Source organism: Helianthus annuus, chromosome 3, assembly GCF_002127325.2.
Source record: "Helianthus annuus cultivar XRQ/B chromosome 3, HanXRQr2.0-SUNRISE, whole genome shotgun sequence".
Classification (NCBI taxonomy): domain Eukaryota; kingdom Viridiplantae; phylum Streptophyta; class Magnoliopsida; order Asterales; family Asteraceae; genus Helianthus; species Helianthus annuus.
In genome coordinates, this window is record NC_035435.2 from 26,582,659 (window position 1) to 26,654,747 (window position 72,089).

A 72,089-nucleotide genomic window follows, 5' to 3' on the forward strand; every position below is an offset into this window, starting at 1 on the left:
CAACAGTTTATTCGTCATATTTTTTTGACAGAGGTCAACTAGGGATGGCAATGGGCCGGGTATTGGTAATCCCATACCCATACCCGGTTGTAAAATCGTGGCCCAATACCCTGCAGGTAATTACCCGTCGGGTATCGGGCATGCCCGTTAATTAGTAAAAGATACCGATTGTGATTTCCTGATCATTTTTTACTGTTATAACTATTTTGTAATTTTTATTTATACAACTATTATAAATTATAAATTAATATATAAATTACGTGCATATAAGTTTTATCATATATTAATAATAACATTATAATTTTTATACAGTTTTATTTATTTACTTCACAACACACAAAATATAAATAATATTATTAAATACATATACCAAAAGATTTTTTTCTTCACATAATCATCATCATCATCATACTCAGTAAATCCCACCAATAGCAAAGCTAAGGTAGGGTCTGAGGAGGGTAAGATGTAGACAACCTTACCTCTACCCCGTAGGAATAGAGAGGCTGCTTCCAGTGAGACCCCTGGCTCGATTGTAGTTTTGCATCAAGCCTTAGAAATAAGGCACATAACACTCAACAATTGAGACAAATGTCGATTAGTGCATGTACCCCCTTGTCTTTCGGCTATCAACGCCACCACATGATGCATGATTAACCATGCGCCTCTTTTAACGTTATTTTCACGAAATTAGTAAAATAACGTTAGAATTGGTGCACTTTCACTTTTGCCCCCCGAGCGCCCACACATATATACATTATACGTGCATACCGCCAGCGGGGCCGATTTTCTTCACATAATGAACCTACTAAAATAAGACACTAATAGATAAGGGTAAAGGGAAAATAAAAATATAAATAAAAAAATTTGGGTAAACGGGTATGTGGTTTTGGGTAATCGGACCGGGTATCACCCAATCCCATACCCGTCCTATACCCGCGAAAATTTTTAAACTAATCCCATACCCGGCTCATAACCGTCGGGCTTCGAGTTCACCTGTCGGGGCTCGGATTTTTTTTTGCCATCCCTAAGGTCAACCTGTAAGCAGAGGTGGCACCTTTTATCCGTTAAACTACAACTGAGTCAAATGGGTTAAGCTAGAAGATTTAACTAAAAAATCAAGTCAAAAGGGTTGGAAGCTATCCAAAATGTTATCAAATGCACATAACCTCTTAAAACCCCGTTTTTGGAAATGTTCAACTATTTTGTTGTAATATTAAGCACTTAAACAATGAAAAAAAAGTGTTTGCTGCTGGCCCGTTTTAACTCGCTTAAAAGTTACCCGTTTTGACTTATTACTTGAATCTGCTTGACTGGCCCATTTTACCTCTCCTACCTATAAGGGTTACCTTTAGTTAGTTTGAAAATTGTTTATAGGAAAGCAAACATTTTGAAACGTTGATGGTTTTTCCTGGCACAAAAAAGGTGGTTATCTGAATTAGATATTTGGTCATTGCTGACTGTCTTTTATGCAATTAGCCATTTATGTTTCTAGTATGTTATGTGAAATCAGAATCGATATGATATGCTCTTACTTCATATGCATAGCAGAGTGAAGAAGAGCAGCTCAGTAAGTCCCGGTTCTGTTCTGAAACCTCCAAAAAAGCCGAAGTTTGTTATACATGCAGCTAGTGATGTTGGAATATCAGCTGATGGATATAGATGGAGGAAATATGGACAAAAGATGGTGAAGGGAAATCCTCATCCCAGGTGTGTACTTCATTAAAACATAAGGTTTATAATCGTAATATTTCTATTTAAAATATGAAACTTTAGGCAAAGGTGTACCCAACCCTACTCGTTTTAACCCGTCAAAAAGTTCCCCGTTTTAATCCGACCCTTTCGTTTTACCACTTCAAGTTTACTACTCACAAATAAGATCAATTGTTTTTGGCTCATCAAAAAGAAGGATGCCCTTAAAAAGCGAAGAGGAAAATCATCTTAACAGTTGATAGACGGGGTTAGTACTCAGAAAATGCGCCTTTTATCTAGATGTGGTAATTTTATCCCTTTGTTTTGGCAGCTATATTTCTATCCCACTAATTGGGACAAGAGAAAAATGGAAACTTAAGAAAATTAAAGAGTTCCGAAAGAAATTTGACTATGGCTCTGTTTCTTTTTCCCCTTTTCATTTTTCCATGAGAAAGGTTGAAAGAAATCTAATTTTGACTTGGTGGGAAAAAAACAAAACTACTCTATAGTCTATATATTCATTAGGTAAAGTTAATTAATCTATCGAGATCTTATAAACGTAAGGGGTAATTTCATATATCCTCCTTAATACTTGGTGTAAAATATAATTATACAAGTATACAACAAAAAATCATAATATCGAATATACCCATTTTTAAATTTATGACATGTATACCCTTCCTATAAAACTTGCATTGGGAAATGAGAGTTTGTAGTGTAAGGAAAGGGAGTGGGGTATAATGGTCAATGGTCATATTATAAATTGTATTTAATAAAATGCTTAAACATGAATTTTAAAATTTTGAATGGGTGTATTTGTTATTAATATTTTTGATTGCGTAAATATGATATTATGCAAGCTCTTAGGTGTGTGTATATAAAATTGACCCAACATAAGGGATAGTTATTGACATTTTGACATACCTTGTCTTTGTTCCTTTTTTTTCTTATTCATACTTGTTTAGTTTTCTTAGTATTCCCAACCCTTAGCTTTTTATGTTCATATAGTATCTAATTATCTAAATACAGTTTAATCATTATATATTTGAATCTTTGATGGTTTATTTGATATATGTTAGAATACTTAATTGATGCTTCTTTGTTGAAGTATTTTGGTTTTTATTTTGTGTAGGTAGAGTACATGTGTGTGTATGTGTCTATTCTCCACCAATACACATACACATGTCAAATCCATATATCAATATTATGTAGATACGTAGGTTTAGTACATGTATATCGGTATATATACAATGCACCCATATCTCAATGTTTTGATAAATGTCAAACACATATACCTACCCTTAGTACCTAGACTTAGGTTAGCTAGGTTCACGTTACTAAAATGCAATTTGGTTATGCTTTATCTCTAACTGGTCAAAGGGTAAATTCATAGTTATCAAAGTCGCTAGGCGCACTCAAGGCGCATATGCCTCGCCTAGGACCTAGGCGCAAAAAAAGCGCGGGCCCGAGGAAAAAAAGCGCACTTAAATGAATATGTATATATATATTGTTACATAATTATATTAGTTTTATAGATACTATTAATCTCCAAATATATTTTTAAAACTGATATAATTAGGTATTAAAATCATCTAACTAGCATCTAACAATTTAAAACCTTTAAGATAATTAGTGTAAAAGAAACTCTTAACCGATGTAGCTGTGTACTAACTTATATAAATGTATAATATATTATATGCCTTCATTTTGCAATCTAGTATGCTTGAAAAAAAACTTATGACATAATTCATTTAAAATTAAACACAATTCATTTTAAAGATGATAAAACAAAGGGGAAATAGCGAAAATAGCCAAGAATTGGTCAACTTTTCGAAACTAGCCAACGAAAACGTCTTGTAGAGACATTATCACGTTGCTGAAACGTCTTGACGATGGACCAATCACATGCATACACGTGTCCGACATATGCCTAAAACGGCTTAACGTCTTAGTTGAGACGTCTTCACACGGCTTGAGCTGTTTGCACATGTTAGCCGGTTGAGCTGGCTTGAAAGGTCTCAGAAGTCTTCTTCACCGCGAGACGTTTCCACATGGCTTGAGACGTTTGCTTCAAAAATCGAGACTATTGAGCCGTTTCCACATGGCTTAAGACGTTTGCTCTAAAACTCGAAACGTTTGAGCCGTCAACTGTTTCTAAGACGTGTCACAAACTTCTAACACGTTTTCTTGGATTAAGACGTTTGAGCCGTTTCAACTGTTAAATAATTTTTTTTTATAGAAATAAATATGAGTATGCACAACAGGTTTCATTAAACGAACCCATTTCTTTTTTTTTTTGGGTAAAGGGTTACCCCGGTGAATATTATAAATCAACCAACAAATAAAACAGGGTGTGCCAAGACATTGACACACACTACTAGTCAAGACAAGCCAAGACTAGGAAACAATCCCATGAAACTACAAGAAAAACACAACCAATACCAAACCTAGACAAGAACACAACCCCAAAAAACAACGAACAAAACGAAAATAAACAACTGAGCCGCCCTCGCCCGGGTCATTAACCATGCTATTCATCGAGATCTGCCATCTTTCAAGAATCTTCCTTTGCGCCGAACGAACCCATTTCTTCCCCTATATATACAACCTTTTCTTCACAATATCCTTTACCCCATTCTACATTCAACATCTTCTCAAAATATCCTTTACCCCCATAGTTTTCACACCTTCCAAAAATGTTTCGACCCTCTGAAAATGATTTGTTTAAATTAATTGAAGATGACGTTTTCCTAAGCTTTAAATTGTCGTTTGTTTTTACTCGACATACTTGTTTGATGACACGGATGTCATCGGATTTCCCCTTCCATGTCCTCTGATCATTACAAAGTGTTCAAGAACTCATCTACAAAGGGCACATGAAGGGTGAAACTGGTTGTTCGGTACATGACGGTTGTGCCCCTTTAGGGTGGTTGATGAGAATCACAACACATTTTGAAGTCGTCAATGTGTTAGCTGGGTCTTATAGTAATGTGCTATAATGTATCCATCGTTTCGCAAATCATCAAACATCACCGAAGCTGCAGAATCGTTGAAGAAACTGCGAACAACCCGTTCCATGTCACTTACGCCAATGTGTAAACGATGTGTAGATGGAACTTACAAGTTCAAGACGCATCTTTATCATTGCTAGGTGTTTTGATGCAAATTCCGGAAGCAAAAATAGATTCACTCTTACTTTACTATTTTTGTCCCGATCTCCTACCCAGTCGGAAGTAGCGGTTTGGCGTAGTTATTTGAAGACGATTTACTTCAGTCAGAAATATCGGTTTGGCGTATTCAAGTTTAAATGTATATGTTTGTATTTTTACGTGTTATGTTTTTTATGTACTTTGTACTAAATAATAATAAAGTTTACTCATTTACATTGGATATGTTATTAAAGCAACCAACAATTGCAGTAAATTTCCATGCAAAAAAAAAATAACAGAATAAAGCAGCGAACAACCGTTTAAACATTAAACATTGTTTTAACCTAACCATTAATAATTTTAACACCCCCACCCCCCCCTCTGAAGGGGTATGGTCCCAGATCTCGCGCCAGCATGACCGCGAGTGACCATTACCCTTATCAAAACCCCCACTAGCTAAAGACTTATCTGTGTCCGTGCGGGCACGCGCGAACACAGAGGTCGAATCCAATCTGCCCAATGATGGAAGAGGACTTACCTGGAGTATGAGAACGGTATCGCATCTAGTGTATGAAAACGGTGTACGCATAGCGATGCGGCCTAGCACCGCATCCTGTGAACACTTCTATCAATACAAGGAATCTGGATAACAGCAACAGTCACTACAAGTGGCGATGCGGCCTGGCACCGCATCCCACAGTCTTTGCCAGAAGGACAACGCGGGAACTACGGCAGTTACCGCAGGTAGCGATGCGGCGCGGCACCGCATCCGGCCGACAAGGCAAGTGGGACTGACAGTACAGAGCAAGTGGCACCAATGACAGTCGCCTGTCAGGCCATACGTAAGCGACAGACTGACACTGCAGTAGGGCGTGGCTTCACCTCCACAACCGACAAGCCTGACACACCTGCATAAGGGCTGCACGTCGTCAGTTCATCCTTTCACCTCCTCCTTCACTCCTCGGCTATAAATACCAACCCCAAACCAGGTTTGAGGTATCTCTTCACAACTCTCTCATTACTACTACTATCACACTTTGCTTCCCAAGCAAATTACTGATTCTCACGCCGAAGAGTGGTAACAAGGAGCACCCCCCACCCCATCCTCCTTGTTGCGAGTCACGGTTTGTTCCCTTGTGCAGGAGATCAACCAGCGGACGATCCAGCCGCGATCCTCGAGAGGAAGGGATTAACCCTTCTTGACGAGACCAGTGTGTTAACCCTGCCCGGTTAACCATTGTTTCATCACCCCCCCTCTTTTAACCCACTATATATACCCCTCATCACCCACTCACGCCGTTCACATAAGTTGTTTCAGCAGCTGTTTCAAATATCCACCGTTTTAGCAACCCTTTCAAATCCACCGTTCCTCCAACCTGAAAATGGCATCTTCTTCGTGGACAAATGTGGAAGACATAACTTTGTGCGAGGCATGGGAGGAGGCGATTACCGATTCTCCGCGTCGAGGGCAAGGGGGTTGTGGGTCCGTGTCTAACGTTATTTTGCACAACTACGTGGTCCGTGTTAGGGGTATCGGATCAGAGTAGGCTCGAGCGGAAGCGGAACAAACACACACACACCAGCAGAAAATAAAGAATACGAGAATTTACGTGGTTCGGTCAAGGTGACCTACGTCCACGGGTTGCTACTAGGGTTAGGATTTTATTACTGAGGTGATACCAATTACAAAGATCCTATCAACTATTTATAATACCCAAATTAGGGTTTACAACTTGTTGACCAAGAAACCGTAAAATAGGAAACCGGATATCAGACTTAACAAAAAACTAGCGCATATACGTATCTGTTCCATATTCCATATTAGCGCATCTAGCAATAGTAGCAATAGATTAGAGCATCTATCATCTATTAGAGCATCTGTGAACAGTAGATGCAATAGATTAGAGCATCTATCATCTAGAGCATCTATGAAACACTAGCGCATCAAACAAACAATAGAGCATGTGCAGATGCTTTATTCTGTTCCTACATTCCTGCAAAGCCTACATATCTAACAATCTCCCACTTGGAGGCTTTGCATAAACCACAAAGTCTATCCAAGTAAACCTATCACCGGTTCAAGTCTTTCAAGCCTCCAGTTCCCAAGAACAAGCTAAGACTTCAGTCACATCCAAACCACCTAGTTGCAACCACACCTCTCATCAAGTACCTGAGAGACCAGTTGAAGCTCCCACAAGCTCCAACCCAGCCATGACTGAAATCGTCACTGACCCATCCTCTGTCTCAACCGGCTTGCACGATCCACTAGCTCCAGAGATACACCGAGAATCAATACCACTCTCCACATTTTGCAAACCATTTCCAGGAGAGCATTTTTCTTCAGTCGGAACTTTCATCTTCAAAACCCAACGGTTCTTCGTGATTGTACCCGGAACACGACCCGTGCTCCCACTATCACCAATTCCCCTGACTTGCTTAAACTTAGACCAGGATTCAAGTTTGCAATTTGAACCCTCTTCCGCTTACTAGATTCAGTGAACCAGACTTTATGCTGTACAGGGACGGCTACTCCCTCAACAGGTATCTCAACTAGATACAACGATCCTCGTCTCCTCCCACAGGCAACAACAAGATTTCCATCAATCACCTTCCACTTCCCACCACCAAACTTAACATCTAGTCCCTGTTTATCCAGTTGACTAACAGAAATAAGTTTCTTAGTTAAACCTAGAATTACCCTGACGTTCTTTAAGTTCCATGTAGTGCCCAGTGGAGTCTTCAGATTGACATCTCCCATACCCGTAACATTAAGAACATGACCGTTAGCTAATCGTACCTTTCCAAAGTCTTCTTTTTTCAAATTCACCATCGTCTCCCCGCTGTGCATGGCGTGAAACGAAGAACCAGAATCCATAGCCCAAGAATCTATAGACTCTTCACAGCAAACCAGTACGTCACCGTCAGATTCATCTGACACAACACTGTTTACATGCTGCTTACCATCCTCTTTCTTAGGATCAGGACACTCGTTTTTAACATGCCCCTTTTCACCACAGTTCCAGCACCTCACATTCTTCCCAGCTTTAGACAAGCTTTTCCCACGACTCCCACTGCTTCTGTTTTTACCTCTTCCCCTGCTAACACTGAGCATACCAGAAGTAGATCCTCCACTAGTGTTCCTCCGGCGAACATCTTCACCCAAAACACTATCCTGGACCCGATCAAACTTCAAATTTCCAGTTCCAGCAGTTTCAGTGACCGTTGTCACAAATCCTGACCAGCTATCAGGTAAGGAAGATAACAAAACCACAGCCTAAGTGTCATCATCCAACTTCATGCCCACAGTTTCTAACCTGGACAAAATTGAATTGACTTCGTTAATGTGATCAGCAACTGAACTGCCCTCGCTCATCCTCATATTAAACAGTTCCCTCATCAAGAACACCCTATTACCGGCAGACGGCTTCTCATACATATTTGACAGAGCTGCTAACATATCACGAGCAGTTGTTTCTTTCATGATATTAAATGCAACGCTCCTCGTCAAAGCCAATGTAATTTTACCTCTTGCCTTTTTATCCTTTGAGTTCCAAATTGCCTCGGCAGCTTTATCCATTCCAACAGGTTTTTCTTCCAGTATCACATCCAAATCGCATTCACCAAGCAACGCCTCTATTCGCATTCTCCACCACGAAAAATCAGTACCGTTGAACTTCTCGATTCGGAACTTCCCGTCTTCAGCCATAGCAAACGAGAAAAACCAGAAAAAACCACAAGGAACCAAGCAACTGAAAACCCTAATCGCCAAACACCCTAAAACCACCAGATCTGCAACAGCAAACCCTACGGTGCAAACCCTAGACCTTACAAGCCGTAACCAGAGAATAGGTACGGGTCGTAAACAAGTCAGCAACGACGGCAGCAACAACAGATCAAGATCTCTCGTCCAGCTCTCTCTCCCTCTCCTGCGATAACCGTGTGAACCGTGTATTTAACTGAACCTTTGGCTCTGATACCACTTGTTAGGGGTATCGGATCAGAGTAGGCTCGAGCGGAAGCGGAACAAACACACACACACCAGCAGAAAATAAAGAATACGAGAATTTACGTGGTTCGGTCAAGGTGACCTACGTCCACGGGTTGCAACTAGGGTTAGGATTTTATTACTGAGGTGATACCAATTACAAAGATCCTATCAACTATTTATAATACCCAAATTAGGGTTTACAACTTGTTGACCAAGAAACCGTAAAATAGGAAACCGGATATCAGACTTAACAAAAAACTAGCGCATATACGTATCTATTCCATATTCCATATTAGCGCATCAAGCAATAGTAGCAATAGATTAGAGCATCTATCATCTATTAGAGCATCTGTCACAATTAGAGCATCTGTGAACAGTAGATGCAATAGATTAGAGCATCTATCATCTAGAGCATCTATGAAACACTAGCGCATCAAACAAACAATAGAGCATGTGCAGATGCTTTATTCTGTTCCTACAATCCTGCAAAGCCTACATATCTAACAGTCCGGACCACAACCGCACTGTCGACGCGTTATCTTCAAGGTTCCGCATCATCCGCTTGGACTGTGAGGCGTTCGAGCGTTTCTACAAGGCTGTGGAGTCTCAAGTGCAGGACCTTGGTGAGGAGGACACGAAGCAAGTCACCCTCATCAACTATCGCCATGAAGTTGGACGTGATTTCAAACACGTCTCGGAGTGGGAATCTCTTAGGATCTGGTTTTAGGTTTTATTTTTGTTTCTTTTCTTTTTTTAATCTAATGTTTAATCTTTATGTTTTTTATATTAATATAAAATGTTTTGTCTATAAACCCAAAAAAAGTAGCATTATTGGGCCGTTTAACCGATTGGACTGTTTGGAAAATCCCGAAACTGTTTGACCGTTTCATCGTTTTGGGGGTTTGGGCCCAAGAGCCATATTGGGCCGTTTAATCGTTTGGGATTATTGGGCAGATCATATTGAGCCGACCCAATCTATTAGGCTGTTAGTGGGGCAAGAAAACAGATAATTGAATAAACGGTTTTATAAAATTTAACCTTTATAATAACTTTAAAATATAAGTTTAAATTCAAATAATTTAATTAACGGTCCAACAAAGCTAATGTTTTAAAATAGGTCAACATTACAAATATAGTGTTTTAACTTAAACGTTACGACATAACTTAAATATTACATCCTAAAAACGTGAGTTAAATATAAATTTTCAAAGTTTCAAACACGGAAATGTGTTCAAAGTCCTTCTCATAAAGCATTGCGTAGTCGAACAGGGCTCTTGAATGAACTCTTCTTCATCCAGGTTGTTGTCCTGATTTTTTTTAACGTTTTCGTACCTTCCTAGAAAACGGGTACATTTGAAGCGTAGAAAAGCACAACAAGTCTTGACGTCATTGACGCTTCGGGTCGTCTGTAATAGGTGAATGCAAAAAAAGTTGAGTATCTGCCCCCAGAACGCACGCAAGATCGGAACTTGGATAGGTTCCTAGATCACGAGCGGAGACATAGGAGACAACAACAACAATATCTTCTTCGTCGGTCCAGGAATCCATATTTTTTTAGCAAGTTGGAACTTTGAAATAAAATTGATATTTGATGTGGTTAAATGGCAACAACAATATCTTTATTTATAGTGTTGAATTGATCACCATTTATTAAATTAATAAATTCAAAACAGTAATTTAATTGAATAACCTACTGAATAGAGACAAGATTTGCAGAAGAAGAATTGCAACCCAAAGATCAAACATTTACTTAATAATTAAAAAAAGAAAAAACTAGACAACATTTGGTCGGGGTAAACGCCGCAAAAAATGCAGTTTTTCTGCCATTAATTGTCTGTACGACAAAAAAGTTCGACCGATGTCTCCAGTTATATTTATTGGTTTGTCCGTAACTAGATGCTCCATAAGCATACGGAGGTAGACTGCTTCATTCCCTGCGATTGACGTGTTAGATGCCACGTAGTTATCATTGAGCTCGACACAGATGTGTAGAATGTTGCCACATCTTTAGACCAGTTCTCACTTTCGTCGTCTGGAATTGCCCATCTACCTGCCCTGTGGAGGTGAAAACTTTGTCGATTATGTACAAAGTGGGTTTCTTCTGAATCATGTCGTTGTGAAACTTCAGAAGAAGAACTTTCACCCTTGGGACTTCTCCATTTTTTTAGAATCCAAGTTGATGATTTGTTAACCGGTTGGGACTAGTAGTATACATGAGTCTTATTTTTATCAGACATTTTGCGAGGCTAGAACTAGAAATGTACACGGACAAGTATTCCGAGTACTGTACTTAAAGAGGATTTTAAAATTTAAAAAATGAGATTATAATTTATATTTTATATTTTTGTGCCGTTTCAACCGACCATTGAGACGTCTTACAAATCGACTGAGACGTTTCTGCGATTTCAATTTCCTAAACTCCAGCAACGAACGACACGTGTAATAAAGGTCTGCCACGAGACGGTATAACTCTGAGTTGAGACGGTTCAGACTGACTTGAGGCGATTCATCTGCTTTGAGACGTCACACTTGACCGTTGAGATGTTAGAACGCTGCATATGCCGTTTGACTGTTGAGACGTTTCATCTGCTTTTGAGACGTCACACCTGACTGTTGAGACGTTAGAACCCTGCATGTGCCTTGAGACGTTTGAACGATGACACGTGTCCCGTTTCCTTTCCGCTGTATACTCCACGCTTGACACGTGTCACTAAAAGCCTTTTGATCCAAGCTGTGGGTTCTCATGTTTCATTTGTGCTGGCACAAGTGGAAGGGACCACATGCTTGTTGACCGGAACGGACGTTGAAGATCCGACGACCAGAAGTCTTAGCTGATCCGACCACCGTTGGACCACCGCCCACTGTTTGGGGACCACCGCTGACTGACCATGGACCCAAACTACGAAATTTACCCACCCATTGGGCGACCCGAGCTCATGCAACCGGATCACGTGATGCAAGACGTTGGTGTCGATCCTCTCCCGTGTGTATCGGTAATACTTTTGGTTTATTATACTGTTTTATGGATTAGGATCAAATACAAAGGATCCTAATTGTAAGAAGTGTAAGAAGGATTTATAGAGTGATAAGTGTCCAATAACCTAAAAAAACCCACAACACAAAAAAACCCCACTACAAAAAAAAAAAAAAAAAAAAACCTTAAACATCCACCACCACCAAAAACCTAAACCCCCCCCCCTCCCTCCCCACATCACCCACCCTAAAAACATTTTTTTTTTTTGCCGAGGGGGTGAGGGGTGGAGGGTGGGGGTTTAGGTTTTTGGGTGGGGGTGGGTGTTTAGTTTTTTTTTTTAGGTTTTTTTTTTTTTTTTTTGGGGGGGGGGGGGGCTAGATTTTTGGGTGGTGGTGGGGTGGGGTGGGGTGGGTGTTTAGGTTTTTGGTGGTGATGTAGTGGGTTTAGTTTTAGGTTATTGGACACTTGTCACTCTATAAATCCTTCTTACACTTCTTACAATTAGAAGCCTTTGTAGAATAACTTGACCCACTGTTTTATTATTTATTTATGTGTAAAGCACACTTCCTTTTATTATTTTTCCTTTCACTTGTTAATTTACAAGGCCAAAAAGATTAAAGTCCACAAAAGTGGAACATAGTTAAGGTTTTGAATGAAAGAAAGACAAAAATCATTGAATCGCGGATTAGGCTGATATGTTTTGGGCCATATTTAGATAATAACTGTGTTATATGTGACAACCTGCTTATACTCGGTGTTGCACAATTACAAGTGTATACATCTACACCCAGTTTAGGTATTCCATATCAACTAGGCCAACAAACTTTAATGTTTACCTCGAAACAATTTTGTCTTATAATGGGGTTACGGTTTGGACCCACTAACTAGACGCCGAGGGAGCACCCTAATTCTTTTAAAAACAGATTTTTCCCGGGCCGTTCACGTATTGGTTTCAAACGCATAGTAGAAATATTCGAAGGTACGATGAAGATTGCACTAGAATATGTCTATTGATGCTCTTGGAAGGGTTTTTAGGGTTGTAGGATTCAAATTCGGTCGATGACAAACGGTTACACCTAGTGGATGATCTAAATGAATTTAACCAATATCCATGGGAGAATTATTTTTGGGAGAGCACGTATGCGAATGTGTATGATATGCACGTTCGTCAAAAGCAAGACACAAAGGGTTTTTTGTTAGACGGATTTGTGTGGCCATTTAGGGTACTTGGGAAATCCCTATATTACATTTATGTTCGATTTAAGTTATGGACTAGTAGTGATTAAATGTGTTAATCCAGGTTGTTGTTCTGGTTGTAGCGTCTTGGTTTTTTTTTTTAACGTTTTCGTACCTTAAATATGTTAATCACTGCAACCAGGACAACAACCTGGATTAACATATTTAATCACTACTAGTCCATAACTTAAATTGAACATAAGTGTAATATAGGAATTTCCCAAGTACCTTAAATGGCCACACAAATCCGTCTAACGAAAAACCCTTTGTGTCTTGCTTTTGACGAACGTGCATATCACACACATTCGTATACGTGCTCTCCCAAAAATAATTCTCCCATGGATATTGGTTAAATTCAGTTAGATCATCCACTAGGTGATCGGCCGAATTTGAATCCTGCAACCCTAAAAACCCTTGCTCCAAGAGCATCAATAGACATATTCTAGCGCAATCTTCATCGTCATAATTCATTGGACCTTCGAATATTTCTACTATGCGTTTGAAACCAATACGTGAAGGCCCGGGAAAAATCTGTTTTTAAAAGAATTAGAGTGCTCCCTCGGCGTCCAGTTAGTGGGTCCAAACCGTAACCCCATTATAAGACAAAATTGTTTCGGGGTAAACATTAAAGTTTGTTGGCCTAGTTCATATGGAATACCTAAATTATTAAGTAAATGTTTGATCTTTGGGTTGCAATTCCTCATCTGCAAATGTTGTCTCTATGCAGTAGGTTATTCAATTAAATTACTGTTTTGAATTTATTAATTTAATAAATGGTGATCAATTCAACACTATAAATAAAGATATTGCTGTTGCCATTTAACCACATCAAATATCAATTTTATTTCAAAGTTCCAACTTGCTAAAAAAATATGGATTCTTGAACCGACGAAGAAGATATTGTTGTTGCCGTCTCCTACGCCGCCGCTCGTGATCTAGGAACCTAGTCAAGTTCCGATCCTGCGTGCGTTATGGGGGCAGGTACTCAACTTTTTTTGCATTCACCTACTAAAGACGACCCGAAGCGTCGATGACGTCAAGACTCGTGCTTTTCTACGCTTCAAATGTACCCGTTTTCTAGGAAGGTACGAAAACGTTAAAAAACCAGGACAACAACCGGACAACAACCTGGATGAAGAAGAGGTCATTCAATAGGCCCTGCTCGACTACGCAATGCTTTGTAAGGAAGACTTTGAACACATTTACGTGTTTGAAACTTTGAAAATTTATATTTAACTCACGTTTTTAGGATGTAATATTTAAGTTATGTTGTAACGTTTAAGTTAAAACACTATATTTGTAATGTTGACCTATTTTAAAACATTAGCTTTGTTGGACCGTTAATTAAATTATTTGAATTTAAACTTATTATTTTAAAGTTATTATAAAGGTTAAATTTTATAAAATCGTTTATTCAATTATATGTTTTCTTGCCCCACAAACAGCCCAATAGATTGAAACGGCTCAATATGATCTGCCCAATAAGCCCAAACGGTTAAACGGCCCAATATGGCTCTTGGGCCCAAAATGGTGAAACAGTCAAACAGTTTCGGGATTTTCCCAAACAGTCCAATCGGTTAGCCGGCCCAATAATGCTACTTTTTTTTTAGGTTTATAGACAAAACATTTTATATTAATATAAAAAACATAAATATTAAACATTAGATTAAAAAAAGAAAAAAAAATAATAAAACCTAAAACCAGATCCTAAGAGATTCCCACTCCGAGACGTGTTTGAAATCACGTCCAACTTCGTGGCGGTAGTTGATGAGGGCGACTTGCTTCATGTACTCCTCACCAAGTTCCTCCACAGCCTTGTAGAAACGCTTGAACGTCTCACAGTCCAAACGGATGACGCGGAACCTTGAAGATAACGCGTTGACGGTGCAGTTGTGGTCCGGACCACGTAGTTGTGCAAAATAACGTTGGACACGGACCCACAACCCCCCTGCCCTCGACGCGGAGGATCGGTAATCGCCTCCTCCCATGCCTCACACAAAGCTATGTCTTCCACATCTGTCCACGAAGAAGATGCCATTTTCAGGTTGGAGGAACGGTGGATTTGAAAGGGTTGCTGAAACGGTGGATATTTGAAACGGCTGCTGAAACAACTTATGTGAACGGCTTGAGTGGGGAGGTGAGTGGTATATATAGTGGGTTAAAAGGGGGGGGGGGGGTTAAAATTATTAATGGTTACGTTAAGACAATGTTTAATGTTTAAACGGCTGTTGGCTGCTTTATTATGTTATTTTTTGCATGGAAATTTACTGCAATTGTGGGTTGCTTTCATAATATATCCAATGTAAATTAGTGAACTTTATTATTATTTAATAGAGTAAATTACAAGTTTTGTCCTTTATGTTTACATCAAATTGCAGGCGTTGTCCTTTTGACCAAAAGTTTACAGGCGGTGTCCTTAACCTTTCAAAATCTTGCACGTTTTGTCCTTTAGGCCAAAACTGGTTAGAAATCTTAGTTAAAAACTGTCATGTGCAACACACATGAGGGTAAAATAGTAATTTCCCTCTCAACCTTTTCTATTCCTCCATTTATAACCCACACCCCCTCTTTCTTCAACATTATCATCAATCATCATCCAATCCATTTATAAGCAACACCCCTCTTTCACTCAGACAACAACCGCAAACCACAAATTCATCATCATCATCGCCCAAAACATTTTAGTGGGACGAGAGAACCGCACCAGCACCATTCTGTTGGAGCTGGATTTATCTCCCATCATGCTAAATTGAGAAATAGAATGATGGATAGAATTCGACTTAAAAATGATGCAAAAAGTGGAATGATTAATTGATCGGATTCCACCAACCATGAAATTTGATTGCATTTTTATTCTTTTTTTGTCCCCACTCTTCAATTATTCCGTCTTTTCAGAAAGTGGATTAATTTCTCTTACAATGTTATCCCATGAGTTCATGATATCCATAGAGTTAGAAAAAGAAAAGTTTAGTGGTGAAAATGAAGAAGTAACGAGTTGACACCGCAATTAGTTTTTTATAACTTGCTATTGTTCTTGGGTTAGCAGCAGCTGCAGCTCATCACAGCATGAAGCGATGCTTTCAAACTGTTACAATTGCAGTTTCGGATGTGCAAATTTGAGGTCGATTTGGTTGAATTTGCGGTGGAAGAGCGGTGGTTGTTGAGGAACCGGGAAGAGGTTGCTCCGACGGAGTTAGTTAGGGTTCCGGCCATGTTAATTGCAGGGAAATTTTGAATGTAATTTGAGATTTGTTAAATTAGGGTTTTGGAATTGGGGAAAAAAGTATTGAAGGGGAGTGGTATTTATAATTTGAGAGAGAAATTACCATTTTACCCTCATGTGCATTGCACATGACAATTTTTGACTGAGATTTCTAACCAGGTTTGGTCTAAAGGACAAAACGTGCAAGATTTTGAAAGGTTAAGGACACCGCCTGTAAACTTTTGGCTAAAAGGACAGCCTCTGCAATTTGATTTAAACATAAAGGACAAAACTTGTGATTTACTCTATTTAATACAAAGTACATAAAAAACCTAACACGCAAAAATACAAACATAAACATTTAAACTAGAATATGCCAAACCGCTATTTCTATTTCTGACTGAAGTATATCGTCTTCAAATAACTACGCCAAACCGCTACTTCCGACTGGGTAGGAGATCGGGACAAAAGTAGTAAAGTAAGAGTGAATCTATTTCTGCTTCCGGAATTTGCATCAAAACACCTAGCAATGATAAAGATGCGTCTTGAACTGGTAAGGTTCCATCTATCATCGACCATGTCCTTGGAGAGGTGCAAGTCTATCAAATCATGCCTAATCTGCTCTTCCCAAGTTAGTTTTGGGCCTTTTGGCTTCCCTTTACTCCTCTTTCCAATTTTCCATACACAGTCAAAGTTTCCATGGTTCTAACTGTGGCCCTCGTTTGTCTCCTCCTGACATGCCCGAACCATCCTAACCTTTCCCCTTATCTTATCTTATCTTATCTGATATACTAGCTACCCTTAATCTATCCCTGAAAGAACTCATTCCTTATCATATCCAACCTAGTGTGCCCACACATCCACCTTAGCATTCTCATCTCTGTTACCTCTAGTTTACGTGTTTGTGTCTTCTTAATGGCCCAACAATCTGTTCCGTATAACATAGCAAGTCTTCACAGAAACCCTATAAACTTTCCTCTTTAATTTAGTTGGATGCTCTCCACCTACACCATCCCACCTGGATACGATGGGCTACATCACTATCTATGTCCCCATCCCTTTGTACAAACGATCATAGATACTTAAACTTAGTTGCCTGCACGACCGCTTGTCCCTCAATGGTAATTTTAGTGTCATCATCGTTTGCACAACTAAAATTACAATAAAGCTGCTCAGTCTTAGAGCGACTGATCCTTAAACCTTTACCCTCCAAAGGTGCTTGCCACTCCTCTAACCTCACATTCAAGATCTGTTTACTTTCCGTGACTAAACAGATCCTCAAGCTTGGGCTCGAACTCGTTTATTTATATAAATAAAATTATATTAATTAATATTATGGTCGTTTAAGTTCGTGAGCCTAATCAAAGCTTGGTGTATGAAGCTCGGGCTCAAACTCGTTTATTAAATGATTCCCATTTAAGCTTGGGTTCAAGCTTGTTTTAGCTCGATCTGATTTGAGGCTTTGAGCTTTTAACTAGTCAATTTTGAGCTGGTTGCAAGCAGCTCGAGTGCTCGACTCTTTTACACTTTACATCCCTAAACCCAACCCCCTTATCCCGCTCATTTTGCCACCTCTAAGACTGAGTCCGTAACTATGACTTTAGTGGAGTAAATTGTAAACGGCGACGAGGATGTCTAGATCAACATCGAAGTCCAAGAGGTTCCGCAGTCAACAAGTTTAAGTATTTACGATCACTTCTATAGAGTAGTGGAGACATGGATAGTGACATAGCCTACCACGTACAGGTAGGATGGTGTAGATGGAGAACAACCACATAGGTATTGTGCGGCTCGAGGTTTCCAACTAATTTAAAGGGGATGTTAGACCTCGGTGTTCCGAGGAACATATTGTTGGGCCATGAAGAAGACACATGCGCATACGCCGGAGGTGACGGAGATGAGGATAGTGGATGTGTGGGCACACAAGGTTAGACCATATAAGAAATGGGTTTTTTTTCAGGAAAAAATAGGGGTAGGGTAACTGGTATATTAGATAAGGACGGGGAGATTGAGATGGTTTGGACCTGTGAAGAGGAGGCATCTGGTTAGATCAACGGAAACCTTCACTAAAGATGAAAGGACTAGAGGTAGACCCAAATTGACTTTGGATGAGCGGATTAGGCAGATTCTGCTAGACTTCTATCTCCGAAGACATGGTCGGGACTCGGGGCAAGGTTTAAAAACGCGGAAACGGCCTCGAGGCGTTTTCCCTTAGCTTCATGAGGTGTAAGCCTCGAGGCATTATTAAAAGAAAATGAAAAATATATATATAAGTTAGAATTTAGAAATAAAACAAACATCATAGATATGGTTCAACAAGCAAGGTTTAACATAAAACAAACATCATTAAATAGTTTAACAACCTAAATTAGTAATGTTATGACATTTAAATATTTAGAGAAGAACCGATTAGCTCGGAAATTGCTTGAGATGCGTGGAGAAGGGATCTGGCTGCGTGCGATGTTGCTTCTGGCTGAGGCTTGATGCGTGGAGAAGAATCTGCTTCTGTGTTAGCGATTAGGCTTCAACAGGAGAATCTAATCGATGTTTTTTAAGTCCACTAAGCACTAGATGTTGGGTTGGCCCACCAATTAAGCCCACTAAGCACTAAATGGGTCTAAAAAGTCCTGAACTAAAATTATTTCAATTTTCACAAGGTCTTAAGTCTCACCGCCTAGCCTCTATATGCCTCGGATAGCTGAAGCTTAGGTTGCAGATGGCCCCCATGAGGCTAAGCCTCTGATACGTTTTTTCATAGCCTCAGACAACCTTTTTAAACCATGGGTTGGGGATAGGACTATCTGGAGGCATATGTTTAAGGTTAAAGACAGGGTCTTGGAGTTGGGGGTCTCCATAGAAGCGACCTCTCTATCCTTTTGGGATAGAGGTATGGTTTGCCCCCATCTCGCCCTCCCCACACCCTACCAGTAGCTTTGTTGTTGTTGTTGTATTATACTCGGCTAACAACAACCCCTGATTTATATCTATATTGTTTCAGGAACTACTATAAATGCACCTCAGCCGGATGCCCGGTTAGGAAACACATTGAAATGGCGGTTGACGGTTCATCAGAGGTAATACTAACTTACAAAGGAATCCATGACCACGACATACCCGCACCTACAAAAGTCCAAGCGCCGCCTACTGTTCTTCTTCTAAATGCCGTCTCTTCACCTTCAAAGAACAACAATTCACAATCAAGCAAAGGTGAAACCGACCCATCAAATAGTGTACCCGATAACTAGATCAAAGCTTGAAGAAGATTTTCATAAGTCGATTTTAGTTACCTACCGGTATGTTCAAAACATTGCCTTTTAGTTAAATAAATTTCCAGGTAGGTAGATCTGGTGGGTTTGGTTTAATTAATGTAGATTGTAATTTTCGGAAATTGTAGTTTTGAACTTTTATGAGTAGACTCGAGTACTGATCGGCCATTGTGGTATAGTGTACACTTAATTTAAAAAATGGTGTTAGCTGGTTACAACTGAGCTAGAGATGTACAAAATGACCAGACCAATGTAACCGGTCCGTCTAGGATCTTGTTAGGACCGGTGCATGGTCCCATGGACCAAGGGTATGCAAACCGGACCGGACCGGACCGTACTGACAAAACTGAAGCATACCATGGATCTTAATAAGAAAATCCGGAGAGTTAATATTCATGTCATGTTCTGGAACCGAAGTGTGAGATTCCGAACTGGTGTTGTGATGTCTGGCTTTCAGTCATATTATTTGTACGTTTTTAGTTTGGTGTGGTTCGGTTTTAGCCCAATGAGCATCGCTGGTAAGGGACTCACAGAATGTCTCAACAAGTCGTTTGGACCGGATGCTCAAACGCCATTTGGAGTAGGGTTACAAACGTGCCAAGTTAACCTTAGTTTGACTGGTATTTTTGACGGGGAACTTAACTGGTGAATTATTTAAGATCCGCTTGAGTTCTGCTTGAAAAGTTCCAAGTACTTATATAAAAAAATAAACTAAACTGATTTCAAATATATGTGAAAATCATATTTAATAACAAGACTTGTATTGTATAACCAAAAAAACACATGGCCATGTTTTACATGTATATTTATATAACAAAGAATATATAACAAAGAACACGTGAAAGCTTTGGATGTTTTCGAGCTCTCAAACAGAAACCCCAACTTACCACTAGCTTTTACTAATATGACTGAGAGACGTCATTCTACGATCTGCACTGTATATATTACATAAATTTTGAAAAATGTTAATGCTAGCTTAAGCTGAATCAATGTAAGGGATGTAGCACGGTTTGGTAGCATGCTTGCTTTGGGTACAAAATGTGACAGGTTAAAATCCTATTATCCTTATCTATCATTGCTCCGTTGAGCAATAACCAGGGATTTTTTAGATTAATTCGCATCAAGACTTATACATAATCTTTTATTCTTATGATACCATATAGCACGCATACAAGACGTACTAAGGCCAATCTTTTCCTTTATCGTCATTTGATGAAGAAAGTGCTCTTAGTACAATTCGGTAGAACATTGGTCTCCAAAACCCAATGTCGTAGGTTCAAATCCTACGACACGTTACCACTCTTTCATATATGACGATATAAGAAACCAGTCATTTTGATCAATGATGTTGATCCGTTGATTACCTTGCAAAGCCTATACTTATATTGTTATTATATTATACACATTTTTTTAATTAAAACAATTCAAAAGGTTGTTTTTCGACCCGTCTCATCCATTTCATCTTAACATATGTATAAAATGGATGATAAAAAGGTTTTTAATTCTTGCAATAGACGTTTCTAGTGTGAAGGAAGATTGATGTGTCTCAAAGGGGACAAGCCATATGTACCTTCAGAATCATCAAGTGCATTGATTTTCAGTTGGCCACTGAGCAGAAATGTGACAAGATCATGGCAACTCTCATTTAAGACCATGTCTCAGATCTGCTCAACATTATTCAACAATGGTACACCTTCAAATGCATAATGTACAACTGTTTAAATGAATATACTATTTTGCCCACTCATATCATGAATCAACATTAAATGTTTTGTGTTGTGTACTTGTGGTAACTGACTTATGGTTTTCAGTGCCTATTTTTATCTTTTTTTTTTTAAATCCAGAAGTACATATCGGTAGCCACTTGGCCTGATGGCATTAGATGTTTAGCTTAACTAAACTGATGTCGGTTCAAGTCAGCATTAGACTAATGGGTATGGGGGCCGGCTGAGGCCCGGCTAGAACCGGCGCCGGTCCCCCACACCACCCCCTCATGTCCGGCCCGGCTCAAGCGGCTCCCCACAGCCGGGTTAGCCGTGCCTCTCTCCTCTCTCCTAACACACATACATCTATACATACATACATATATATATATAGGGAGCCGTATATATATATATATATATATATATATATATATATATATATATATATATATAAAGGGGTTCATCCCCCACCCCCATAGGTTCATCCCCTTCAAGCCGAGCCTACGTGGCGGCTCATCCCCTCCAAGCCCATCCTCTCCATACCCTTTAGTCTTAGGTGAATTTAGAAGTAGATTTTAGAGGGGCGTGTATGTTGTTCCCAAAAAACATCTTCATCCATGTAGCTATGGGAAACACTGATCTTCGATTGGGAATCTACTAATACTCTCATAAACCCTATCCTCCGGCTAGGCGTGGAGTGCTATGAATGGTCTTATATACAATACTATTTTCTTATGGGCTAAAGAGATGTTAGTTCAAAGGTCGAAGCATGTACTTATAAGGCCAGGCGGGGCGGTCCGTGATGGACGCCGGCCACGAGTGATGGTATCACGAACACTGCCGCCCCCATGTTGATAACGCGTTATTTTTGAAACGCGTTGAAACCTTCACGCGTTGAAAAGTTTGAAAAATTCGAACGTTGCTTGCTTTTTGACCGTTATTCAACGGTTAAATTCAATAAAAAAAAACCTTTAAACCCTTTTATCTATTTGTATCTCCATTTTAAACCATTTTACACACACCAATCTACATCTTTAAACCATTTTAAACCCATTTCACACAATCTACATCTTTCTCAAATGGATTTCCCTACGGATTCGACGTTTCCGATGTCTAGCGATAGCGATACCGAGTCGTCTTCCGACAATGAGATGCTAAAATATTTTGTGTCGATGTATAACGAACTTGATGCCGAGTCGTCCCGCCCAAAGAAGAAAATGGCAGACCGTGATCGTATACGTGCCAACGAAGTGTTGATGAACGATTATTTTGTGGAAAATCCGCTCTACAATGCCGAAACGTTTAGAGATCGGTTTCGTTTACCCAAAGAATTATTTTTAAAGATTGTTGGAGACATCGAAGCAAGCGAGGAATGGTTTCAAGAAGGTTACAATGCGAGAGGCAAACCAAGTTTCACGCCGATACAAAAATGCACGTCCGTCATTCGCCAACTAGCGACAGGTAACCCTGCCGATCAATATGATGAACCTAGCTATGTCGGCCAGAACTTCACGTGAATGTTTGCAATTTTTTTTGCAACGCGGTCATTAAGTTGTATGCTAAAGAGTTTTTACGTAAACCGACGAGCCACGACATCTCACGTATTTACGCCGCACATGAGGCTAGATGGCATTTTCCCGGGATGCTCGGTAGCATCGATTGTACACATATCGAGTGGAAAAATTGTCCAAGAGAGTTGTGAGGGGCGTATGTTAGGGGAGACATCAAAAGACCAACCATCATACTAGAAGCGGTGGCGTCGAATGATTTATGGATTTGGCATTCGTATTTTGGTGTTCCAGGTTCAAACAACGACATCAATGTCTTGCACACGTCGCCGTTGTTTCAAACCGTAACGGATGGTACCGCACCTTCCTCTCCTTTCTATGTTAACGGGCGACATTACAAACGAGACTTTTTTCTTGTGGATGGTATCTACCTGTCATGGTCTGTTTTTGTGAAAGCTCCCTCATTTCCTGTCGAGCCTAAAGAAATCGTGTTAAAAAATTGCAAGAATCGTCAAGAAAAGATGTTGAGAGGGCATTTGGTGTTTTAAAGGGTAGATGAGGTATACTACACCGACCGGTTCGTGCGACGAACAAGAAAGCAATACATAGCATAGTGTATGCATGTATCATATTGCACAATATGATAATCAAAGAAGACGGACGTGCAATATCCCCGGATTGGGTGCCGGATCCTCCTACACAAGTTCAAGTTTCACAAAATATCCATCTAGAATTGCGTAATGAAGAAATTCACTTTCGGTTGAGATACGATTTAATGGAACTAGTTGGTTCTCTAGGTTTAGAGTTTCATGAGTTGGACGAGGAGTAGGTTTTTTTTTTTTATTTGTAGCCTAAAATATTTCTAGTATGTTAAATTGAAGTAGTATGTTTTAATTTAATGGAAATTTGTAATTTTAGTGTTTTATTGTTAATTTCTAATTTAAAATAAAAAATTAAAAAAATTTGTGAGTGATGGAATTCTATCACTAGTGAGCACCCCCAGATAAAATATTGGGTGATGACATGGCATGAGTTGATTGGATATTAGGAATGATAGAATTCTATCACTAATGACCAACCCCCTCCCCTAAATACATATAAAAATTGGTTTGATACATAAACGATTTTAGTTATTTCTTATTCTTCCATAAGCTATAAATGTGTAAACCATGTTTAAGAAAGCTACGATTCTTAATATAGTAATTTATTAAATAGCTAATGGCTTTATAGCCTAGTGTCATTTTAGAGGTGTGATAAGGTTTTAGGAGCAATAGGTCCTGGATTCAATTCCCACAAGGTTTTTCTCATATTTATAGGGTTTCCTTCTGAATTGGTGTATAGTGGAGATAGATATGATCGGGTGATTCGGCTGGTGGCACAATGACACTCCAATAGTCCGTTAGTGATCCTTAAAAAATACTTTATTAAATAAAACACATCTTATGATGCATTTTGATGCTTTTTATAATAAAACACCCCTATGATTGTGAGGGACTTTTGAACCGATCAGTATTTATGATGCATTATGATAGGTACAAGCTACCAAGACACAAGAGTATGACAACTAATTAAAAACATAAAACCATGGGCCCTAGTGCCACAAAGAAAGGGTACAAAAAACAAACACTTAATACTCATGCCACAAATAAAGCCAAAGATTTACATCTTGTAATTTATAGTTTCATGCAATAAAACTTGTACTAGAAAACGACAAAACTCATCTTACGTTTTTACAATTATTTTGTCTTTCTAAAATTCGCTAACTATAAACTTAATCATCCAATACAAAATCAATTTAAAGAAATCTACGAAAACCACATGGAAACATATACAAACAACAAGCGAATGTATCCTAGTGAAATCTCATTTATATGGTAGGGTTTGAGAGGGTGAGACGAGACAACATAAAGTGTGGCTAAGAGAAAAAAAACAACAATAAGACGTAAAGTACTAAATAATAATAGCCATACACTAACTATACCAATACACATATTCGTTTAACTATGATACATAAAACGACCTCTTCTTTTTTCATCACATATTATTAATTATATACACAACACTCTATATAGGTATTATGAGTTTCTTTCAATTCTCTACTATAAATAAATTCAATATTCAACATGTCCCATGGTATGCACATTTTTTTTAATGACAAATTTGGATCACTTACAGATCACTAAAGCACCAACGGAATCACCCGATCATATTGATCTCCACATAAACCAATTCTGGAGAAAACTTAATAAATCTGGTAAAAACCCCTTGTAGAAATCAAACCCATGACCTAAATGTCCCTAAACCTTATCTCACCCCTAAAATGTCACTAGGTTATAATACCATAGGCCATGCTAAACACACATTAGGAGCCATTTTATATATTGGTGGCCTCAACTATCATGGTATTAGAACCATTTCATTAGAAACTCAACTATTAGTGTATTGACTTGCTACTATTTTCTGGTGAACAATTTTGGTTCCTAATTTTTCCAACTATACAAACTTGTTAACCATAATGAACAGTCATGTCTTTAGAAATTCAGTTTTGATAATCATAAATCTACAAATATGAGTGTTTTCGGATCATCATACATAACTACTTCAAATGTAGCATAACTACAACCTTTGTTAATTGTTACCCAGAAGCGAAATTCAAATCTTCGATACCATTACATATGCATGATTCAATCCCTTTGTCGGTTTTCTGTTCATCTTCTTTGACTTTAACTTCTTCTGACTCGGCAATCGCCGTGCATTCCTGAAATCTGAAGCAAGTACACAGATGATCATTAGTGATACCCGCCACCTGCATGAACGAATAGATGACTGTGGGACCCACGCAACGAAACCCTCTCCTTATGAGATCTTTGCTTATTACGTCAGCTTTCGGTGTTTTCACGGGAATCTGACGAGGGTATCGGAATCTACTAATGATAGGTTTATAGTTCACAAAGCTCCAGATGTATTTGTCGAATGACCCGAATTCATTTATGACCTGACATTTGGCAAAACCTGCAAAAAGTTAGGATACCCTTTACAAAAATGTACAACTTTGACTGGATTGTACAACTTTGACTGCATATAGTACAAACCATAAAGCTGTTGGTGAGATATTGACATAACTGATTATCATCTTTCCATATAACATTTTCATTATATTTTGCATAAAGATTCAAGAAAGTCGTAAAGGAACCTTTATCGGCTCGTTCAACTTTCATCTATGGAAATGAAACATAAACTACTAAACATCTGACATATGATCATCGAAAACTTGTTGCTAGCGTATGTTATTCCTGATAAAACATATAGGGGTGTTCATGGCCTGGTTTTGAAGAAATATATGGGCCAAACCACTAACTATGGTTCGGTTTTGACGGTTTGGCAGACAGAGCCAGTTTTTAATTTGTTTTCCAAAATCGTTAGCTTGTATTACATATTTTAAAACGAGAAAGATTGTTACCAAACATATTCCAAAAAAGAATAATAATTAAATAAAAAGGTTGAGAGGCCGATTCGGTTTTGGCTCCAAACCACCGGACGGTTGAAACCGAATGCCTTTCAACCTTTTTATTTATTTACTTTTCTTTTTTGGAATATGTTTGGTAACCATCTTTCTCGTTTTAAAAGGTCTAATACAAACTAAGGATTTTGGAAAAAAAGAACTAAAAAGTGGCTCAGTCTGCCAAACCGTCAAAACCGAACCATAGTTAGGGATTTGGCCCATATATTTCTTCAAAACCGGCAGAACGAGAGTGACCACATTGTTAGATATGGATAACTACAGGGACATAAGTTAAGGTTTTGCCATTATATTTCACCAACCTACCAAATTGCATTATATTTGAAGGATAATCTTTGTGTCATTGAGGGTGACACTTCAAGAAAGAATAATAAAAAATGTAAAAATTCAGGTCAACAATATACAGAAAATAAATAAACAATAACACAAGTTGAAGAAAGCTCAGGACCACTATTAATTTGCACCTACTCTACCATAACTTATCATTTCATTCAAATATGTCGTGTTATCAATAATAAAAGTGACAGCAATAATTATGACAACCCTTTTTCATGGTTACAACTACCTAAATCCAGAGCAACGTACACCTCGCATTGCACAGCGTACAACTCGTTAAAACACAGATCGGTTTATTTTGGGAATTTTAGCTCTAAGAAAAATGGATTCCAACCAAAGGGATGAAGGTAACTCATTGTGGGTAGCCTTTTTTATGGTTAAAATTCTTAGATCTGAAGCAATGTACAACTTTCATTGCATGATGAACAATCCCTTATTTTAGAGTAAAGGCCATTTTCGTCCCTGAGGTTTGGCTACTTTTGCGACTTTCGTCCAAATGTTTGTTTTTCCGCATCTGAATCCAAAAGTTTTGAAATCTTGCCATTTTTATGCAACTCGTTAACTCCATCTATGTTTTAAGTTAAAGTCAGGGGTATTTCGTCTTTTTGGACATTTTTGTGATGATTGAAGGGTTTGGGTGATGAGAAAGTCAACAGAGGTGGATCTTTATTTCTTATAGTGTTATTTATTTTAATAACAAATGTCTAAAAAGACGGAAATGCCCATGATTTGACGGAGAAAAATGGATGGAGTTAATGAGTTGGATGAAAATGGCAAGATTTCAAACCTTTTGGATCCAGATGCGGAAAAACCAACCTTTGGACGAAAGTCGCAAAAGTGGCCAAATCTCAGGGACGGAAATGGCATTTTACCACTTATTTTATTATAAATGATCTTAACCCAACTGTACTAGATATCATTAAGGTCATGCAAGAATCAACCTTTAGATCATGAAATGCAATCAGTGTCAATCACATTAGTTGTACCATGCAAGCATTTAATGCCTTTAGTTCATTAAGTTGGAACTTAATTAGCGGAGGTAACTCAGAGACGAATCCGGTACAAGATAAGCAACCTCTGATATCTGCTAATGGATCTTCAAGGATTTATCAAAGGCAAAGAGGGTCGGACAGGCGGGTTGAGTTACGGGTCAAAATGGGTCATGGGTAAATGGCCAGAATCATCCCTGAGTTAATGAGGCATTTTAACTGAGTTTGTGATTTAAATGGAAATGACAACAAAATCAAAACGTCAGCTGTCTAGATACAAAAAAAAAAAAAAAAAAAAAAAAAAAAAAAAAAAAAAAAAACATTTTGGATGTAACAGGCAAATCAGCCTAGACCTCAGGGATGATTCTGGCATTTTACTCTTTTTATTGGTTAACATTATCCTTTCAGATATGATTACAAACAATATGCAAATTTAATGACAATACGATATTTTGAATAAAATGATTTGAGAGGTTTTATACTTTTATGCGTTGCAAATACACTTTGGTGACTTTCAACTTGTTTGACTCGTTAGAGATAAAGCATAACACGATTTGACCCGTTCATAAACAGTCACAATAAGAGCTACAAGAATAACAGTTGGGATTCACAGGATCTACCTTAGACATTTGGCGAGCATTTTCGACTATGGCCCGCAGTTTAAGCTCAGAAAGTAGAGAGCTTGCAGCACTCCCGGGTCCCACTAGCTTCTTCTCATTGAACTTTTCGACAACCGTAGGATCAAAATCAGCAAAAACTTCCCTACATAGATAACCAACCATAGGATTATAAATTTATAATCCACAAAAACACTTATCAAAGAATGTCTATTATCAAACATTATATACTACCTAAAAAGGTGCCGTTTGTTGAGGATCGCAGGCCATGTAAGTTCTGATAAAGCCCCCGAAAGCACAAGCAACTCAAATAATTTTCTACATAATTCAACAATTCGACACAAAGTCGAAAATAAACAAAATAATCATATAGTGGTCTCATAAAATAGCATATCAATACGACAATATACAACATTATTGTTTAGACATACTTGTCATCATGGACCGGAACTCCCCATTCTTCATCGTGGAATACCGCGTATGATTGATCTAGTTAAAGACATTGCATAACAAGTCAGCATACAAGCTCAAAATCATCACAAGTTCCACATAAAAAAACGCAAAATGAACGACTTGTTGGAACTTAAAATTAGGGGTGCAAAATGGATCATGTTTGTGGGTTGGCAGGTTCAACCTGACCTGAACCTGAAAATCGGGTCATACATATGAACCCAAACACGACCCAAATATTAGTGGGTTGACCTGAGCACGATTCGTTCAACCCGATTTTTTTTTTTTCGCAAATTAATATACTAAAATTAAATTTTACTAAAAAAACACAAATGCATACAATATAATTACATTTTAATTACAAATCTTATGTCAATTTCTCTTTTTAAATTATAATTATGGTATAAATACACACCCCATTTAATTTATGACATAAAACATATTGTAAAAAATAAAATATAATATAAATGGGTTAAAAGGGTCAACCCGCCAACCCAGCCGGGTTGACATGAACCTGACCTGTTTAGCTAAACGGGTTCGCAGGATCAACCTGAAATTGACCCGAACCCGTTTAGAATAAACCCACACCCGTGAATTTCATGTCCCCTACTTAAAATCACAAATGTTGAATAATTGATTCATTGGCAATCTAGCGTATGATAACTTGATACATTAACAAAAGAATAACGATCAATTTGTAACTATACCTGAACATGATGTTACCCAAGCACACCTTTTCTTGGTTAGTAAATCATCAGGTGAAGAACTTTCTGAACCACTATCAACAACAACGATCTTCGTTTTCGAAGCCAATTGTCTCCTACCTCTAGCATTACTACTAGTCCTATAAATCCTACCAGTAGACGCCCGACTTTGAAACGAATCGGTCGAAGCATCCGAAGAACACGAAGCATTAAGCGACACCTGTCTGCGTAATATCGAAGGAACACCAGCGGACCGAAAAGGAGGCGATGATGCGGCAACCCCTTGGTTCTTCCCACCTATAGATCCTTTCTCCGGTGACATATCAATCTTTTTTGACGTTTTCGACACGGGTTTTTGAGTGCTTATAGGTCCCAGATCCTTGTTTCCGGTCAGCCCGAGTATCGATCTTGTTTTCGACTCGGTTACATGCATAGACTTAACTCTTGGAGCTCCAGACATCAAAAGTTACCTATGGTTCTATCCCAATTTAACTTACAGAAAACTATCAAATCTGTTGTGAAATTTGTGTACAATGATAACAATAATCTAAACCCTCACTGCACAGTACTTAATTACCACCAAACTTTACCGAAAATTTCAGTCAGACATTTTCACAAACACCTTGTGGGCATACAAACAGGTTACTCAAAACTTCACACCTGGTCAAACACATAACAATAATCAACAATTTGACGAAAATCAACGAACTTTACAACTCTCTACAGATCAATTTATGTAACGGGTGTGTTTCAAATTGGGAAAAAAGTTGAACAATTAGCCTCGAAAATGATAAATTCCATGACAATGAGAGCGAAATATGAAGAAGGTGTGTCCTTTTTGCTCATAATTTGAATGAATTTTTGGATAAAGCTGACATTTTTGTCTTTATTTTGTTGTTGGTGCATAAAAACATATAAATAAAATGAACAGAAATGAATGAGGCTTCGGATCCAATGTTATTGTACCTGTGTTGTGTGTTCCTTGTGAGGAGAGGAATGTGGGTGATTCTCTCTCTACAGTGGTACTTTTAGAGAGAGAAAGTGTGGGTTTTTAGAGAGAGAGAGAGAGAGCAGCAAATGATGAGTGAGAGAGAAGGAAAGAAAGAGAGGGGGTTGCACTTTTGCATATAGTTTGCTTTCTTTTTATTGTTTTCATTTCAACACTTTTGGTCCCTTTATTTTGAATTAAGTCAATAAAGGTCCTTGTACCTTTTATTGTCAAACCTTCTTTTTTTTTTCTTTTCTTGAAAAGAAGAGAATTAATTTACTTTATGGTATGTTTTCTTGATCAAAATATCATAATTTGAATTAGTTACTTGTTTCATAGTAAATAAAATAAGTTACTGTGATGAAAATAATGATATTGGTATTGTATTTTTTTAATTTAAAACTTGATTGCTATATTTGTAACAACACATGAAAAATGAGTATTAGATACTAATAGTAATAAATATATAAAAAAGTTTACCGTGTTACGTCACCAATCTTTACTACTTGGTCTTTCACTACATCTCAATTAGTGTTCTCAAAACTGGACCAACCAATTGTACTAAGATCTATCTACATGATCACCTTGGTTGAGTACTTTTGAACTGCCTTTATTTAAGTCAGGTGATTCTGGCAAAAAGCGTTTTAGCCGACAAACTGAATCGGTGGTTGACCTTGATTTTTAATACTTGTTATTTACTATTCTTTTTTCCTTTTGAAGTCCCATTTACCGGGTTAGTTTTTCATTTATCTCCCCCGAACCTTTTTTACTATGTCCGACCCTATATATTTCAACACACAAATTGTTATTCTCTTATATATTAATTCATAACATTTGAATGAATAGTACTTTATTTTGTTTTTATGGTTTTTTTCTTGGCTTATATATATATATATATATATATATATATAGTGGAGGGTTCAAATGAGAAGAAATTCTTTGTAAGAAGAAAAAAGAAGAAATTTCAACCAATAGGAATGCTTCATTAGACTTCATTTAATATTTGTACTTAATGTAACTATAAGGGTATATTAGTAAACTTACATATATCATTAATTGGTAGTTTTATCTTTAATAACTAACTATATTAAATTTGTAACTTGTTTTTAAGATATATATTTTTCACAAAAAATAAAAATAAAAATTCATTTATAGTGTAGGATAAATACGAAGCGTGTAAGATAAATTACGAGTTGTGTAGGATAAATTTCAATATGTGTAGGATAAATTTCGAAATGTGTAGGATAACTTTTGACGTGTGTAGGCAAAAATATTTAGTATTGAGGATTATAGTCTTAATGACTAATTAATTAGTCAAACATAATAATAAATAAGATGAGAAAAAAAACTATTTAATGTTTTACAATTGTACCTGAAGGGGTATGGTCCCAAAACGACCATTACCCGCATCAAACAAACCCCTACCAGTAAGCAAACCGCACCCATGCGGTCACATCCTTCGAACCCATTCGGTTCGAAGATGAATAGCTTGACCCAAGTACGAAAGAAGATGAGCATATCGATGCGGCTGGCACCGCATCATATGGCCATTTTCGTTACGACAAGGGAAGCGAGCAAATAGTCTCCACATACGATGATGCGGCCAACGCCGCATCTCGCGTATTTCTTGATCACAAGTAGGAGACGCGGTAACTTCAGACGTTACCGCATGCAGCGATGCGGCTCGCACCGCACCCTGCATATCCAACAAGTGGACTGACACGCCAGGCAAGTGGCTGACACCACGAGGCAAGTGGCGCCGACGACAGTCCCCTGTCAGAGCTATTAAAGCAATGGGCTGACGTGGCGTAACCCCCACGGCCGGCGAGACTGACACACCTGCAACGGTGCAGCTCGTCGTCAGCCCATCCATCAATCTCCTCCTTCACTCCTCGGCTATAAATACCGACCCCAAACCAGGTTTGAGGTATCTCTTCACAACTCTCTAACTACTACTATTATCTTGCTTTGCTTCCCAAGCAAACTACTGATTCTCACGCCGGAGAGTGGTAACAAGGAGCACCCCCCACCCCATCCTCCTTGTTACGAGTCACGGCTTGTTTCCTTGTGCAGGAGATCATCCACCGGTGACCCAGCCAGCGATCTCCGAGAGGAAGGGATTAACCCTTCTTGACGAGACCAGTGTGTTAACCCTGCCCGGTTAACCATTGTTTCATCATTGGCGCCCACCGTGGGGCCCGAACCCACGACCACAAGGGATATATTACCTTTTCCGCATCACTCACGAGCACACGTGAAATATGCGGAAGTGACACACATGAACCCATTCAGATGTGTCAGATGCTCAGAACCAGTGTTGTTCTTTGGACTGAACCGCATCTCAGGAACAGGCAAAGCGCATTGCCTTCATTCTCTTCAAGCTTCAAATCCCTCCTGTCCGGTTCACAACCACAGAGGGTGCATGAACAACTTCTTAAGAAAAAAGAACGGAATCTACGCGCCCGCACATCAGCAGCCCTGACTCCTGAACCTTCAAGAGTTACATCCGTGCAACAAGCACACTTTGAGCGAAAATGGGACTGCAACATCGCAGACACCCATGAAGAGCTACAGACATAACCATAGCTTCCGCAGAGTGGTTGCTACGGAAGAGCAAAGCTCACTCCACATCACCAAACGAGGCTACCTCGTTATAAACTCGGTATTGGAGCGTGAAGGAAAGTGGCTCCAGAAAGAACGCAGATACGTGCTCTAAACAAGTACTTATCAAGCAGCAAGTGTCCGAACAGCGGTAACAAGTCTGCCTATGACTTTGTTTACCTGCCAACGGACCGCGGTAACAAGTCTGCTTAGGACTTTGTTTACCTACCAATGGATCGCATGGAATAAACAACGATGGGCACCCCCTTGCCTATGACCATGTTTATTTACCCATAGTTTAGATCCACATTGTTCGACCAAACAGGGCCAACAATGACGCAACGAAGTAACCGCAAAGAACGTGCGGTTACTTGAGAGCTATCAAGATGAACACGAACACCCCACAAAAAAGGGATGGTCATCTCGTCATAGGATGCTGAACATAGAACTTGAGCAAAGTTCTAACACAACATCCAAAACCTTCAAACCCGACCGCAAAGGTTGGTTTAAAAGCTTTTCTTTTCTTCTTCGTGCACCATTCTGGCAAATGGTTCGAAGAAGAAACCACCTCCAAGAGGTTCGAAACATGTGCAAACCTTCGAACCACCATCCAAGAGGTTGGTTCGAAGTTTGTGCAGCATTACCATGAAGGTCCCTAACAGGCCTTCAACACAACAACAGGTGGCAACCCACCTGCTGACATGCAACGGCTGAGAATTTCGCATCAAGCGAAATCCCTTCACCGGTACGGAAGAGGCATAGCCGGATTTTTTACCAGATCACCAGTTTGATCTGGCCTAGAATTTTCTCCAGACTGCCACACTACCTTCCTACACCATAAGTCCAGTACTCCTCCCACGTGCAACTTGCACAAGGGAGCAACACTAGACTGGGGGGACTTGAAGGGGTATGGTCCCAAAACGACCATTACCCGCATCAAACAAACCCCTACCAGTAAGCAAACCGCACCCATGCGGTCACATCCTTCGAACCCATTCGGTTCGAAGATGAATAGCTTGACCCAAGTACGAAAGAAGATGAGCATATCGATGCGGCTGGCACCGCATCATATGGCCATTTTCGTCACGACAAGGGAAGCGAGCAAATAGTCTCCACATACGATGATGCGGCCAACGCCGCATCTCGCGTATTTCTTGATCACAAGTAGGAGACGCGGTAACTTCAGACGTTACCGCATGCAGCGATGCGGCTCGCACCGCACCCTGCATATCCAACAAGTGGACTGACACGCCAGGCAAGTGGCTGACACCACGAGGCAAGTGGCGCCGACGACAGTCCCCTGTCAGAGCTATTAAAGCAATGGGCTGACGTGGCGTAACCCCCACGGCCGGCGAGACTGACACACCTGCAACGGTGCAGCTCGTCGTCAGCCCATCCATCAATCTCCTCCTTCACTCCTCGGCTATAAATACCGACCCCAAACCAGGTTTGAGGTATCTCTTCACAACTCTCTAACTACTACTATTATCTTGCTTTGCTTCCCAAGCAAACTACTGATTCTCACGCCGGAGAGTGGTAACAAGGAGCACCCCCCACCCCATCCTCCTTGTTACGAGTCACGGCTTGTTTCCTTGTGCAGGAGATCATCCACCGGTGACCCAGCCAGCGATCTCCGAGAGGAAGGGATTAACCCTTCTTGACGAGACCAGTGTGTTAACCCTGCCCGGTTAACCATTGTTTCATCAGTACCCTTTTATTCTTTTTCTTCTCAATAAAATTTTCTTCTCAAATGAACCTTCCCCTATATATATATATATATATATATATATATATATATATATATATATATATAGGGGAGGGTTTAAATGAGAACGCTAAATATTGTGAGAACCGTGAGAACAAATGAAAAAACCATGAGAACTTGGTCAAAAACAATTCAAATTCAAAAAATTTTCTACAGTTATCATTATTATTCGAATACAATGTTAGAAATTCAATTTACACGTTTAAATTTACGTGAATTCGTAAATAAAGAAAATTTACACATATGTAAGTTTGCCATTTACACATGTGTAAATCTTCTATATTTACACATGTGTAAAAAATCTAAAAAGAATGATTTTGAAATGAGAAATGAATTATTTGATGTTATAAATTCTTGTTTTGATGTTGTATCTTAATTAGAATGAGGTTTGTATAAAAAAATTGGTTTTGATTGGTTTTTTAATTCGTTCTCACGGTTCTCGCAATATTTAGGGTTCTCAAGATAACCCTCCCCTATATATATATATATATATATATATATATATATATATATATATATATATATATGTATATATATATATTTGCATAACAAACTTGAAAGAGTTTAGTATTTTATTAAATTTTGTTTTACGTAATTTTCGGATTTTGTCGTCTTCCTTAATTTTCTACTTAGTAAGGCGTTTGCCGATCACATTTGACTCCTCATGTTTCTTTTATCCCCTCGACTTTCTAATACGTATTGATATAAATTTGACGCTGTCTATGTTTTAAGTTACGTGAATCACTTAGTGTTAATAATTTGTGCTTTTGTTTTAGGTTGTTTTCTGGTCTTGGTTGTCGTTCGGTTGCTACTTAGCACAATTTTAATCCTCGGCCCCGTAACGCCTGTAGCACGTTTTACGACATTGCCCCGCAACGCGGGGGTTAAGACTAGTTATTATTATTATTTATTACATATAAATACAAACTTATGATGAAAAGTAACTTAGATTTTTATCTTGTTTTTATCTTATATGGAGTGTATGGATGAAGTGACGGAAGTGGTTAGATGTAAGTTACATGTATATTGAACCTTTGTTCCACGTCTAATTTCAGTTTTTTTTATTGTTTATATACTAATAATATTTTATCGTATTTTTTCTTTTCGTTTATACGTTTTAAATACGATGCTAAATAAAGTTTCGAACGCTTTTATTTTTAATTACGTGCATAAAATTTAATTCAAAACCGAGTTGTGAATAACAATGTACAAGTGGTTATAGCACAAATGTACTTGTTATCAAAGTAAATGTACATGTTATCAAAGTTCTGTCGAGTTTTTGTTTTAGTAATGTAAAATAGCATTTTTTTTATAAAATTCGGAATATACCGTTTATATCTATCTACGATTAGATAAAAGTTCTATTTTTTTAACTATAATATTGTGATGTGCTTATTTTTGCTACAATTCGATGAAAGTTCTATTCTAATAAGTCAAATATAGTTGACTTTTGGTTCTTTACCATGACGATCTGATCAACACCTGAATCGGTATCAATATTGTAATGAACCGAACTGATACCGACCGAAAGCCCCCACAAGGTGCGGGAGAAATCCCACTAGTTTATATTAAAAACCCAAGGCATTTTAAGTTTAGCTTTGTGTGTTTAAACATATTTATAATCAGTGGTGTGCTACGCATTCTAGCGGTGGTCGAGTAGTCGGCCTTTGGACATAGCTCCGAAAGGGTGGGTTTACACGTGGAAAGCAGATAGCCGTTAAAAAAAAAGTCATCCAATTTTTTAAATCGGTTATATGGATCCGACCCGTGAACCGTAATGCGTCATGTTTGATGACTAGTCCATTTATAAAAACACTGATTTCAACACATCATAATCTCCGCATTTATTCATCCAAATACACTTTCTAAATGATATTTATATATTTACTATAGAACAAGTAAATATTATACAATTTAGTAATATTTAGTAAATATTATATAAGATAATTTGGAAATAGCCGCCGTTCGAAAAAAAAAAAAAAGTAAATATTATACAATTTAGTAATATTTGCTTGTTATATAAGATAATTTGGAAAGATCATTTAATAGTTATAGTAATTATGAAGCATGAAAGTGAAGAGGGTTGTTTGGTAGTTTGATTGAATGTAACAAGGCTAAAAATACTAGGTAGTAGAAGGTACATTACCAACTATATTCGGTTTGAGTCCAGGAGTGTTCGGTAAAAGATTGGACAAAAGCAGAGTAAAAATCGCTTCGCCCTTTCAATAAAATGAATCAAATCATTGAGACCAACTAGTTGATGCATCATGTGTAGTACAATATGCATCTATGGAAGTACCTTGTCCGAAATTATTTTACTAAAGTACAATGATAATTGCACTAACCTTGGTCTTCACGACTCCTCAATTTATTATTGGAGTTTATCTATAGCAACTCTTATGAGTGTGATAGGGTGTCACCTCAGCTTTTTGGTGTGGCACACCACCCGTCAAGGGTGTGATAAGGCGTCGCACAAGGGGCGTGGCCACAGCCACAATGGTTTAGTTCAAAAGTTCTAATATATGCTCTTTTTTTCATACGATCACAAGTAGAGAATATATAAACACCGTATAATAATAACCATATCACACTATGTAACACTATATAACAAATATAACAGTATAGTTTGTCTGATAGCATGTCTATGATAGGTGTATAGTGTTATATATTGTTATATACTGTTATATAGTGTTACATAGTGTTACATAGTGTTACATGGTGTTATATGATGTTACATATTGTTATACGGTGTTATATAGTGTCATATATACTGTTATAATACACTTCTCACACTTCTGAATTAGTGTACACTATCCCTACCATATATATATATAAAAGGTTATTAGATTCTAATAATCCGAAGTTTTACTGGTTGACCAATAATAATTACAACTTCACAAATTCCCTTTGACAATCTCAATTTATAAGATTTTGGCCCCTATCGATCTATTTCTAACTCGGTTAGTTTTTGATGACTAAAAAATAGTTGATTCATTATGTGTATGATGACGTGGATATTGATATAAAAAAATATTTTTTTTATTATATATATACACACACACACACACTCGTCATCTTCACCACCACCACCTCACTACCACCATAACCACTACCACAACCACCCACCTCCCACCGCACAACCACCATCTTCAACCCCCTCCGACCACCACCTACCTACCACAATTGCACTAACTAACAACCTCCATCTCCACTGTAAACCTCCACCCTCAAAACTCCCAACCTTCTACCATCTCACCTGTAAACCCCCCCAACCTGCAATCACCAACTACCACAAACCTCCACCCACCACAAACCTCCACCCACCACAAACTATTTCACTCTGAATCGATACCAGATCCCGCTGGTGATGCATCTAGCCGGTGATGCATCTGAGTTGTGATGTTCGGTTCAGCCTGAGGTTGGTTCTAATATGAGGAAGTAGTTTAGGGTTGAAGATGGTGGTGGTGCAAAGGGCTGAAGATGGTGGTTGTGCGGTGGAGGTTTGCAGTAGTAGGTGATTGCAGATTTGGGGATGAATCTGAGATCGGTGGGAAGAAGAACTGGTGGATACATAGCAGTTGTAATGGTGGTGGTTTATGGTGGTTAGCAGTTGTGATGGTTGTGGTGGATATGGCAATGGTAGGTGGTGGTGGTGGGTGGAGATGACAGTGGTGGTGGATGGAGATGATAGTGGTGTTGGAGGAGATGGTTGTGACAACTCGAATTTCCAAGATTCCTATTTCGCATTTATTGCACGCTCTTGTATTGTTTAGTTGTTTATTTGCACAATTGATTGCTATGGAATTGTATACGTTTTGATTCAATGAAGTGTATTGTGTGTTTGTGCATGGTTATGTGTTAATTGTGATAGACTTGTCAAATATGTGAACTTGGTGGTGAAACTGTGAAATTGATGTGAGATGGTGTACTTGTGTAAGATATAGTAATTCAGGGTGTGTAGAGTAATTAGTGAAAATTAAACTATACTTAACCCTAATCCTTCACTAAACCTCACACAAGAAATCAAAGCACGTAGTTTCATTCTTTGGTCTTCTCTGGCAATCATCACATCATCATTGGCAAGCTATTCATCACTTTCGATCTCCACATTTTCTCTAGAATCAACACAAGGTAAATGATTATTGTTTATTGATTTCTTAATTGTATCAATTCTTGATTCTTGATTATGTATGCATGAAAAACCCTAGTTTCATATGTAATGTTTCTGTGTTTAAGGATTCTGATTATGGAGAAACGAATATGAATAGTTGTATGCTCGTTAGATTGTTCTTGTAATGATTAATTGTTGATCATAGGTGGATTGGTTATGATTCTGACGTCAATATGAATAAAATTAGGGTTTTTGTTCGTATGCGTAACTGTTATTCATGAGACTAATGCCTGCTCGATGATTGTTGTTAATAAGGTCCGAAGTTCTAAATGAATACTCTTGGTCCGACCTTTAAGACTAAATGTGGTCCGACTTTTTGGACTGGAAATGTTGCCCGACTTTTCTAATGGATCACATGTCCGAGTATATACTGTATGTTTAGTCAGACCTTTGGAGGTTATTTGATATGTCCGAGTTTCACAAGATGTTACCATGTCCGAGTTTCACTATGTCACCTTGTCCGAGTTTTAACCCCCACTCCCCATGTCCGACCTTTGTTACCTCCTCACATGGTCCGAACTTTGATAGGCCCTCCCCTTGGTCCGACTTTTAACCCCCCATACCCCCTAGTCCGAATTTCATGTGTGGAAGTTATGTTGTCCAAGTTTTTAAACCCCCATGTGCTATCCGACTTTTAAACAGGGGAAACACCCCCCACACACTTGTTTGAATTTTGGAATGGCAAGGCCCTGTCTGATGTTGTGTGATGTTCGATTTGAAACAATGAACTGCATGATAGATAACGATTAATCTGTTAAGCTGTGTATGACCCTTTGTTAAATCCCTGACTTTGTTAAACTTGTGAAGTTTAATAACGCTGCTAAATGTACTGAGTATCTTAACGGTGACAATTAGATTAACATCCATGTTAGACTGAAATGTGAAAGCAAAGGCGTGACGCATGAATTATGTGAATACGATGAACTGATTACATGATGTAGGATCCTATATGTGTATAATTGTATAATACTGAATGCAACTGTATGATTCTACATGCGTGAACATTCTATGTGATATCATCATATACACAATAAACACACAAGACACAGCTGCTTGAATGTCAATGATTTGCAAACCCTAATTGGATGCAAACACTTACATTATATCATGTGCAATATATCCTAGGTCGTGTGTAACAGACTTAGACATTTGATAAACCCTAGAGCATAGCATACCGAGCAAACCAAGGTGAGTTCACACTCTTACTAAGGCATGGGATTCCCAGGGCTTGGGAATGGGATTGAAGGAACAAGGTTGAATAGATTCGTACTGACACTAATACTAGACTACCATACCATTGTCCTCGGTTGTGCAGGACACATACTTATGCTACTCACTGTCCTCGGTTGTGCAGGACACATACTTACAATATACGTATACTTATACTTACTACTATCCTCGGTTGTGAAGGATACTTACGTAATACCTACGTAAAACTTGTACGTACCACTGTTCTCGGTTGTGAAGAACACTTACGGTTATGAATAGTCTAGTGGATATACAACATGGGAAGCCCCCACCAATAGAACGTACTATCGGCCCAGTAGAGCCACATGTTACAAATGAACTTACTGTTATGCATTTACTTTCTGTGAACTCGCTCAACTAGTTGTTGATCCTCTGTTACATGCCTTGCAGGTCGTTAGATACATGGAGCTTGCACAGGGAGGAGCAGGTCGTTGTGGAGCATGGATCGTGGATGCCATGTTAAAACATTTAAACATTTGGACTTATGTTACACATTGGGTTTTCATACTTATGCTTCCGCTACACTTTGAAACTATAATTATGTTTTGAACACCTATCGTATTGAATGACCGGTTTACATTTATTTCATTTGATATTAATTACATGTTCAATATGATTGGTGGCTTGATCCTGGTCAGTCACGCTCCCAAGCGGTGATACTCCGCAGGTGGATTTTGGGGGTGTGACAGATTGGTATCAGAGCCATTGGTTATAGAGAACTTGGTTTTACTATGGGAAAACGTTTTTATTAAAACCAGACTATAACCAGAACAGTGCTCTCAACGATCCACAATGATGCTTCGCTCCACGTGCAAGACTCAACATCCTAGGTAATAAGGTTTATGTTTATTGCCTACTTGCTAGAATTGCATAGAACTTTGCTCATAGTATGTTTAGAATACATTGCTCACTACTTGTTATTGCTTGAGAACACCTACGTGCTTACACTCTTCTGTCATCGCACTATTCGCGAACCTCTCTCACTTACGTTACATTTGCTATGAAGATCATGGCCGGACATATCAACATGACTCAAGCCCAGTTGACGGCTCTCATTAACGAACGAATTGCTGCGGCACTTGCAGCCATACGAGCAGGAGGTCAACACGCTCAGTCACCTGTTTACACCTTCAAAAATCTCAAGGATTGCCAACCTAGTACCTTCAGTGGAACTGAGGGAGTTGAAGGCCTCCTCCACTGGTTCGAGAGGCTCGAAACTGACTTTGAGGTGCATGATTGCCCTGAGTCTCGTAGAGTAAAGTTTGCTACTGGAACACTTGAAGGTGCTGCATTAACCTGGTGGGAAGCACAGGTTCAGATGTTAGGGCTGGCAGCTGCTAATGCCACCCCCTGGAACGAGTTCAAGGACCTAATTAAGGAAGAGTTTTGCAGTCGTGAAGACATCCACAAACTAGAGGTAGAGTTCCTCAACCTACAGATGGTGGGGTCGGAAATTGAAGCTTATACAAAGAGATCGAATGAATTAGCCACATTTTGTCCCACTATGGTATACCCTCCCACCAAACGCATCGAACTGTATCTCAAGGGTCTGGTGCCCGAAATTCAAAGTCATGTAACCGCAGCTAATCTTGGCACTATCCAGCAAGTCACTCGACTTGCTCATCGTCTCACAGACCAGACTGAAGAACAAAACAAACTACCGAAACGTGATAAAACTGATACTGCATGTGCTTCTAGTGATAACAAACGCAAGTGGGATGAAAACCTGAGCAAGGGATTTATTTTGGTCCAGCCTCTGACACAGCAGCAAGAGATAGATGACTACCAGAGCCCCAGACAGCAGTTTGCTAGTAGTCATGGGCAGAAAAGATATCGAGGAATTCACCCATGGTGCAACAATTGTAACAGGCACCACGGTGGCCAGTGCAACAAGGGTCGTTGCCAGCGGTGTCTCAAGATTGGTCATGAAGCTAAGGATTGTCGAAACTCACGTCCTGTAACTCAAGAACAACAACGACCGCCTCAACCTCCGCAGAATCAGCAGCAACAACAGAGTTTTAAAGGATGTTTTCAGTGTGATGCTAAAGATCACTACAAGAGACATTGTCCGCATATAAACCAGGACCAGACTCAGAACCACGACCATGGAAACAGGGACGACAATGGGGATAGCGTTGGGGGAAACAATGGAAACAATGACGCCGAGGCCACATGTACGTGATTGGTCAGGGTGACGCAAGGAACGATCCAAACGTAATAATGGGTAAGTTTCTTCTCGACGACTTTTATGTTACTGTCTTGTTTGATTTGGGTGTAGATACCAGTTATATGTTCTTGAAAGATAGCCAAATGTTAAAACATACACCAACTCCCCTAAATACCAAACCTGTCGTAGGGTTAGCTTATGGTACAAGTCTAGGGGCCACACATAGTTCAGGGTTGTAATCTTATCCTCGCTGGGCAGACGTTCCCTATCGACTTCATTCCTATAGTTCTGGACAGCACCTATAGCTCACGCACCATATCGCTTAGCTCCATCAGAATTGGAAGAACTATCGACGCAGCTACAAGAACTCTTGGATGAGGGATTCATCCGGCCCATCTTTTCGCCTTGGGGAGCTCCAGTATTATTCGTGAAAAAGAAGGATGGCACTTTCAGGATGTGTATAGACTACCGCGAACTGAACAAGGTCACAGTGAAGAACCGTTATCCTCTTCCACGCATTGACAATTTATCCGACCAATTGCGAGGGTCGAGTTACTACTCCAAGATTGATCTAAGGTCCGGTTACCATCAGCTGAGAGTCCAGGATGAGGACGTCTCCAAAACCGCATTCAGAACTCGCTACGGCCGTTACGAGTTTCTAGTCATGCCATTCGGGCTAACGAACGCGCCTGCCATTTTCATGGATCTTATGAATAGGGTGTGCAAGCCCTATCTTGACAAGTTCGTCATTGTCTTCATCGACGACATTCTGATCTACTCCAAGAGTCAGGAGGAACACGAGCAGCACCTGCGTCTTATCTTGGAACTTCTTCGAAAGGAACAACTGTACGCCAAGTTTTCAAATGCGACTTCTGGCTTCGTGAAGTCCACTTCTTAGGCCATGTGGTGAACAGGGATGGGATTCATGTTGATCCATCCAAGGTAGATTCGATCAGGAACTGGCCTGCACCGCGTACGCCAACGGAAATACGCCAATTCTTGGGTTTGGCGGGGTACTACAGACGATTCATTAAAGACTTTTCGAAGATCGCACAGCCGCTTACGCTACCGACACAGAAAGGTGTCACCTATCGTTGGGGAGACTTCCAGGAAACGGCTTTTCAGTACTTAAAGGATAGGCTTTGCAGCGCACCTATTCTCTCATTGCCAGAGGGCACAGATGATTTTGTAGTCTATTGTGACGCATCGATACAGGGGCTTGGTTGTGTATTGATGCAGCGGGATAAAGTTATTGCCTACGCTTCTCGTCAACTCAAAGTTCATGAACGGAACTACACGATGCACGATTTAGAGCTGGGAGCTGTTGTTTTTGCACTTAAGATATGGCGACACTACCTGTACGGTACCAAGTGCACAATTTACACCGATCACAGGAGTCTCGAGCATATCTTCAAGCAGAAGGAATTGAATATGCGTCAACGACGATGGGTCGAACTGCTTAACGATTACGAATGCGCTATTAAGTATCATCCAGGCAAAGCCAATGTTGTGGCTGACGCTCTCAGTCGAAAGGACACTCTACCTAGACGCGTACGAGCCTTGCAGCTCACTATTCAGTCAAGTCTTCCTGCACAAATACGAACTGCTCAGATGGAAGCATTAAAGCCCGAAAACGTTAAAGCTGAAGCTTTGCGCGGCTCAAGGCAACGAATGGAACAAAAGGAAGACGGCGCATATTATGTAACGGGGCGTATTTGGGTCCCACTTTATGGCGGCTTACGAGAGCTTGTAATGGACGAAGCTCACAAGTCTCGCTACTCGGTACATCCAGGGTCGGATAAAATGTACCACGACATCAAAACTACATACTGGTGGCCTAGCATGAAAGCCCACATTGCAACCTACGTCGGCAAATGTTTGACATGTGCAACAGTCAAAGTGGAGTATCAGAAACCAGCGGGCCTACTTCAACAACCCAGGATACCACGGTGGAAATGGGAAGAAATTTCCATGGATTTTGTTACTGGCCTACCTAGATCTCAGCGTGGAAATGATACTATATGGGTGATCGTGGACCGACTCACCAAGTCTGCACACTTCCTTGCTATTAAGGAAACGGATAAGTTCTCCACCCTCGCAGACGTTTATCTTAAAGAAGTTGTTTCGAGGCACGGGGTGCCCACCTCCATCATTTCAGATCGGGATGCACGATTCACGTCAGAGCTATGGCAAGCGATGCACAAATCTTTCGGCTCACGGTTAGACATGAGCACAGCATATCATCCTCAGACGGATGGGCAGTCTGAGCGAACGATCCAGACTCTTGAAGACATGCTTCGGGCGTGTGTTATTGATTTCGGCAACGGCTGGGAAAAGCATCTCCCTTTGGTGGAGTTTTCATATAATAACAGTTATCACACCAGCATACAAGCCACTCCATTCGAGGCATTGTACGGACGTAAATGCCGGTCGCCTCTCTGTTGGGCAGAGGTGGGGGATAGTCAGATCACGGGTCCAGAGATTGTAGTGGAGGCCACAGAAAAGATTGCACAGATACGACAACGCATGGCAGCAGCACGCGACCGTCAGAAAGCCTACGCGGATAAGCGTAGGAAGCCTTTGGAATTTCAGGTCGGGGACCGGGTTTTACTTAAAGTCTCACCCTGGAAGGGTGTGGTTCGTTTTGGCAAACGGGGCAAACTAAATCCGCGGTATGTCGGACCGTTCGAGATCATTGAGAAAATAGGCAAAGTGGCCTACAAGCTAGACCTACCAGCTGAACTCGGTGCAGTTCACAACGTATTCCATGTGTCGAATCTGAAGAAGTGCCTGTCAGATGAGACCCTCATAGTTCCTTTTAAGGAACTCACTATCGACGAGCGGTTGCAGTTCGTCGAGGAGCCAGTTGAAATCACGGACCGGGATGTTAAGGTCCTCAAAAGCAAGAGAATCCCTCTTGTTCGAGTTCGTTGGAACTCCCGACGAGGCCCAGAGTACACCTGGGAACGCGAAGACCAAATGAAAGAAAAGTACCCCCAGTTATTCGAAACCAATGCAACCACTACTGAGGCTGAAGCTCCTACTACGGAATTTCGGGACGAAATTCCAAATCAACGGGGGGATGATGTGACACCCCAGGAAAACCAGTGAACAATACAGCTTACCTAGCTTCCTCAGTGAGTGCGTACCAAATTTCGGGACGAAATTTCTTTCAAGTTGGGGATAATGTGACAACTCGAATTTCCAAGATTCCTATTTCGCATTTATTGCATGCTCTTGTATTGTTTAGTTGTTTATTTGCACAATTGATTGCTATGGAATTGTATACGTTTTGATTCAATGAAGTGTATTGTGTGTTTGTGCATGGTTATGTGTTAATTGTGATAGACTTGTCAAATATGTGAACTTGGTGGTGAAACTGTGAAATTGATGTGAGATGGTGTACTTGTGTAAGATATAGTAATTCAGGGTGTGTAGAGTAATTAGTGAAAATTAAACTATACTTAACCCTAATCCTTCACTAAACCTCACACAAGAAATCAAAGCATGTAGTTTCATTCTTTGGTCGTCTCTGGCAATCATCACATCATCATTGGCAAGCTATTCATCACTTTCGATCTCCACATTTTCTCTAGAATCAACACAAGGTAAATGATTATTGTTTATTGATTTCTTAATTGTATCAATTCTTGATTCTTGATTATGTATGCATGAAAAACCCTAGTTTCATATGTAATGTTTCTGTGTTTAAGGATTCTGATTATGGAGAAACGAATATGAATAGTTGTATGCTCGTTAGATTGTTCTTGTAATGATTAATTGTTGATCATAGGTGGATTGGTTATGATTCTGTCGTCAATATGAATAAAATTAGGGTTTTTGTTCGTATGCGTAACTGTTATTCATGAGACTGATGCCTGCTCGATGATTGTTGTTAATAAGGTCCGAAGTTCTAAATGAATACTCTTGGTCCGACCTTTAAGACTAAATGTGGTTCAACTTTTTGGACTGGAAATGTTGCCCGACTTTTCTAATGGATCACATGTCCGAGTATGTACTGTATGTTTAGTCAGACCTTTGGAGGTTATTTGATATGTCCGAATTTCACAAGATGTTACCATGTCCGAGTTTCACTATGTCACCTTGTCCGAGTTTTAACCCCCACTCCCCATGTCCGACCTTTGTTACCTCCTCACATGGTCCGAACTTTGATAGGCCCTCCCCTTGGTCCGACTTTTAACCCCCCATACCCCCTAGTCCGAATTTCATGTGTGGAAGTTATGTTGTCCAAGTTTTTAAACCCCCATGTGCTATCCGACTTTTAAACAGGGGAAACACCCCCCACACACTTGTTTGAATTTTGGAATGGCAAGGCCCTGTCTGATGTTGTGTGATGTTCGATTTGAAACAATGAACTGCATGATAGATAACGATTAATCTGTTAAGCTGTGTATGACCCTTTGTTAAATCCCTGACTTCGTTAAACTTGTGAAGTTTAATAACGCTGCTAAATGTACTGAGTATCTTAACGGTGACAATTAGATTAACATCCATGTTAGACTGAAATGTGAAAGCAAAGGCGTGATGCATGAATTATGTGAATACAATGAACTGATTACATGATGTAGGATCCTATATGTGTATAATTGTATAATACTGAATGCAACTGTATGATTCTACATACGTGAACATTCTATGTGATATCATCATGTACACAATAAACACACAAGACACAGCTGCTTGAATGTCAATGATTTGCAAACCCTAATTGGATGCAAACACTTACATTATATCATGTGCAATATATCCTAGGTCGTGTGTAACGGACTTAGACATTTGATAAACCCTAGAGCATAGCATACCGAGCAAACCAAGGTGAGTTCACACTCTTACTAAGGCATGGGATTCCCAGGGATTGGGAATGGGATTGAAGGAACAAGGTTGAATAGATTCGTACTGACACTAATACTAGACTACCATACCATTGTCCTCGGTTGTGCAGGACACATACTTATGCTACTAACTGTCCTCGGTTGTGCAGGACACATACTTACAATATACGTATACTTATACTTACTACTATCCTCGGTTGTGAAGGATACTTACGTAATACCTACGTAAAACTTGTACGTACCACTGTTCTCGGTTGTGAAGAACACTTATGGTTACGAATAGTCTAGTGGATATACAACATGGGAAGCCCCCACCAATAGAACGTACTATCGGCCCAGTAGAGCCACATGTTACAAATGAACTTACTGTTACGCATTTACTTTCTGTGAACTCGCTCAACTAGTTGTTGATCCTCTGTTACATGCCTTGCAGGTCGTTAGATACATGGAGCTTGCACAGGGAGGAGCAGGTCGTTATGGAGCATGGATCGTGGATGCCATGTTAAAACATTTAAACATTTGGACTTATGTTACACATTAGGTTTTCATACTTATGCTTCCGCTACACTTTGAAACTATAATTATGTTTTGAACACCTATCGTATTGAATGTCCGGTTTACATTTATTTCATTTGATATTAATTACATGTTCAATATGATTGGTGGCTTGATCCTGGTCAGTCACGCTCCCAAGCGGTGATACTCCGCAGGTGGATTTTGTGGGTGTGACAATGGTAGTTGTGGTGGGTGGTGTGGATGGCGGTGGTGGTGGCTAATGATGGTGGTGGTGCCGAGGTGGTGATAAGAGTGCCAAATTATTGTCCATGTCAGCAAATAATAAAGTTGTATGCCACGTCAGCGTCCAAGTCAACAAAAACTAATTGGGTTGAAAATGATCGATGTGGGCCAAGATCTTATAAGTTGGGATTATTAGAGGGAATTTTTGAAGATGAGATTATTATCGACCAACTGGTGAAACTTTGAATTATTAAAATTCAATATAACCCATATAAGAATGATAATTAGGTACTTATTACAAAACCCTCCACTAGGGTGTACACAGTTTGGTTTGGTTTTTGAGCAAAACCAAAACCGAAATGTCGGTTTTTGAAAACCGTTCAGTTTTGGTTTTTTCAGATTTTACACTGGTTTGGTTTTTCGGTTATTTTGATTTTTGGAACAAAATTATGTTAAATTAAAAAAAAAGGTATTTAAAACTTAAGAATCTTTCTTATATATTTACATTTAAGTTTTATATTTAGCATTTTTAATTAATATTGTTCATATAAACCTAACCTTCTAATCTATTTATATGTTTCTCCAAAGTTTCTACTAAGACATTTTCTTTTATAATACTTTGAATATTATTTAATTTTATTATTCGTTGTAGGCAATAAATAAATCATTACAATTATAAATAAACATGTTGATGTTTTTTTTATAAATATTTAACATTCAAGAATAAAATTAATAATATCTACTAGAATCGGTTAAACACTTAAAAAACTCAAACTTAAACATAAAAATATAAAGACTAGACCTACTATTGTTACTTATCGGTCTAGTTCGTTTTTTCGGTTATCGAAAATGGTTATCTGAAAACCGAACTGAAATTTTCGGTTATTAAAAATCCGAAAACCGAATCGTCAGTTTTTGTTTCAGTTTGGTTTTTCGGTTACAGTTCGATTATTTCGATTTTTTACTCATTCCTGCTTCACACTCACATGACCATTATACCCCTCAAGCCATGTGAGTCGAGTGAGGTTTCCCCTTTGGTTATGTAACGCTAAGGTGTTGCTTAGTAGTCAACACCTTTTACTCACATTCACATTACCATCACAAAAATACCAAATTTAACTAGGCCTTGAACATAAACGAATATATTATTACATTACAAGTATCTTATATTTGTTAGTTTATATCATAAATATACAAAACCAATGAATAGAACCTATTTTGTTATCTATTGTTTTTTTTCTTTTGGGGTTTGTCTCTTTTTTACCTCAATTTTCAATATTAACATTTCCAATCCCTTGACTTTTTTAAAACTTTGTAAAATGTCATTTTTATTCTTTTGAAATTTACGTCCTTTCCTTATGTACGTGTGATGTGTGTAAAATGCAACATATAAATTACATCAAATGAGGCATAAAACTAACCATTTTTAAGTACTAATGTTGGAAAAAGTGTGTTTTTGTCTTCCTTTTGTATTTTCAGGATTAAATGAGCTCAAATTAACGAAAGAAGCAAAAAGACAGCTAAATCTAACACAAATACAAGAAAAAGGGACAAAAGTGGATTGCCCGACCCCTCGACAGCATCCTCCCAAGCAAAACAAGGAAGACAGAATGCTGAACACGTCCCGTGCTCAGTGAACACGGGGCCGTGCTCAAGAAGCAGCAGAAAAGACAAACCGGTAGAAGCTTCTATTGCTCACCACGAGGCCGTGCCCAGTGAACACGGGGGCGTGCCCAAAGTACTGCAGGCGCATTAATTGTAATTGCGAATTACAATTAATGAAGAGAGATAGTGTCAGACAGGCACGGGGCCGTGCCCAGCGGATACGGGCCCGTGCCCAGGCCTCTGTTCATCCTATAAATATGAGTGCTTGGATTCATTGCAACTCATCCCTTGGCACACCACCTCTCTCACACTTCATCCACCACCCACCACCATCACAACACCATCATCCACCACCATCATCCATTGTCCATCATAGAGTGTGTGGGTCGTCTCGGGATCCAAGATTAATCGTAAGAGTTCTTGACAATCAAGGCCATGTTTGCCTAAGTCTCTTACATCACTTGGTGAAGACAAGTGTTTAGTATAATACTTTTTATTTTTAATCTTTTGCACTTTTTAATTGGTTTTGTATTAATGACTTTAATAACTAGTTGCTTATGTTGAAGGTGATTCTTCCTTATCGTTTGTTCGTGGTGTCTTGGCATTATTTTACTGTCTATATAAAATAAAAGATTTTCACCATTCATATCTCCACGGTCTATATGGAGGTATGTTGGCTACCTGGTCGGGGGTTAAGGGAACGGTTTGGTATGGGTCTTGCCCTTGTTCAGCGTTTAGAGGTCCTGCAAGGGACCTGGGTCAAATTTAGTAGGACCTCCTTCAATACCCAAAGGTATTGGATGGCGGGGGTCCAAACTCTTTGATCCCCTCATAAGTTAACTACTATTAATACTATAACCCAGCTATTTAGGACTGTATCCCTGCTGACCCAGACTACTTAGTCGAGGGTAATGTCACCTCCAAAAGAGGGGCCTACCATAATTTGCATTAATAACTTAATTAATTATCTTTCAATAATCCGACCCTTTAGGATTGTATCCTTGCTGACTCAAACTACTGGGTTGAGGGTAACGTCGCCTTCAAAAGAGGGGCCTACTACAATAACTAAGATAATCTCTTAAACAAGTGCAAAAGTGCGAAAATAATCAAAGGTTATACTAACACACGAGTCGGATCCAAGTGATTCATCTTGTCTATCTGTTTTTATTTTTATTTTATTTTTCAGCATTTAGTTAGTTTTATTTTCTTAGTTTAAAAAATCTTTTTCTAACATTTTGATTTGGTTAGACGTTGAGGACAAACCGATACTAAAAGCTCTTGTGTCCTTGGACGACCTTGGTATCTTACCAACACTAGACTACGTCCACGATGGGTGCACTTGCCCATATGTGTGTTTAGTGTTAGTAAATATCGTGTTTTATAAATTTAAAACTTGACTAAAAATTGTAAAAAGGGCTTAAAATATATATCTAAAACATATATACACTAGCACGCATCAAGTTTTTGGCGCCACTGCCGGGGACACAAGGATTTTAAGAAAGCTTAAAATTGACGGCCTAATCAGTTTTTCAAAACCTTTTCAAAACGCGCACACATTTTTCTGCATTTTAGTTTAGTTTGCATTTACAGTAGCCTGAACACGGGGCCGTGCTCACTGAACACGCCCCCGTGCTGCATATTTTTAGTTAGATACCTAGATACAGAGTCTGAACATGGGGCCGTGCTCACTGAACACGCCCCCGTGTCCAACGAGACCAGTAACTTTAATTAAAACGCCCAGATACAGATCCTGAACACGGGGCCGTGTCCACTGAAGACGGGGCCGTGTCCAGCCTCTGTTCCGTCTTTATTTTTGTTTTCTGGTCCCGAGACTCAGTTATGGTCTGTTGAGTGATTCTTATGGATCAATACTCAGGAGGCTACAACTACACCTATGAGGAGGATGATTATATGAGAGACTATTGCACTAATTGTGGAAACCCGCACTCGGTACAATATTGTAACTTATTTCAACCATCCGCTTCATACAACCATTATGAGGAGCCCAGGTACGAGCCATCGACTTCATACACATCCTATGAAGACCCAAGGTATGAACCTCCTCCCTCATACTCATATTTTGATGAACCAAGGTATGAGCCTTCATACTCATACTTTGAAGAGTCAAGATATGAGCCACCACCTTCATACACTTATTATGAGGAATCATGGCGTGAACAACCCACCTCATATGAGTACTATGAAGAACAAAATTACGACCCTTATCCATCATATGCTTACAATAAAGAACAATGGTATGAACCATCTACTTCATATGAGTACTATGAGGAACCAAGGATCGAACAACCGGATTCAAGCCATGAGGATCCCGATCCTTACTCTATCACCGACATAGCCGATAGGATAATAGAAAAAATCAAATTTATCGAAAGATGCATAAAAGAATCTCGCGCAAGGGAAGAGGAGTCCACGCAAGAGAAGAATTAAAAAAGGAAGAAACGATAATTGAGGAATTAAAAATGGAAGAACAAATAAGTGAAAAACCGACACATGAGCTAAACAACGAAAGGGGTGAGGCCGATAATGTTAAAATTCAAAAAGAGTCTAATTTTGAAGAAATTAATCTCATGTCGCCTTCTTTTGAAAATCATTGTTTAGTACCAACTCATGCTAAGTTTTTAAAAGAGTTAAACACTAACACTAAAATTGAAGAAATGGTAAGTGTTAAGTTAACTAATGATCAAACTTCACTAATAAAAGAAGATCCTTTTTGAAATTAACATTACACCGGTTCCATGTTTCTTTCAAAATTCATTTATTTGTAATGTCACCATTGATAAAGATCTTTGTGTTAACATAATGCCAAACTACATCTTTGAAAAATTAAGTATTAGTGATTTTTCTCCACTTCAAATACCCATTTTTCTATCTAATCGGAAAGTAATAAAATCAATCGGTGTGGTTGAGGATGTTTTGGTTCAAACAAATCAAATGGTTATTCCAACTGACTTTGTCATCCTCGATGACGCTCCTCTAGTGTTGGGACGACCTTTTGTGAAAACCCATGAAGCTTTGAAAAACCGGAAATTTAATAATCTACCTCTTCAGTTAGGGGCATTCAAAAGGAGCATAGATCTTGAGCGTTCAATGAAATATCCTTTTGACAACAATGACCCTCTAATTGAAGATGAAGATGAACCACCCGATACAAGAAGTTGACCACTTTGTTGAAGAAGAGGTCGCCATAGAACAAACCTTTAAAGTTCTTGACCTAGATGAGCTACAAAATAAGGTGTCTCCTAAAGACCCACCCATTGAGCTCAAAGAACCCCCGAAAGGTTTGGAATATGCTTTTCTAGACAAAGATGGTAATTTACCTGTAATTATTTCATCTAAATTAAGTAACGTAGAAAAAGAAAAATTAATCAATCTTCTTAGAAAACACAAAAATGTGATCGCTTGGAAGCTTGTAGATATCAAAGGAATAAGTCATTCCATGTGCACGCACAAAATTTTAATGAACGATGACTACAAAACAGTAATACAACCACAACGTAGAGTAAATCCCAATGTGCAAGAAGTGGTTAAAAATGAGGTCATCAAACTACTTGACGTCGGACTGATCTATCTTATCTCCGATAGTCCGTGGGTAAGTCCCGTCCAAGTAGTCCCGAAGAAAGGAGGTATGACGGTAATAACTAATGAAAAGAATGAATTAATACCAACAAGAACCGTCACAGGATGGAGAGTTTGTATAGACTATAGACGATTAAATGAAGCAACGAGGTTATTTTCAAATTCCAATAGCACCTGAAGACCAAGAAAAGACGACTTTCACATGCCCCTACGGAACTTTTGCTTATCGACGCATGCCGTTCGGTCTATGTAATGCACCTGCAACATTCCAATGTTGTATGGTGGCCATTTTCCATGACATGATAGAAAAGACAATGGAAGTCTTCATGGACGACTTTTCTATCTTTGGAGATTCATATGACCAATGCCTCGATAACCTCAAACGAATGCTATCCCTATGTGAGGAAACTAACATCGCCCTTAACTGGGAAAAATGCCATTTCATGGTAACAGAGGGAATAGTACTCGGTCACAAAATCTCAAGCGAAGGAATGGAAGTTGATCGAGCAAAAGTAGACACTATTTCTCGATTACCTCCACCTTCCTCCGTAAGAGCAATAAGAAGTTTCCTAGGGCATGCCGGATTTTATAGAAGGTTTATCAAGGACTTTTCAAAAATTTCAAGGCCTTTAACAAAATTACTTGAAAAAGATGCACCTTTCATCTTTGACAAGGATTGCAATCAAGCATTTCTAACCCTCAAGGAAATGCTAGTCAATGCACCTATCATGATAGCACCTGATTGGAAATTACCTTTCGAAATCATGTGTGATGCAAGTGACTTTGCTGTTGGAGCAGTCTTGGGACAAAGGAAAGACAAGCATTTCCACCCAATTTATTATGCTAGTAAAACACTTAATGATGCACAAGAAAATTACACAACCACTGAAAAAGAGTTACTAGCTGTGGTATTTGCTTTTGATAAATTTCGTTCTTACCTCGTTCTTTCTAAAACTGTAGTCTATACAGATCATGCAGCTATCCGATACCTCTTCAAGAAACAAGACGCAAAACCACGTTTGATCAGATGGATTCTACTTCTCCAAGAATTTGATATTGAAATCAAAGACAAAAGAGGAGCAGAAAACACTGCTGCAGATCATCTTTCACGCTTAGAAGACCCAGCTTTGGAGGCAACCAGAGACAAACAAATCAACGAAAAATTTCCAACAGGATCCTTGGAAATGGTGGAAAGCAGACAAGAACCATGGTATGCCGACTACACTAATTACTTAGCTAGCGGTATAGTCACCAAAGGATGACCACATCATCAAAGAAAGAAATTCTTTGCCGATGTAAAGCATTACTTTTGGGAAGACCCTTATCTTTTCAAAATGTGTGCTGACCAACTCATCCGAAGGTGCGTCCATGGTGGCGAAGCACGAAGAATTCTCCGCCATTGTCATGAGGGTCCATATGGTGGACATCATGGTGCCGCTAGTACCGCATGAAAGGTATTTGACTCAGGATTTTATTGGCCAACCATTTACAAAGATGCGCAAGATCTTGTAAAGACATGTGATGCTTGCCAAAGATCAGGTGATATTTCTTCCAAAAATGAAATGCCTCAAAATGGCATTCTCGTTTGTGAAATTTTTGATGTGTGGGGACTCGATTTCATGGGACCCTTCCCACCGTCAAAAGGAAACAAATATATACTTGTGGCGGTTGATTACTTGTCTAAATGGGCCGAGGCCGAAGCTCTCCCAACAAACGATGGAAGAGTAGTGGTAAAATTTCTGAAAAAATTATTCTCTCGTTTTGGAACACCTAAAGCTTTGATAAGTGATAGAGGTACCCATTTTTGTAATCACCAACTCGAAAAAATCTTAACAAGATATGTGGTCTATCACCGGGTCTCAACAGCATATCATCCTCAAACAAATGGACAAGCCGAAGTGACTAACAGAGGTTTAAAACGAATACTTGAAAAAACCGTAGGTTTAAATAAAAAGGAATGGGCTGATAAACTAGATGATGCTTTATGGGCCTTTCGGACTGCTTATAAAACCACTATAGGCACAACCCCATATAAGCTCGTCTATGGAAAAAGTTGTCATTTGCCAGTAGAAATAGCTCAAAGAGCCTCTTGGGCAATAAAAAGTGTAAACCTAGACTTAGAAAATGCAAGTAAAAATCGATTTTGTCAAATAAATGAATTAGACGAACTAAGGAATTATGCATACTCTAACTCTGAAATTTATAAGGAAAGAATGAAAAATTTACACGACAAATATATTAAACCTAATGAATTTCGAGTAGGAGACCAAGTTCTGTTGTTTAATTCACGACTTCGATTATTTCCGGGTAAACTAAAATCTAGGTGGTCAGGACCTTTTTCCATCACCCATATTTTTCCTCACGGTGCAGTAGAAATTAAAGCTCGAAATGGGATTCCATTCAAAGTCAATGGCCAACGGCTAAAACTCTATCGAGGATCCATTGAGGATGAGGAAGAAGAGATCTCATTTCAAACGGTCGACGAATGAAAAAACATCCACATCATACCTGGTATGTTACGAACAAGTGAGTACACATCGAAACTGGTAAGTCTTTTAACCATGCTTTCGGGAAAAACGGGCACTCACACGAGCACGAAAAAAAAACTTTGCTCGGCACGGGGCCGTGTCGACGCAACTGTCGGGATAAAACCCTCTTTTCATAACAGTTACATCATTCCACACGCCCCGTTTCCCCGAAAAAGCTCTGGTCCGAGGCGATTTTCTGCAGATTTTCGACGTTACCTCTAGATCTAACAACATCAAGTATGATTCTATCATCATTAGTAGTTAGATTAGTTACTTGCATGTAGTTAAACATCAAAAATTTAGGGAAAAATCTAGGGTTCTTGGAGTTTATCCGGATCGAACCTCAAATTTTTGAAATAATCTGTTAGTATTAGTTTAGATTAGTGTAATGGGAAGTAAATACACTTATATTGTTGATAGATTTGCCCGATTTCTCACAAAAACCTCAAACCCTTGTTTTTGAACCGAAAAAAAATAAAATTGAAGGGGTAAACGGGTTGTTTTGGGAAAAACGGCAATTGAGGTTTCATTTTCGGGGAAAACAACACCTACTTGGCCAAAAATTTTCAGATTTTCGGGATCGGGTCGAAAAATGAAGTTTTGAGTAACAGACGCCTGGACACGGGGTCGTGCCCGCTGAACACGGGGCCGTGTCCAGCTAACTGTTTGCAGTTTTTTTTACCGAAAATCTTATCGTTTCACGCTAACTTTTTGTGTATTCCTGCAGATGGCGAAGTTCACAAGATTCAATGCCACAGAGCTCGATGCTAGGGCTAGATATGAGATACTTCAAACAAGGCCCGAGGAATACCCGAGGCAAGCGTGCACGGACCTATTAACCTTGGTGAACCAGCTCGACCGATTCAACAACCTTGTTACCGGACCACTAAGGGTTGCCTTGACCACTCGACTTCGTTCGGTACATCAATGCACTATGGAATTCTACAGTACTTTCACCTTCACTTCAAGGTGTGACCCGTTTGACAATGAGGGGGTTGCATTTCGATGTGGTAGGACAAGGTACTCGATCTCCATGGCGCAGTTTGGGGCAATAGTGGGACTGTATACGGAAGAAGATTCGGGAAATGAGGAAAACACCGGGGGATTGCGAGATCTAGATGAAAATGAGCGCCAAGCCGCATGGGCCCAAATCGGTGAAGGGCACTACAACCCGAGCAGCACAAAGAGTACTAAGCTGAGGGATCCGCTTTATCGCTACATCCATAGGCTCCTCACTTACTCTCTTAGTCAGGGACACGACAGTAGCGGTGTTGTTGGGTTAAAAGATTTGGTGGTCCTTCACTGCATCCACAACCGGAGGGCCCTTGATATTCCATATCTCCTGCTTCGAAACATGCATCTGAACCGTCTTGCTCGTGCACCAACCCCTATCTTCTTTGGGGGATGGGTGTACCGCCTCTTCAAGCACTTTACGCACATTCCTAGGTCCTTTGAGAGGAGCCCATGGTCGGGACGAGTTGATATACACATTTGCCGCGCCATGAACCTAATTTATGAGGCGGAAGACGGGTCAGTGAGCTTTCAAAGGATGCAAGGCTATGCATGGAACCCATAGGAGGCCATAGTCCTTCACGCTCCACCTCCCCACTACCAGTATCAACCCCATGGTGATCCCGGGCAATCCTCCTCCCAAGGAGGCAGTTTTCCTAACCTTCAAAGTTTACATGATCTTTTGTAGGAAAACCTCATGTGCACCAGGAACACCTACAACCTTGCCAACAATACATATCACCGGGTCGGGGCTATTGAGCGAAGCATCACCGATATACAAGACGACATCGGGAACATCCGGGAGTATATGGCGGGTCATGGGGACGGAGGTGATGACAGCGATGAGGATATGGACTAGGAGGTTGGAGGAGGAGCAGGAGCGGGTTGATGGCGAGCCCACAGGTTAAGGTCCCTTTTTATCTATCAAAACAATTTCCGGCCTGCGTGCCGAGTGTTAGACAATTTACTGTCCTTAACTTTTTTTTACTTTCTGCTTTATTTTTCTTTTACTTTATGGTTTGGATGATTAACTATGGTAATTTAGGATGTTTGGTATTGCTTGGTATGGTATTTAGTGGTAAAACAGGTACAATTGAGGCTTAGAGTGCTAATCCTTAGCACTAATAAAGCCAAGACAGGAAAACCGGAAGAAGAAACCTGTTTTTCAGCCTTGCAGACTGTCCACACGGGGTCGTGTCCAGCCGACACGCCCCCGTGCCCATCGCCCAGACCTACTGTTTGGCAAATTTCTGCAGATTTTTGGTCAGACACGGGGTCGTGCACAGCGAACACGCCCCCGTGTTCAACTTCTGTAAGTTCTCGTTACTGGCACATGAACACGGGGCCATGTCTACTCGACACGGAGCCGTGTCCAGACTGCCAGTAACATAAAAATTTTGTTTTTAACACCATTTTGCACATTCAATCAACCTAAAAATTTATTTTTGGGACACATTGAGGACCATGTGTAATTTAAGTGTGGGGTGATGCTAAAACCTTGAATTTTGCAAGTCCTAATAACAAGCTTTACACAAAACTCTATTGAAACCGCTAATCACCCCAAATTTTTTTCAAAAATTTTCATTTTTTTTTTCTACTTGTCTAAGTTTAAGTTGGGAATTCTAAGACTAACAAGGTTATATTTTTATAAGTTTACAACCGATAGCGTCGTGATAAAAAGAACCAACATAAGAAAATTATGAAACGACATGACAAGCTTAGTTAAAATTTGATTATATATACTTGATCACATAAAAAAAAAATTCATTCCCACAAAAGTGAGTTTTGAGCCTTTCTTGAGCATACAAATATACATCTTTACGTTAAATGCTCATTTTTCGTTTCTTGTGTGAATAGCCGCTTGGTTCTTACGGCTCTAGAACTTGCCACGACAATTCATTCCCGGTCCTTACCAACTTAAACCCAAGTAAGTAAATGATGGAGGCATTAGGACTAACCCTTTTTTTTCAACACCATTGTTTTTATTTTTCTTTTCACCTACCAAAAAAAATTCCCCCTAGTTAGCCCCTTTGAGCATAAACCTTTTCATTTCTTAACCCAAAACCCTTTTTACCCTCCAAAAACCCTTTTTATTTTTACCTTTTATTTTAGTAACAAGCTCGGTCTTCGTGTGACAAAAAATAATATATATATATATATATATATATATATATATATATATATATTTGACAATGAAGTTAGAAATAAACAAAAAAAGCTCCTCAAACAAAAGCTTGTTTCAATAAATACTTCATTGAAAATAAAAAGTCACAAAAACAAAATGTTTTACGAAAACCGACGCTTTTTACGCTTTTCGCCCTTTTCTACTAACCACTAATCCAACTACCCACCTTTAGCCCAAGCCTAACCCTTCACCCAAAAAGTCCTCTTGATACTTACAAAGGTATAAAGTTAAAAATGAGGATAATTGATTGCTTGGCAAGCTTATGGTAGGAATAAGTTCCATGCCGCTCTCGAGTGATTCACTAAAAATACACCTTCGGCCGAGTGTGAGTGATTTCTCCCGTGAGGTATGTGACCTTGTATATAAATGGAATTTTAGAAAGGTATGTTATGCCTTAATAAATAATTTACCTTATGAAAAGTTTTTAATAAATCATGACGAATAGGATTGTAAATAAGTAAAAATAAAACCTAAACAATCTTGGAAAATCCCGACGCTCTATGACAAGCCCAAAACCTTCTCTTCTACCAATTCCATTTGGGAGTGTAAGCCACATATTAAAGAGTTTTGCTTGAGGACAAGCAAAAATTCAAGTGTGGGGATATTTGATGTGTGTAAAATGCAACATATAAATTACATCGAATGAGGCATAAAACTAACCCTTTTTAAGTACTAATGTTGGAAAAAGTGTGTTTTTGTCTTCCTTTTGTATTTTCAGGATTAAATGAGCTCAAATTAACGAAAGAAGCAAAAAGACAGCTAAATCTAACACAAATACAAGAAAAGGGACAAAAGTGGATTGCCCGACCCCTCGACAGCATCCTCCCAAGCAAAACAAGGAAGACAGAAGGCTGAACACGCCCCGTACTCAGTGAACACGGGGCCGTGCTCAAGAAGTAGCAGAAAAGACAAACTGGTAGAAGCTTCTATTGCTCACCACGGGGCCGTGCCCAAATTACTGCAGGCGCATTAATTGTAATTGCGAATTACAATTAATGAAGAGAGATAGTGTCAGACAGGCACGGGGCCGTGCCCAGTGGACACGGGGCCGTGCCCAGGCCTCTGTTCAGCCTATAAATAGGAGTGCTTGGATTCATTGCAACTCATCCCTTGGCACACCACCTCTCTCACACTTCATCCACCACCCACCACCATCACAACACCATCATCCACCACCATCATCCATTGTCCATCATAGAGTGTCTGAGTCGTCTTGGGATCCAAGATTGACCGTAAGAGTTCTTGACAATCAAGGCCATGTTTGCCTAAGTCTCTTACATCACTTGGTGAAGACAAGTGTTTAGTATAATACTTTTTATTTTTATTCTTTTGCACTTTTTAATTGGTTTTATATTAATGACTTTAATAACTAGTTGCTTATGTTGAAAGTGATTCTTCCTTATCGTTTGTCCGTGGTGTCTTGGCATTGTTTTACTGTCTATATAAAGTAAAAGATTTTCACCATTCATATCTCCACGGTCTATATGGAGGTATGTTGGCTACCTGGTCGGGGGTTAAGGGAACGGTTTGGTATGGGTCTTGCCCTTGTTCAGCGTTTAGAGGTCCTGCAAGGGACCTGGGTCAAATTTAGTAGGACCTCCTTCAATACCCAAAGGTATTGGATGGCGGGGGTCCAAACTCTTTGATCACCTCATAAGTTAACTACTATTAATACTATAACCCGGCTATTTAGGACTGTATCTCTGCTGACTCAGACTACATAGTCGAGGGTAATGTCACCTCCAAAAGAGGGGCCTACCATAATTTGCATTAATAACTTAATTAGTTATCTTTCAATAATCCGACCCTTTAGGATTGTATCCTTGCTGACTCAAACTACTGGGTTGAGGGTAACGTCGCCTTCAAAAGAGGGGCCTACTACAATAACTAAGATAATCTCTTAAACAAGTGCAAAAGTGCGAAAATAATCAAAGGTTATACTAACACACGAGTCGGATCCAAGTGATTCATCTTGTCTATCTGTTTTTATTTTTATTTTATTTTTCAGCATTTAGTTAGTTTTATTTTCTTAGTTTAAAAAATCTTTTTCTAACATTTTGATTTGGTTAGACGTTGAGGACAAACCGATACTAAAAGCTCTTGTGTCCTTGGACGACCTTGGTATCTTACCAACACTAGACTACGTCCACGATGGGTGCACTTGCCCATATGTGTGTTTAGTGTTAGTAAATATCGTGTTTTATAAATTTAAAACTTGACTAAAAAGTGTAAAAAGGGCTTAAAATATATATCTAAAACATATATACACTAGCACGCATCGACGTGTCAGTATAAATACAAATTGATTTACATTTCGAAGTATTTTTTTTCTTGAAATGTGCCTGATCAAATATAATACGTGTTCATCCTTATGTTTAATGTACGTTTTCAGTTGGTCACTTGGTGTTATAAATTTTGTGTTTTGTTTTACGTTTTTCTCTGGTTTTCGTCGTCGTTCGGTTAGCACCATTTTACACTCCCTCCACCCCACGCTGTTAGCATGGCTTTATGCCTCTAACCCGCAACGCGGAGGCTTAAGACTAGTTGCATAATAATACCATTATGTATAGACCTATCGTAAAAATAGCAAAAAAGTACATATTTTGTTACAGTTATTATGCATGTATTTTAAAATAAATATATATGTGTATAAACTAATAACTAAACATCTAATATCCAATAAATGAAACGAGCTTGAGTTTTAGATATAAACCTCAAACGATTCAAACTTGAACTTAAACTTTCACATAACAATGGAGATAAATACATGTAAAGCTAGTAGTTAATCGAAAATCATAATATTTAATCACAATTTAATAACTAAAATAATAAAATATCAAAACAACTAAAAAACTAATGATTTGATTATGTTATTTAATAACCAAGTTTGGTGGTTTGTTTATGATTTTTGTACAATGAGCTTTGTGGTTTGATTATGTTTTGCTAAATATAATTATATTAGATCTCATCCCTTAATTTATACCATTATTAATCAAGTACTTACAAATTACACTTTGCAATATTAGTATCCCTTACCAAACTATGATCTTTTTTGTTTTATTCTTATTACATATATATTTTTGTAAGTTAGTTGATAATAAAATAGTTTATTACACTTAATTTAAAACAAAGGTAAATTTTCAATCATGAAGAAAGAATCTCAAACGTAAGGTATTCTTAGAACGATGCGTGTAGTTTGGTTTGGAAGAGTGATATATAACTATAAATAGATATTTTAGTGTAATCAAGATCGACATGGTAACAAAAGTAAATTGTAATATATAAGCAAGTTAGGAGATACGCCAGTGTATGCTTGTTTGAGTTGTTATAATGTAGGAATCCGTTCGTGCAAAATAAATAAAAATTTTATTAATCTTGAATTACAACTTAAATAAGGAAAGCAGAAAATACAATATAGGTTACAACTGAAATAAAAAGAAAAACAAGAATAAAATTACAGAAATTAAAGTAGTTCTTGACTGAGGATCGTGTTAGACACGGGTCCCTTAAAACAAACTTCGAGTCTCCCAGGAGAACTCGTTTGTTTCCAGGATACAACAGCCTAAGCAGTTGCACTGCCGGACTTGATGAAAACCCGAAGGTTTACCTTGCTACTTGAAGAAGAAGAAAAGAATTCAGTGGAGAGGATTGTATTTGCTGTGTGTTTTCGGCGTGTCTGGTTTTGCAGCAGGGTCCTCCTATTTATACTGCAAGTCCTTAGTTGAAATTGAAAAAGAATTAAATGAGAGAATTAAATTGCATTAAACGTCTTCAATGCACTTTAATTCGTCATTTAATTCTCAGTCAAAACTGTTGACTCTTGAATTTCAAATGCTGAAATGTAACTGCACTGTCATTAATTGCTAGAAGCTTCTGCGCGCGCGCGCAGGTCTGCACGCTCATGCGCGCTTGCGCCATTTTGCCTCCCTTTCATGCGCGCGTGCGCCACTTTGGCTCAATCCCATGCGCGCGTGTGCCACGTCTCCTGTGAGCCTATACGAGCATGCCACACAGTCGCGCTGTATTGGCTCACTTTGGTCCTTGCAGCCCCTGTGCTCCACCACGCGCATGCGATCAAAAATACAAAGACGACTCTCAAGCGGCTTGCGAAGTGCAAAGTGCGCCATCAAAGCGCCACATTGCGCCCATCGCCCACGCCACGTGCGCGAGGGCGAGTGCGAGTTCGCGAGTACACTTAGTGTGTGCTTCGATGAAACAATAAGGATGGAGTGTTCCCACTTAAATACCCCTTTAAGTTTCAACTCTCTTGCTATGTGGGACAGGTGCCATTTTCCCACTTTTTTCAGCATTCAATGTTTTAAACACCAAACTTTGAGCATCGATATCTCATTCATCTTAGCTCCGTTTTGGACATGGTTTAGTTCGTTGCGAAGCTATTCCAACATAGAACACAAACCCACAAATAAATATATAAAACCCACTCAGTTTCTTATATTTATTTCTAGTCCAAAATTAGGAAAAAACATTTTCCTATATTTGTGAAAAGTGCTATTTTCACAAATTTCCAACATATAATTCTAAGTGTTTGGACGCTCCCTTGGCGGGGTCCGAAGGCAGTGCCCTTGAGAGCTGGGTCCAAGGACGGTAGCCCATGGCTGAGGTCGAGTTGGGAATTTTTTTTTATTTAAATTGCTTCATTAAAAATCATTAGAAATTTAATTTTCTATAAATTAGGGCTTAATTTCTAGATGGTAGGTTAGGCATTTTGGAGGCAATTTAGTATTTTAAATTACAACTGTCTGGATGCAGTTACCAGTATTTTTCATCCCTATTTTCGAAATAACCTTTGCCACACAAACACAGGGTTAAAAATTCACACTAGTTTGCATACTAAGTTTTTTTCTCAATCTGAGTTGTATCCGACTGGATTTCTCGGGTGAACCACAAAAATAATTCGATCTAAAACTGATCACACACCTCTTACATCATTTGTTGCAATCTTATTTTCCCCACTTATGGCATACGGTATAAAAATAAATGTTATGTATATAACTATCGTGTAGTATCTTGTATACGTCAACTTCAAGAGAAAAAAAAATGACTTGTTATCGATTAGCTAGTGAGTTACAATTATTAACTATAAATACACGTCAAGTGTTTCTGTGTAAACTTAGTAGCTTAAATAATACTACAAGAATATGTAAACAATACAAGCAGTGAACCAACTTTATGATACATTTAACAAGTTTACAACTTAGTTATAACTCATCATTTCGTTAACATGTTTGACGCGTTTAAATAAGTCGTGTTTGGATATATCTGGGTAGAGTTGATATTTTTGGTGCAACTATCTACATGTGTTTTGTTCAGGTTCAAAGATTCAATCCACCAACTTGACATGATTACCACCCCTTATCCCTCGTCTTCCTTCATAAGGATCACTAATCTTCACCCCTTATCTACATGGGTTTTGTGACATGATTACCACCCCATTTTTTTTTTCACTAAACCACTTCTTTTTTTAAGTTTTAAACCTTTTTATAAACTTGGGCTCAGCATACTAACAAATTTGTTAATTTATATGCTTTACAAAATATAGTCGTTATAAATGACCATGAGCTTAACTTAAGAGTTAAGACGCACATCACTTAACCTTAAAGTGACAGGACTTGTGTACCTAACAATGTGCAGGCTTTTTGTGACTTGAGAAATCTAATCTCTATTTGTTTGATTTGTCAAGAGATGGTACTGTTGGTCGGTTTAGCGACCATGGTTCTTATGTTGTTTGGTCTTCCAACTTTAACTTTGTGGTCGAACCATACACCAACTGTGTAACATACGTCCAATATTTTTTGATTAATTTTCTTTGATTATTTTTTCTTTGTGACATTCTAGTTGATAATCGAAGAACGTATGACTTAGAGCTGAAGCAAATAAAGGTGAATAATCTAAAAAAATTGAAATATTATTGAAAGCCTACCACTATAATCATGTTCCTTTTATAGGGAAAGACGAAAAGTCTAATCGACTGGTTTGGCCAAAATTATAAAATTCGTTATTGACAACCTATGATTGAAAATAAATGAAAAAACAAACGTGTTATACTTTCGATATTGTCCGCTTTGTTCACAAAGATCTCATTGATTTGGTTTTGGTTGCCTAAGTGGAGATTTTCGAGAAAGTCATCCATCCTGATACTACTCCAACATGAGCACGCTTAACTATGAAGTTATCTTCTCATCCACTGTAATCAAGTCTAAAAAGCGATAGTGACTAAGAGGTGAAACATTCCTTATGAGCCAAGAATCTCTCTTGTTTACGATTAATGTGGGACTTGCCTAGGGTGTGACAATCACCCCGTTATGAACTCATCATCCTCGATGAGATTGCCCCATCATTCCAATCAAGATGTGAGATTTTTCGGAGGTGTTCTCCTGAACACGCCTGGGGACTATCCATCCTTGATGAGGTTTGTCTCACCATCAGGAACTGCACAAGAGTGACTCTGATATATCATTTGTAACATCCAGCCTCTCGTACCACCAATTTTGTCCGCTTTGCCTACAAAGAGCTCACAAATTTGTTTTTGGTTGCCCAAGTAGAGACTTCATAGGAGATCATCCATCCTGACTGTGGAGTTCTCCTCTCATCCACTAGCATTATGTCCAAATCGCGTTACAGATTTAATAGGCATGATATTCCTTGTGAACCAAGAATCTCACATGTGTCGAGTATGAAGCCACTTGATCAAGTGGACATCAGAATCTCTGATTACAGGATAAGAGGATAAGGGGCAGGGGCCATTATTCACGGATCTTGTTTTCTACTTCTTTCTCTTTCTTCAATCTCTATATAAGAGATTCATATGTATTGTAATTCCTTGTACCTCTCCAAGTATTATAAACTCCTAGTTACCCGTGGACGTAGGTCAGTTTAGATCGAACCACGTAAATCCTTTGTATTCTTGATTGTGGCAGATTGTGTGAGAGTAAAGTGTGTGTGGTCCGAATTTTGTGTGAGAGAACTGGTATCAGAGCTCAGGCTCGTGTTGTTGAACCAAACAGAAACCGAACAGAACGAATAGAAACCGAACAGAAATGAAGGTGTAGAAGAAGAAGATACCTGAAGGTGCAGAAATTTGAACTAGGGTTCCGATTTGCATCAGTTTCTACCGGATTGTTCACGTCAGCCATTTTCTGTTCAAAGCCGCTGCCGTCCACACCGTCGGGTTCCGTCAGAATCGCCTCCACCGCCATCAGAATCGCCTCCACCGCCATCAGAACCGCCTCCACCGCCATCAGAAACCGCCAGAACCGCTGCCGCCTCCGTACTCTTCACCCACGCGACTAGGGTTTGCTGACCCAGTAGCCGCCGTTACCTAGGGTTTTCGATCCTTGCCTTTTCTAGGTGTTGATTGCGTCCAGAAGAGGAGAAGAGAAGAAGGAGAGCAGATTTGTTTTGTTCTGTGGGGAAGAAGAAGCACGTACCGTGCTTTATGTCTCTATTTTGGTGGAAAACTGAAGTTTCTCAATTTTGACCAAGGAGCCCCTCAACTTTAAACAAAGAAGAAAAATTGGGTTTAGTTCTTTTTTATTTAATCCTTTGGCAGTAGTAGCCAAACTTTTATTTGTCAAAAGAACTAAGTTTTTTTTGGGGCATTAGGCAGAAGGTTTAAATTTCAAGATCAGTTTTTTGACCGGTTAAACCAGCAAATTTTCAGAGTATCGTTTCGTTGAAGATCGAAGAAACATAATCGTAGACCAGTGCTTGTTTCGGTTGTTTCAGTTTGATTTTCGGTTTATTTTTTCGATTTCGATTTCTGTTTCGTTTAGTCGTGTTTGAGTTATCATGGCAGAAGACGGGAAGGTGCAAATCGACAAGTTTAACGGTACAGATTTTAGCTGGTGGAAGATGCAGATTGAGGCATTATTGGTTCAAAAAGATCTTGATATTGTGTTATCAGGAGTTAGACCAGAAAGGGTGGAACCAGCAGATTGGGAATCAAAAGACAGGAAAGCCAGGGCAGTTATTACATTGGCGTTATCAAAGGCTGTGGCATTCAACATCATGAAGGAAACCACAACTAGTGGCATGATGTTAGCCCTATCTAACATGTACGAGAAGCCTTCGGCAGCTAATAAAGATTCAGTAAAACCAGTCAGGGGCATTCGTGGCAGTGGGAGCACGAGACGTGCTTCAGTCAGAGTTACCAGACGACAGTGGGTTAAGAGAACCAGTATTCCAGCTGTCAAAGTCTCTCCAGTTGATAATCTGCTTTATTCGGAGAGTGTTTGTTCTCAGGTTGTTCCAGGATCAGGCAGTTCATGTCAGTGGGATCCGATAGGAACAGAGAGTGGGTCAGGGGGAGACTTAGCCATGACTGATGTGTTGGAGCTAACGGAAGCTTCAACGGGCCTTCAGGATAATTGAAGAGAAGGCCGGGTAACTAGGAAGGAGCTAAGATCAAAAGGTTTTTTTTTTACAGAAATGCAGATGCACAGTTGAAGCACAGGTGAAGATTATCTCGTGGCTTCAAGTGCGAGATTGTTGAGTATGAAGCCACTTGATCAAGTGGACATCAGAATCTCTGATTACAGGATAAGAGGATAAGGAGCAGGGGCCATTATTCACGGATCTTGTTTTCTACTTCTTTCTCTTTCTTCAATCTCTATATAAGAGATTCATATGTATTGTAATTCCTTGTACCTCTCCAAGTATTATAAACTCCTAGTTACCCGTGGACGTAGGTCAGTTTAGACCGAACCACGTAAATCCTTTGTGTTCTTGATTGTGGCAGATTGTGTGAGAGCAAAGTGTGTGTGGTCTGAATTCGTGTGTGGGAGAGTCCGATCCTAACAACATGTCCATGGTCCACGCAGAATTTACCTAGGGTGTTGCATCAATTAAAAGAATTCAAAGATTCACACATTTCTACAAATTATTAAATGAAATAAATGAATAAACACTAAAATTTCAGCTCCAAGTGATGGAGTTCAGGCCTGACAACTGAGCTATATGCATATAGTTGTTTAGCATGTGATATAGCTCATGGAGACCTTTTCTTACATTATTTATGGGTCCATAACTTCAAATGTAGTTCAACTTGTGCACCTTTGTGGTTAGGCCATTTTCTATCTCGTTTGCCTATGTCTAGCTAGTCCAAGTGTTTGTTTACCAACTTTTGGATAAACTTTGTATTAACGTAGGATATGAGCATATGAATAGTTACATTTATAATGTATATCACATGTTCTTATTTCTATTTAAAGGGTGTATTGTAAAATGTGTAACAATGTACTGTTTAACAAATCCAATTAAGATCTACTCGTTACATGTTTGATGCAATTGTTAATCATTATCGACCTAACTAAAACAACTCTTGTACTCTCAAAAATTTACCCCAAATAAAATCACAATATAATCATAAACAATTGACCACTAAAATATTATACACCTATGTCTCATACTTCTTTGATTTCTCTGAATTTTTCTGGGAGATTCAAACTTTGTTGAAACTTATATTGAATCAACAGGTAGATCGAGGGACTTATATGCCTTTATAAACCTTTTTACTTTTTCTAAACAAACATATAACATCACAGATACCTCTTATATTCTCGTTCTTTGTTTTTGGGAAAGGAAGTCTTCTAGATTCAACCTTGTGAATGTTGTTGCTTCATTTAACCCTAGGGCATGTTATTTTTTTGGGACAATCTTAGTAATATGGTGGATTCGAAAGGTGGCATGTGGCTTCTTATAGGGATTTTAATGAAATACGAGATAGGGATTGAAGTTTTCCGAGTTGTGTGTTGGATTCTATCATGGCTCCTTTTAACTCTTGTATTAGAAGCAATACCTTATTTGAATTTAATTTGGGATGAAAGAGATATACTTAGATGGGCGGTGATGGTAAGATCTTACACAACTTGACTTATTTTTAGCATGTCAGTACTTTTGGATTGTCGGGCTAGGCGGCTGCCTCAGTGACTGCCCTGCCTAGACGTAATTCAGATCATTACTCTATTATTTTAGCCACATGGTTCCATGATTATGGGCCCGTTACCTTTCATATTTTTCAATTCGTGGTTTTTGAATAGTGTGTGCAAATACACACACATATATATAGGATTAGGTTCAAAAGTGAACACTAGTATAGTTTGCGAACTGAGCGAACTAATCCTGGCCATACATGTGTGTAGATTAATGGCCATGATTTGATGATGAAATACACTAGTTTATTTTACGAATTGATGATGAAATCCTATCCATCCACGTGTGTAAATCAATGGCCAAGATTTGTTCACTCAGTTCGCAAATACACTAGTGTTCACTCTAGAACCCCACCATATATATATATATATGTATATATATATGTATATCTATGTTAAGATTTCACACAAATGGTTTTAAAGGGCTTCCAACTACTAAAGGAGAATTGGCCTGTAATAATCCCAACTAGAGGTCATTGGCCATTGACAGTCCCACCTTTGAATATTCCCCCCACCAGTCCCACCTTTCACCTATTTTTCCTACATCGGCCCCCCGTTAAAAAAAACTTAACGGAGTTAAGCTTTTTTCCAAATTACAAACAGATTTTTTAGGGCTTTTGATTAGAACGACGATACAAGTCCATTGATGTAAAACTTACCTCGAAATGGTGCGCCAAATGACTTGATTTTTGTTAATTGGAAATTTAAACGCCCGAATTAAAGTGTCATTTTCATCGTCTGAAGCACTGTTTCAAGGTAAGTTTTACATCAATGGACTCGTATCATCGTTCTGATCAAAAGCCATAAAAAGTGTTTGTAATTTGGAAAAAAAAACATAACTCCGTTAAGTTTTTTTAACGGGGGACCAGTGTAGGAAAAATAGGTGAAATGTGGGACTGGTAGGGGGAATATTTAAAGGTTGGACTGTCAATGGCCAATGACCTCTAGTTGGGATTATTATAGGCCAATTCCCAACTACTAAACCACACATAATAGGCAAGTGTCTTATCGTATCATAGGATAGTGATAAGAACCGAATATGAATCTGTGGACACATAGTGCAACTCTTGATACAAAATCTCTATCAATATTTGGCCTAACACCGAGAATAGTAGAATCAATATTTAAAAGTATGCAATTAAATACCTAAAGCAAACAAACAACTACTAACTAACTAAAGATATCAAATGAGAGAAAATTCAACGTCTAGGTGTCGAATCCTTTTGACTTGTGAATGACCATCCTGAATGACTTAGATTATGAAAGTTATTCTAAAAGCTTGGTTCCTAGCATAGATAGCTATATGAGTTAATACTTAGAGCTCTAGATCCCAATGTCTAGCTCCTCTTAGACCTATTATAATAAAGAACCAACAACTGCTAAGTTAAAGTGCTAGAGAAAATTAGGCCCCTGTTAAGGACTTGTAATCCTATGATAAAGGAAATCTAGATGCTATAGATACACGCTAATTGATGGGTTGGTAAATTTCCAAAGCTTAATGTGTTTAATTATATCAACTTGTGTGAAATTGAGGTTTTGAATACCCTACTTTGAGATGGTTTGTATATTGCAGTCCTTGATAGGTTTAAGGTGTATTTTGGAAGCTTTACGAGCTTTGGAATGAAGGTGACAAGGAAATCATGCATTTAGGAGCTTACCGGAGCTTAAATAAGTGCATTTCGGTAGCTAACTGAGAAATGGGAAGCACATGGAAGCATATGGAAGTGATCAAGAGTGGTTTTGAGAAGAAAGGAGAAAACATGGGATGAGAACGCAAGTTACTTGATTCGGGACGCAATAGAGGGCACATGAAAGTGTGGATTTCAGAGCAGGGACACATAATGTGTCCCTGAGGACACATAATGCGTCCCTCATCAGTTACAAAATCGTAAAAATGCCCTTTTTTACTAAGGAAAAGTATTATTCATGTTAGTCTGGACACATACGAATTGGAGAGTTTTGCTAGGCGATTTTGGGTGCTTTTTGGGAGATTCTTGAAGATTCAATCCATCAATTATCACATTCCATCACGTTTTGAAGATCAGTCATAAATCATGAGTGGCTAATTTCCCCAAGATCATCCCCGGGTGAAAGATTGTGAGTTTCTAGGGTTTGCTTTTTCATGTTTTGGTTTGATATAAACATTTTGTAATCTTTTGATTGAAATTGTGCGGATTGATTGTTAGTATTGTTTTGAACTCAAAATTGTTAAGATTTTCTTGCATCATTGACATTGAGAGATGATTACTATTAGTTTTAATTCGTGCTAGGGTTTGTTCATTGTTCTTGATTTATAATACATACAATTGTCTTTAATTCATATTGTGAAGGTTTTCTTGCACCATTTGCATATGTTAGATGATTGTTGATGTCTACGATTAGGTTTTCAATTTACAAACTCAAGAAATCATTGGTGTTCATAAAATAGTCAAACCGTTCATGTTAAATAACTCTAGATACTTATTAATCCGAAACCCGGGCGTGATTCGTTTTCTCATATAGTAGTTTTAACTAATCAATTAAGTTTTGCAATTGTAGTTAATAAGTAGTAATATCAACTTGTCGGTTCACTCCGATTTCTTTTCAAAATCAAACACACTTATAAAAATTAGCAACCTTCATGATCACATTGTACATTTTTTTGTAAATAGTCTAACTATTCGAACAGGTCGTGCGATACTGACCACATGATCTTCGTGGATATGATACCCGACTTACCCTAGCTACCTAGGTTAATTGGGTTTTTTACTGATCGGGACGACACGGTCACGTCACTAACCACCTTTAGATCATAAAGAAAATCCTAGCCAAACCTACTTAGACTTAGAACCGCTTAGATACTAATGAACTACTGCACCTTACGCTAATAAGTCCACAAATACCCAAACAATGTGTAGGAAAGATCCTAACAAATTCTTAAACCCTTATATTCAGATTTAGTTCTAAGGTAGCTCACCTAACTAACTAGTTATATAACCAATTCATCTTTCACATAGTCTAATTCAAAGCCTTGGATTGCAACACGCTGCCAACAACCAAAAATGGGTTCAATCATTGATCAACTAATAAAGCCACACGGATCAAAAGATAATAATAAATCCAACAAGGTAATCATATACGTCATAAGAGTACAAATTAGGATTTTACTAAAATAACAAAGATTCAAAATCAAGTCAAACATTCACTTCAAACAATATAAAAAGGAATATTGGATTTTATTAATCTCAATTATTAGCTGTTGGTCGGCAATGGTCCCAACTTAAAATATAACCAGTGGTGGTATCTCCTTTTCACATATTGTAAATCAATGGACCTTTACCAATAAAACCTTAATTTCTTTTTGTCCCATTT

The 72,089-nt window shown here is 38.9% G+C and overlaps 2 protein-coding genes across 3 annotated transcripts in view; one reads left to right on the forward strand and one right to left on the reverse strand.

The window, feature by feature from the left end:
* The window catches only part of LOC110928824 (probable WRKY transcription factor 32), a 24,025-nt gene extending 4,299 nt beyond the window's left edge, over window positions 1–19,726 (forward strand). The window contains exons 4-5 of one of the 2 annotated variants that reach the window (XM_035987903.1): window positions 1,546–1,707; window positions 19,237–19,726. In XM_035987903.1, coding sequence (XP_035843796.1) covers window positions 1,546–1,707; window positions 19,237–19,483 — 409 coding nt within the window. In that variant the 3' untranslated portion in view covers window positions 19,484–19,726. The remainder of the gene's footprint in view (window positions 1–1,545; window positions 1,708–19,236) is intronic. The other variant, XM_022171868.2, reaches the window with a different exon arrangement.
* Window positions 19,727–25,199: 5,473 nt separating this feature from the next.
* LOC110928825 (probable GMP synthase [glutamine-hydrolyzing]) lies at window positions 25,200–30,441 on the reverse strand. Its single transcript, XM_022171869.2, has 6 exons — window positions 30,298–30,441; window positions 29,335–29,991; window positions 28,609–28,666; window positions 28,412–28,495; window positions 28,181–28,322; window positions 25,200–25,710 (listed from the first exon to the last, which is right to left on the reverse strand). The coding sequence occupies exons 2-6, from the start codon at window positions 29,789–29,791 to the stop codon at window positions 25,351–25,353; spliced, it is 1,101 nt and encodes a 366-aa protein (XP_022027561.1). The 5' UTR covers window positions 29,792–29,991; window positions 30,298–30,441; the 3' UTR covers window positions 25,200–25,350.
* Between the last annotated feature and the right edge of the window lie 41,648 nt (window positions 30,442–72,089).

What these genes read in the sequence shown, in the direction of transcription:
- LOC110928825 (XM_022171869.2), bottom strand. Translation starts at nt 29,791, where the DNA reads ATGTCTGGAGCTCCAAGAGTTAAGTCTATGCATGTAACCGAGTCGAAA. An exon ending in GTTCCGGTCCATGATGACAA is followed by an intron (nt 28,496 to 28,608) that starts GTATGTCTAAAC and finishes TGAATTATGTAG; the next exon opens with AAAATTATTTGAGTTGCTTG. An exon ending in ATGCTCGCCAAATGTCTAAG is followed by an intron (nt 25,711 to 28,180) that starts GTAGATCCTGTG and finishes GCCAAATGTCAG; the next exon opens with GTCATAAATGAATTCGGGTC.